Below are 64,017 nucleotides of genomic sequence, written 5' to 3' on the forward strand. Positions count from 1 at the left end.
CATTACCCTTGTTTCCAGATACAGAAAGAAAACTAAAACTTTAAAAATACAATATTCTAATTATCGCTCAGAGTCACAGCCTAAAAGTCTCAACCATAGTACTGAATGGGGTCAATTAAAGAGAGAATGTAGGCTGGGAAGAGCAGGTTCACACGGTAGGCCACGGCAAGACCTGCCAGAGAGCCCACTGATGCAAAGAAAATGGAACACAGAGCGTGTAACTATGCACTGCCAGCTGCCACAGGAATTTCCACTCATGCGAGCAGGGAGACTTTGAAGTCCAAGTTTATAAGCATATGGTGACGTGGTTCCTCCAACTGGTGGTTTTCTCTCTTTGCACAGGGAGTTTTATAGCATAATTCAGCTCCCTGAGAAACAGGAGAGGCTCTGAAGATCAGCATCCATCACGGCATCCTCATCTCCTGCAGCCTTGGCAGGAATTATTTGCTGATTTGGAAGTAATCCAAACTGAAAGCCACATAAGCTGAGTCCAGGAGTAATTTTTAACAATCTTTAAACATAGACCAGACTTTTTGACCTGGCATAACTAATTTTGCACGATTAGCAGGGTTGACAAAAAGGGCTTTGTAGTTTAAACAGGAAATGGTGAAGAAGCAAGGGAGGAGGAAATAAGTGGAGACCACTGACTGCTGGGAAGGTGTGATTTCTCTCAGCATTCATCGGAAAGTGAGCTGTGCAATATGGCGTCTGAAGACTGCGCTGTTGAAACAGAAGGTCTGTTCCTCTAGTGGGCAGGCACCAGCTCAGCCAGTGCTCATGGCTACGGATGTACAGGGGAATATGGGGAAAATGTAGGAAAGGAGTAAGTGTAGGACACTTGGCCTTTTACCAAGAGGGAAATGAAAGCCTGAAATTCTGTGTTGGCCACAGAAATAACACACAACAGCCAGACTTTCCATGTTTCCTTCCCACACACCCACCCCAAAGCTCTGGAGGCAGGGCCCACCAGCCTGGTTATTACCCACCCTGATGCTCAAGTACAATAGAGTGAAGTATAAATCTCAGTCCAATCTTTAGTGCGATACAGTAAAGTGTAAATCTCAGGAAGCCACATAAGTCAAGAGATGGTAATTCTCTTGCACCAACATGGCAGAACCGCTGCATGGGCAGAGTTTGGTGCTGCTGAGATTGAAGAAATGGGCAAGAGAGAGAAGGTGAGGAAGACAGATTTGCCAGGGGGACCACCTTTATGCATTAAGGATATCATGCATGTTTGTTACAGTAAGTATAAAGTTTATAATTGATTGAATAAAACATTAGAAAGTGGTTGGGTTTAATCCACTTAAAATCTCCCATGCCAACAGATTGTGCAGAGAGAAGAGCCTTACAGGAGCATCTAAGAATGTAGTGGAGAACCTGCTTTCAGGCACCTACCTCTCTGAGAGAGGTAGGAAACCACTCCACAGCAGGACAGGCTCCTGGGGAGCAACTGGCCTCTCCTCTCCCTGCTACCCAAGACCCAAGTAGAACAACCCTGGGAAAAGGGAGAACCAGTTAATTGAGACTGAGGCCATACAACCGGCATCTGCCATTTGAAGCCACAGGCGACACAGTCTGGCCTGAGTTAGAGGAAGGGAAAGAGGAAAGCTTCAGATCAAGTAAAAGATACAAGTTTGAAAATGCACAGGACTGGGTCCTAACCATCAAACCAAGATAATTTTAAAACCCAGGAGTGACAACAGTAATGGAATTGGCTGAGACATCATTAAGAAAAATTGCTACCCAGTAAGATAGGGGAACTCAACAGAGCACAGCTCATTATAACTACTGGAAAACATTGTTTTTTCATGTTTGTATTCCAATGACTTGAAACTGCCCAATCAACGGGTCTCACAGCAATGACACTCGACAGTATCACTGCGCAAATTTATGGTGACAAACCTACTGATATATAGACCCACTCACTGTGCACCTAACTCCCTACTTGTCTTTCCACTCCTGAAAACAACAGCGAGTTAGCCATTGATGATTAAGTAGCTAGGAACTAATGTTTTTTTCCTTTTTGCAATTACTAATTATAGCTTTTAGCTATTTAACCCACCCATTGTTAACTGTGCTGCTTAGGCGATATGCTATCTGACTTCCACTATGCTCCTATAGATATCTTCCTGGAGCCTGGCTCACCATGGTAATGGGTGTCTGAGCTGTTTTTCAGGAATTAGAACTCTTTGTCTACTTCAGGCCAGTTGAGACCACCAACTCATCAACTGGGCCCGTGGAGATGTCCTATAGGCGACCTTTTGACGTCAAAAGGCTAAAAACTCCACCCTCAGATCACGCTAACATTGCCATTTTGTGAACATGGGTCCTATGAAGAGGCATGATGTTTGACGATGCTTGCGCAGATCATCAATACCTCACCTCCCATCACCTCCAATCACCTCTCTCCACATTTCAGACTACCTTGTCCCCTATCCCTAAATATCCCTGAGCCCCTATTTTTGGGGAAGCAAATTTGAGGCTCATGCTCTCGTTTCCTCGCATCACTGCCTTGTGAGTAAACTCTCTCTCTGCTGCAATCTCATTGTCTCAGTGTTTGGCCTTCTGGGCGGTGGGCAAAAACCAACCTGGTTTGGTAACAAATGGCAAGCCAGCCAGGAGCTAAGTCCCGGTGGATCTTTTTGCCTGAGATTCGTTAGCCCTTTGCCAGTGTGGAGAACCTGTGGACGAGTCCAGCAGCTGCCGGGAGCATTTCTCCTGGGACTGTTCTCAGGATTCTTTCCTGACTTGGTGCTGGCGACTCCTTGGCACATATCTTCGCTTTGCAGCAGAGAGAGAGTTTCTTGGTTCAGAAGATGTCTTTTTGGTGAGCAACTTCGGTACAAGTAACTGCATTCTTATTTCTTCTTCCTTTAAGTCTGACTTCCGAAAAGAAGCCTTGGTTTGGCAGGGGATGCCCTCCGCAACTTCAGAAAAAGGAAGCGTTGATCTGGCCTTCATTGTGAGGGTCTTGGTTTCAGAGACACTGAATAATAAGGAAGAATTAAGGGATCCACTCACAGAAGTGCTCTTGGCTTGGCTTGGTTTGGTTTGGTTTTGAGATCTGGTTCTAGCTGCAGCATAAATATCTTTTGACCGGCCATGTCTAAATTCTGAAACAATGGGTAATGCTAATTCCATTCCCACCTGCAGCCCCCTAGGCTGTTGTAGGGGAGGAAGACATTTCCTCTACCCACTCTGAGTCCTTCTGGCCAGACAATGAATTAAATTCACATGAGGCAATAACAGGAGAAAATTAAACAAAGCTTTCTAACATGTATACATGGGAGAGACCCAGAAAAACTGAGTAACTCACCAAAATGGCAGAAGCTCTCACCTTAAATACCATCCTCACCTAAAGACAAAGGAGGATTTGGGGAGTGAGGGAAGCCAGTTATGGGAGATTACCAGAAAAACACAGTAAACAAGAGTAAGGCTATTATGCAGCTTTAAGTCCTTGCCTTCTGCATTGATGAGAGTTTCTAGAGATAGGGTCATCCCCCCCTTCCTGGTACAGAGAGAAAAACACATTTAAACATGGAGATTTCTTTTACAAATGTAAATGTCTCTTAAGAAAGGATAACTTCTAATTTTCAGAGTTTCTTTCATGTCTGCAGCTTTTTTTAAAGATTTTATTTTTTTCCTTTTTCTCCCCAAACCCCCCCAGTACATAGTTGCATATTCTTCATTACGGGTCCTTCTAGTTGTGGCATGTGGGACACTGCCTCAGCGTGGTTTGACAACACTGCCATGTCTGCACCCAGGATTCGAACCAACGAAACACTGGGCCGCCTGCAGCGGAGCGAGTGAACTTAACCACTCGGCCACGGGGCCAGCCCCCATGTCTGCAGTTTTTAAAAGTAACCAGCCCAAGAGGCTGGCCCAGTGGCGCAGCAGTTAAGTTCATACATTCTTCTTCTCGGCAGCCCGGGGTGCGCCAATTTGGATCCCGGGTGCAGACATGGCACTGCTTTGCAAAAGCCATGCTGTGGTAGGCGTCCCATGTATAAAGTAGAGGAAGATGAGCATGGATGTTAGCTCAGGGCCAGTCTTCCTCAGCAAAAAGAGGAGGATTGGCAGTAGTTAGCTCAGGGCTGATCTTCCTCAAAAAAATAAATAAATACATAAAATAAAAATAAAATTCTTTAAAAATAATCAGCCCAAAATAATCCTCATGCCCAAGGGACATATCCAGTCCCCCACAGTCCCACCTTTTAAACTTTTAAGTTTCACAGTCCTTTGAAACTCTTAGTTTCATAGTCCAGAAGCTAAGTGGTAAATTGTTTCATCTCACTGAACACATTTCTTAGTGCTGGTAATAGATCAGTCCAGTCAAATTTATTTTAGAAGGTGGTGATGCAGGTGGGTTCCCAAAGTTAGGCATATATTGTAGAAGCAAGCAATCAAGTATTTAATGAGAAGTATTTTTATGGGAACAAAAAGAAAAAAACCAGGTTAATGGTTGGAGCAAATTATAAACCAGTTTCTGAGCCCACGGGGCAGCCAGTCAAGATTTCTAGATGTCAGAGTCAAAGAATCTTTTGCAGTTTGACATGTCTCTGATGATGTCATCAGGTCTTCAAGTATCTTTCTGAGTGGCTTACAGCTTACACAGCAACAGACATGAATCTCTCTTAAGTATCAAGTTGTTCAGCTTCAGTGTGCAAGCCTTCAGGAAAAAGGGCAGGTTCAGTTCTCAATGACTCCAAATGAAAATGAGGGAAAAAACTGAAATTTTAGTTTGGAGATTTGTAGCTAGATATTTCAGGAGACTAGAGGAATTCAGGATCCTGTCCAGTTCACAAGTAGAAAAACCCTCAATCGACAGAACTAGGATCTAATATCCACAAATGAGTATTATAGTTTTCACTGAAACATAATTTTTCTCTCTAAAATCACCCTCATTTTTACCAAAGATAGCCAAATTAAGACTAATAGGTTTACAAAATGTTTAGTTTTGATAAATTTGGCCCAATTATTTACATAAGTGCGGCAAGTGTAGCCATTGATCATATAGGCTCTTTTAAATCAGCTTTGCTGGAATTCTTTTATGAGTAATCTCAGATTGAACTTGAAAGCCTCTTGATGCCAGAAAAGCCAAGCCAAGGATTTGCCATCAGACTTCGCCTGCAATACTTACAGATTTGTGTGTGAGGAGGATCAAGCCTGCCCCAGGGAGAAAAGCCCAAGGCGTCCTGGCCTACATACCAATCTGTATCATCCTCGGGAAGCATAGGACGTCCTGACCTGATCTGATCTGATCTGATTCTTATCTAAAGTTATAGCACCACTCAATAACCAGACCCCACCTACACTGATACCATTCTAACAACTTTTTTACATAATCTTTCCTTTGTCTTGTCACATACCTATCTACGCCTTATAAATTTAGCCCTACCCTCAAATCATGCTGCAGCTCTTCACTGCCCATGGGTCCTGTCCCCATGCTATTCTCTGAATAAAGGAGCACTACTACCAGACCTTGAGAGTCTAAGAAATCTTTCTTTCGACTCCTTGGCTTGCCGAGCCCACATCAGGTGGATTCATCTCTTCTGGAGGTCCCCCAAAATATGTCAATTTTCCAGGCATCAGCCAGATAAGTAAGCTTCCTTACTTACCAGATAAGGTTGCTGGAATCTTTGAAAGCAAGGTACCAGGCCCATATTTCCAAGTGGCTTTATTCCATAAAGTCCAATCCTTGTTTCTTAAAAGCTGTCTGGTCATATCTGAGTCTATGCCTATTTTTCTCAAATATGACATTCCAATTAAAGCTTTGGTAAGATAACCGATGTTTCCAATTGTGTCCTGTTATATGGAGAACAGATTCTTATTAAATTTATGCAAATAACTATATTGCCATGAAAATAATAATAATCACTAAGTTTCCAAATTCTGAAGGGATCAGGTAGGGAGAAAAAGATAAATGTTTCAGTTCTGCTCACAAAGGTGTAATTTCACCAAATTGCTATGTCATAGTTAGCATAAAAGAAAAGAGAAAAAGATTTCCTTAAATCTGAGAAAACAAAACAGGACATCAAAAAAATCAGCAATACCTCAAATGAAAGGTCATACAAACTAAATCATCCTCACCAGTTCATTCAGTATTGTGTTATCGATTTTTTTAATCTTTATCTTCTGTTAGCAGATTTATGAGGTCATCAGTTTCTCCATTAGAATTCTGTAATTTCTTACCCAGTTTAGTTTTATAATCAGAAAGTTCATCAGAAACCTGCATTCTAGAGTAAGTGTCAGAGTCCTTTCCACAAATCTTTTTGAAGATGAGACATATTTGCAAAAGCAAAAAGCATCAGAGTAAAACAATAACTGTCTATAAACAATAAGACTCAAAAATGGAAATTGACAAAGAAATTTGGTTAATTTTGTGACTTACAACACTTTAAAATAACCAGAATTATGGCTGACAACCACAAAACATCAGAATTTTAGGAATGTTATATAATTTCAAAACATTTATATCAATAACTTTTACCCACGTAATACCATAGGTCCCTATGAAACAATGTTTAGTTATCATTTTAACAATAGTGACAATTAAAGATTTTTAGGCAAATCCAGAATATTAAATAGCTGTAAGACCTTCGCACTTGTGATTAGAGACTTGATAAACAATACAGGAAATTTATTTTGATAATACGTAAAATCCCTACCTTTCTGCTAGACTGCTTAAAAATTTTCCATAATCTCTTTACCAAGAACAGACTAGAAGTTCAGGAAAATTATCTTTTGAGAGAAAAACCAAGTTTTAATTTCTGTACCAGCTTATTTTTAACATTAAAACTCATTTACTTTGACGTTAGTCAACTTGACCAGGCACAAAACTCCTTTCAGAATTTCTCCTTCGCAAACTTCTACAACTTTCTTTTTACCTTCAGAATTTGTCCCATGCTTTCTTTCTTCCTTTCTAGTACTTTAGGACAACTTTATCTTTCTTAATCCAAGAAACAAAAATACTTCCATTCTTTATACCCTCTTTACTGAAAACATACATTTTACTTTCCTTGTATACAAAGCTGTTTTCCTTATTAATTTCTAGTAGCTTTAATTACACATATGAATTAGAATTTTTAACCCTTCCCAACCTAGAAAAAACTAAAAACTAAGGAATTATGAAGTGTCTTTCATATCAGCATTCTAAACGCTTTTCATAATTTCTAGGAGCACACCATTTCACAGTAATAGACCCAAACACTTTTAACCTTTCTGCAATAAGAAGCCAAAGTAGATAAACTTACACTTAATAATTAATATCTAAATCTTATTTGGAAATGATCTGGATACTCAATGAATTTTATCATTTAAATTAACCTAGCAAAAGTTCAAAGTTTCAAGTTACCAAAAAGATTTTGGAAGTTATTTTAAATACACATGCCATAAACTATAATTATTGCTGAAAGTTTATCTATAAACTCTTATTTATATCTAAATCATTTGTTCCCAATAATGATGTTTAGATTACCCACAAAAACTTTGTGAGACATTAGACAAAATTAGCTATCATTTAAAGCTATTATTTTGCTGACAAATTTCTAACAGACAACATGAGCTTATTTGACTAGTAAACCCAGGCTGCGTGTCTGCATCATATGCAAATACCAACAACTCTGAGGACATGCCTTTACAATCAAACCAACAAACTTTAAACTTTCATTAACCAAAGATTAATCTGTATCATGTTAACTTAAAAGGCATTGGGTTAATTTCTATTACATTTAGAATTTATGTAAGTGCTTATTTAAGCCAATTAAGCAGAGCAGAGCTCTTAATTTTGGCCATATCATCCACAGGTAAAATATTACACATATATAACATACATATAGACATATACAGAGTCTCCACAGCTATTGTTTTAAAAATTACTGTCATGAATCAGGTGCAGCAACACAAAGCTCCCTAGTTATGAATCCCAATTTGGTTTCGAGCCTTTTTACTAATATTTGTGGAGAAGACAATCAAGATGCTAGATTTTTTGGCAAGAGCAGGCTTATGGCCATTTTTTTTGGCCTTTTCCCTTTTTTTTTTCCTTCAATCTTAGGAATTAGTGATGAGCTAGAAAGTCCCCAGAGGATTTGCAAGCTCTTTGAGATAAGGGAAACGAGTGGAACCCAAACTGCCTCTAGAGCTGCTTTTCCAGCCTTACAAGGATTTTCCAAGGACAGTTGCTCTTGATTTCCCAGAGACTGGGTTGTAACTCAAATGACAGTATAGGTGGATCTACCTGTCCAAGTACATCATAAAGGCACAGAGAAACCCCTCAAGTTTCCTCCAAGATGGAGTTTTTGGGGCATAACCCATCCAATTGAAAGTGTTTCCAATTAAAATGCAACAAAGAGTAAGTCTCTGGGGATGCATGGGGCATTTCCCATGGCAGTAAAGCTAGAATCCGACAACAGTGAGCTGGAGAAAAGAGTGCAGAGCTTGACTGCAGGCATCAATATAGTTATAAGATCTAGTCAAGTCCCGCTCAGCCTGGGCACTTAGTCCCAGGTGAGCCAGGGAAACAGGAGGCAAAGCACTGGGGCTCCCAGTGCCAGGGTTGAGAGTTAAGTCCCTGGCAAAAGCGTTTCAAGCTTTCAATTTTACAAAAGGTCCAGGTTCTGCTCAAGTCTAGCCTGAACTTTACCTCAACTTGGTGACAACAGAGGTGATGACAAATGAAACAAAGGAAGGAAAAGAGGTGAGGCCTCGCCCTCACAGTCTCTTCCCGAAGGTTATCAAGATAAGGATCACTTAACAGTTCCTGTGAAAGGGCACACAACACCAGCAGGACAGTACACAGAATAAATCACAGGTCTCTTATTCTCATAACTGACTCAGTAGGTGCCTAAAATACTCAATGAGTCAACCGCCAAGAGAGGGCACCCCACTTGGGGTCACTGGGTTGATCAGGCCTGGAAATCAGAGTAGGGGGGATCCTAGGGGTGGAGCCTTTGACTCTTTGAAGATTCCTTTGTTTCTCATTTGCAAAGCTCAAAAGGAGCCCAAAATGGCCACTGTAACTTGAGGAGAGATGAAAGAAAAAGGTCCATTACCTTGAAGATCCCCCTGAACCCAGAGCAACGTCCTACCCCTTGTTCCGCCTGTGGGGTTCCTATAGCAAGGGGTGATGGGGGCGTCCTCCTGCATTGCATCCCTTGTATACCTTCTCTACTATGCCTGGCAGTAACAGGTGCCTGGTGAATGGTCCCAGAGATAAAAGAATATAGAAAAACAGTGAAGAAATTTCTGCCGGTCTGGGGGACATTCCACCCAATTGCATCCTGGAGCTGTTCTCCCAAGAAGGGGTTCCCATTCTCAACCAAAGGTTAGAGTTTGGTACTTTCCTTAAACTGGAGTCTCAGTTGGGACTTTCCCGTGGCTCCAAGTGTGGTCAGGAGCCACAGGGAGGGATCCCAATCCAGCCTTAGGAAAAGAAACCTGCCACGGGCATCTTGGAGATTGGTGACCATCCTAATGACTTGAGTGGTCAACCCGTGCCCATGTAAAATTTAAATATTAGAGATAGGATTAGGAAGGAACGGATTAATTCGTTCTTCATCACCCTCAGGCTTAAGGTACTGGTTCTCTTTGGGGTGAATGCCGTGGTTTGCCCCATAGAGTAGCCATGGGCAGCAAACATGGATTCATTCAGCTGTCTGAGAAGGTTCCTGATGGAGATGTAAATTTAGATCCATCCTTGAAAAAGAGAAAGGAGAAAAGGAGTTGGCAGTATGACAGCAGAGCCATCAATTACTTCATAATTAGAAGCTTTCAAGAGCAACTATCAATATCTGTGCTTTTCTCCAAATGTGCATCCACGTACAATTTCTCAAATATATTTGGACCCTTGGTCAAACTTCCTTCCTAGAAGTAAAACAGGGCTCCCCAGTGTTAGAAAAGAAACAACAGGCCCAAAATAGGGTCACTTGTGCTGAGCTCAATGTCAGCAAAGCAAGACTTACTACCTAACCTAACTGCAATTTCAGCCTCTCCCAGGAATGTGACCTTTAGCCTCCAAATTGGGAATATTCTGGTCAGCACTAATGAAGTAATCTACCTGGCAGACCCTCAAATAGACCCACAACTTTCTCCAAAGAAAGGTGACCTTGCCTGAAACAATCCACTCTTTGCTAGCAACTTCCTTTCTCCATCCCCTTCTGCCTATAGACCCTTTCATTTTGTACAGCTCCTCAAAGCTCTTTTTTATCTGCTAAGATGGGATGCTGCTAGATTCACAAATCGTTAAATAAAGCCAATTAGATCTTCAAGTTCACCCACTTAAATTTTGTTTTTTAACGGATTTGGTGGCCATGATGAGATCTGAAGGACACTGCTGACGTCTTTGGGGACAACGAGAAACACAGGCGTTGGCAACCAGGAACCCTCTGAGTCTCAGGCTTTCTCACTGTTTCTGAGGGCCATGGGTAACTTCTCTTGGTTTTCAGCTCTACTTTCTTTGCATTGAGTTCTCGATCTACTTGGCTTTCCAGTCTGGGGCACATCAGCTTGAGTTTGCAGACCGTCCCTTCTAGAACCTAAGCCCCTAGGCTTGGTTCAGACTGCAATTCCCCATTTGAGTGGAAAACACTTTTCTTTGTTTCTTTCCCCAGATTCCACACTGGGAACTGCTGGTGGCAGCTACAGTTGCCCATTAGGTTGAAATCTTTCCAGAGTCCCCATTTTTGGGGCTCTGCTTCTTCAGTCCTTTCCCCAGTCCAAAGCTCCACGAGAATTGTTGGTGGAGCACAAAGGGCCTTCCCTTGCCCGGGCTGCGGTAACATCTCTTGGTTACTTACTGTGTTAAGGTGCACACGTGTGTTTGTCTTGTTTTGTGTAGATAAAGACTATTGTTAATCAGATCTCAGAAGCCAAAAAGCTGTGAAAATCGGTGGGCACCAGCTCAAGCATTTAAAAGCTGTTAGAGAGCTCACCACCTAACCCAACAACTCCTGGGTTAGGATAAGCTGGCCACTGAACAAATTAGATTGACACTCGGTCACTGTCAGCCTCAAGAAAATTTCTATACAATGAAGTACACTGTAAAATATCACACAATGCCCAACCCAGCAGCACATCCCTTTTAGGTACTAGTTTGCCTCTGAGAGAACCAAAGTCTTAGCTTAGAATGAATGAATGAATAAATAAATAAAACAGGAGCCTTAAATTCCAAAGTGTTGAGCACATCAGCTTTCAGCACAACTGCTTATTTTATGTCTAAGAACCACGGTCCTAGGAGCTGCTGATATCTACAGAAATGGCAAAATCTTACTAAAAACAGGCTAGAGCTACAGTGGCCCTTATGAAAAACATTCCAATTAGACAAGACTGCTCACTTAAGAAATGCACTTGAAAGCAAGGGTTCCCAAATCAAACGAACCAGATGGGATACCTATTTTATACAGAAGCTTCCAAAAGCCTTCAAAATTCCAAAATAGCTTCATTAAAAAATTTGTTACAAAAGGCAAGTGAAATTTAAAGACACAGATTGTAAACAAAAGGCTGCCAAACCGTTAGCCTTACAGCTACAAGAGCTCCAAGGTCAGAGACATAACATAACCCCTGGGCCAACTGCCTTGAGCCCTCCTAAGGGTCCATCATCAAAACACCGACCCAGGAGTTGATGTCTCAATTGTAATCAACTAAGACACTGGAAAAGAGATTGTCCTCAAAGGGCCTATGTAAATTTTTCAACATCAACTCAAATGTCCTCATATCTACCCACAAAGGAGGGCCCCCATATGGGCCCCTCCCAGAGCTGATGGAACTCCAAGGGATTCTCCAGTAAACTGCTACCAGTAATTCCCTTAAAACAGCGAAAGGAAAACCAAAATTAAAATTAATGAAAAAACTGGCCAAATTCTGGTAGATAACTGGAGCTACACTCTCTATTTTAAATGTCACTCCAAGCCCGCAGATGGGATCCTGGGAAAAACTGGCAGAAGCTGGCTAAAGGTGAGAATTCTTACCAGAGTCAGCACTCCCAGATATCTGTGTGTAGTACCCAGCAGAGAGAGAAAAATAAAATTTCCTGTTGTCCCTTCCTTTCCAAATCCAGGCCATGGGTTATTGATCTTAAGAGTGGCTGTAGACCTTGTGAAGATAATCTCTCTTGCACTCTCCTTGAAGAAGCCTCTCAGGTCATGGTGTTGTTTAATACTGCCAGAAATATTTACTGTTTGTCCTGTCCAAAACCTGACAGGATATTTGAAAGAATTTAATAACTTTATGATAAAAATTTGGCAAAAATGGAAGCTGATATTCAGATCCTGAGAGGAAATTTTTTTAGACCTTCTACCCTAAGCTAAACTTACTCGGGGGAAAGAAAACCATTCCATCATAGGTGGATGGATATGTCAGTCCTTTGGTATCATCCAGGCTACAACTCAATCCTTTAAGGAATTAGAAGCAACTATCCTTATCCTACAAATCTTTGCAAGACCGAAAATGCAGCTCTAGAAACAGTTCGAAGTTGAATTTTTAAACGCTCCCATGATAGACCTAATTTTTTAATCATGTAGCCAAGTTTCCATGTACAGGAAACATTTTATATTTAATTTCGTGTCTTGTGTGCCTTCTTTATCTACTCTTACAGTACATCCAGGAAGCATGAAAGAAGAAAACTCTGACTTGGAAAAGAACTGTAACAAGGGACTGTTCTCAACACAGCTATGAACTTTAGAATTGAGTGTCAATCAAATTAGAAAACTTAACATACAGAGTTAATACCTCCTCTGCTTCCTTGTTTTGTTTTTCTATTTTAATCTTAGATAATGTGTGGATCAAATTTGCTAATACAGTAGTCCCCCCTTATCCTCATTTTCACTTTCTGCAGTTTCAATTACCTATGGTCAACCGTGGTCCAAAAATATTAAATGGAAAATTCCAGAAATAAACAATTCATAAAAGTGACAAATAGAAATGGCAAGCAATAGGATATATTGGAGTATATGAGGAAGCCATGTGGTGTAAACCTAATTCGGCCTGACATTGTTTTTCCAAAGGGCCTGACCATGGCCGTTGAGCATGCATTGTATGTCTGCTTCAGACATTCCCCATGGCAAGAACAAAGGCCCTTGAGATAAAGGTGCAACTTCCCTCCCCCTCCCAACCTTGGCATTTCATTAAGGATTAAGCATCTTTCCTTAGGCTAGGAATTGATTCCTGGCTTACCTATGACCACCCAGCTCGAGACAACAGACTTGCTTCCTGCTGCACCCGCCAAGATAGCAGACCCACTACCTGCTGGGTCCATCAAGCGCTGTGCCAACGGGGCAATCTTGTGACTATTGTGGGAGGGACATTTCAATCATATGTGAAACATCCTGTGTGGGGGTATATAACCACTCTGTATACCTCACTTCTGTGGTGCCCTTTCTTCCTTTGGGAAGAAAGGCCCCGGGCCATGGTCCTCAGATTTCAGCTCAGAATAGACTCTCCCAAATTTTCATTTATAGATTGGTTATGGATTATTTTCGTCGACAAAAGCTAAATTGCATGCCATTCTGAGTAGCAGGAGGAAATCTCACACTGTCCCTGCTTTATCCCACCTGGATGTGAATCATCCCTTCGTCCAGCATATCCAAGCTGTACACACCACCTGCCCTTTAGTCACTTAGTGGCCATCTTGGTTATCAGATCCACTGTTGCATTATCACAGTGCTAGTGTTCAACTAACCCTCATTTTACTTAATAATGGCCCCAAAGTACAAGAGTACTGATGCTGGCAATTCGAATAAGTCACAGAGAGCCGTAAAGTGCTGCCTTTAAGTGAAAAGGTGAAAGTTCTCAACTTGATAAGGAAAGAAAAAAATCATATGCTGTGGTTGCTAACATCTATGGTAACTTTCATTACAATATATTGTTATAATTGTTGTATTTTATTATTGGTTTATGTTGTTAATCTCTTACTGTGCCTAATTTATAAGTTAAACTTTATCATAGGTATGTATGTATGGGGAAAAAAATAGAATATATAAGATTCAGTACTATCCATGGTTTCAGGAATCCAATGAGGGTCTTGGAAAGTATCTCTTGCAGATAAGAGAAGACTACTGTATAACATGACCTAGTTGTCTAGTTAGTTTGTTTTCTTGCTCTGTTTCACTACTAGATAGGATTGGATCTATGTAGAAACTCGTGTATCAATATACATACCTGTTAGTGAATCAACTGTCCTGAATAACAAGTAGTGACAATGGTCACTCAGAAAAAACAAAGGAAGACCCTAAGTACTAGGATTGACTGGTTCATTCAGTTTCCTCATCTGAGAATGAAAGTAGCTTCTAGCCCTAATTTTCCGTATGCTATGAGCAATTCCATTGATTGGCAACAACAACAACAATAAAATCCATGTCACTAAATTAAAAATATAGAGAGAGCATTATTTTTACTTTACAAACTAACAAAGATATCTTTCAATGTTAAAACTGATAAAGTGCAATGAGATGTGCACTCTCATATGTTATTTCATGGACTATAAATGGGCACTGTCTTTCTAGAAAGCAATAAGCAATGTCAAGTCCAAAAAACTCTTTACCCCTTGACATATCAGTTTCTGTCCAGATACCTATCATGAGGAAATAACTAAAACTGCCAACAAAGAGGCTCATAGCAGCATTATTTGAAAGATACCCAAATTGGAGATAATCTCAATGTCTAACAATAATAGGAAAAGTATGGTGTGTTCATGTAATGAAATTCTACTCAACCACTTAAAGTGGAATTTATGAAACATTTTATTGATGTATGAAAATGCTTTAAAATATATATACCTACTTACTAGTTACGGAACATTGGTAAAGTTTCTTATCTCTCTCCTACAGCTTCTTTATCTGTAACGTGGGAATAAGAGTCCTACATCATCATAGGATTGATGTGAAGATTAATTGAATGAATATAAGCAGAGTGATTAGAGCAGTGTCTGGCACAGAGGAATCACTAAGTCAATGTTAATTATCTCATCACCTCCATCATGTTCATCCTCTTTCCAAAACAGTGTTTTCATAGAATGCTTATAATGTGTCTAATTTTTAAATGTTTACAAAATTGAATACACGTATGATCCTAATAGTTTAAGAAAAAATGTACATATGTATATATATGAAATTAATATTTCTTTCTGAGGGATGTAATATACATGGTAACTATAGTTAATAATGCTATATTGCTAGTTTGAAAGTTGCTAAGAGAGTACATCTTCAAAGTTCTCATCACAAGAAAGAAAACTTGTAACTAAGTATGGTAAAGGAGGTTAACTATTGTGATGATCATTTCACAATATATACAAATATTGAATCATTATGTTGTAAACCTGAAACTAATATAATGTTATATTCAATTATACCTCAATAAAAAATAAAATAAAAAATAAACAGCCCTCCTTAAAAAAATTCCTTCTTTAAACATTATAATATTTTCAAAATTTTTATTATAAACATGTATTATTTATAATCAGAAGAGATGTTTACATATAAAAAGAAAACAATCTACATAGTACAAAAGCCAAAACATGTTGAGAAACAGAAAAGAGAAGGGTGATGCCAGAAATTCAAAATGGCAACAAAGAATGGGCACTGGGAAGGTAGAAAAGAACCAGAAATGAGGGAAATGGAGAATATACGGCTCTACAACATAAGCACAAGACGTCAGCAGTGCCTTCAGGGGCCACCGTCCCATGCTAAAGGCACATAGGACACCACACACCTCTACAGACATGAGCAAGTTTCCAAGAACATTGTATTGGTCTCCAGAGGACACCCCAAAAGTTGATGTACAGAATGGTGATCCAGAGTTTGAGGCTAAACTAATTCTAACATTAAATAGAAGACGTCACAGAGGGACAAGCCCATGAAACACTCAGAGGAGATGCCAAGTAAATGAGCTTTTGTCACTCCCTTTCCTCAGCTGATTCATTCGGGGTGGGCACCTGACTCAGAACAAGCTTATCAGAGCTTTTCTCCAGGACTTTTTGAATCACAACCAGGGAAGATGATCAATGTCTCTCCGACAGCAAAGCTGTGTGTTATGAGGCTCAGGACGAGTCTCTGTCGAATTTTCCTGCTTAAACAGGGAAGCTGATATGAGATGATGAGGCCAATAGGCCAAGAGATGGGCAAAACCCTGGTTACATTCACATCCCTAGCTTCCCCAGTTCCCACCGAACCTGAGTTCTAGGGGCTACCTCACTTTGCAGCACTATGGGAGACATGCCCAATGTGCTTCCAATATATAAACATATATATATATATATATATAACTAACTTATTGGAGTCACTTTTCTGTCACGTGCAACCAGAGTGCTGCTTAAAATACTCGCACAATACAATTAATATTTCTGAAAATGACTTCTTTATCTTGCATCCTTTTTTTGAGCTGAAGAAACCAATCATTGTAACCTTTATACACAGAACCTATTTCCTAAATTTTTGTTTCTGTCTACTGGTCTGAATCTAGCACCATCCAGCACCTGGAACATAATCTTTGCTGCCTTGGATCCATTTATTCATTGAGCACAGTTTGTACTATATTGCAGGCACCGTGCTGGAGGCTGGGATACATGGTTGCTGCTCTTCCAGTAACTTATGGTTTAGTCAGAGACAGACAAAGTAATTCAATGTGATGTGATAAGACATCACATACTCACAGGAGCACAAAGGAGAAAGCATCATGGAGGAGGTGGCACCTCATATGAGTCTTGAAGCACAAATAGAAAGGGAAGAAGGAAATTCCAGTCAGAAAGAGCCGAATACGCAAAGGCATAGAAATGAGAGATGAATGTTCCATTTGGAAAAATGTAAACGTTTCTGTATGCCCAAAGCAGGAAGAGGAAAGGGCAGGAGGCTGAGGAGCAGGGAGGTGATGAGGAAGCACTAAGCTACAAACCAAGGAAGGCCTTGAATAAAATGCCAGAGACCCTGGACTTTATCCTGTAGGCAATGGGGGAATGGCAGTAAAAAGCTGCAGCGGGGCAAGATCAGCTGTTAGTAGAAAGATCATGCTGCGGGTTCTAGTGGGAGCAATCAGGACAGAGACAAGGAGCTCTGTTAGGACGGAGATTGCGATCTTTGAGCTAGCGAGTTACTGCTCAAGGTTTTAACGAGGCAAAATAAAACCTTTCAGGGTCAACTGATTTCGTCTTTTTCATTATCTGTTACAAATATCCCATCTTTCTTACATCTTCTTTTACACATAGATAATATTGGAATTGTTATCACATTATCATTTTAAATGTGTCTCTAAGGACAGCATGTTATTGCATCTTTTCAAAATCTAAGCTAAGCGTCCCCACCTTGCTAAAAGTGAGTCTAACACATTCACGTAGTGTTATTTGCTAGAAACTATTTTGACCATCTTCTTTCATATTTTCTGTTTCACATATCTCCTTCTGTTTATTCTGTTCCTCTCCTTTCCTAACTTCCACAGATAGACTGAATTTTACTCTGCTGTTTTGAAAATCTCACATTACGATTTTAGCCTTCTGGTAATTATCTCAACTTATTAAGACTCATTCTTACATTTATTATTCATGTATTTATTTCCTACAGTAATAGAAGTCAAAAGCTTGTCAATATCTATGGTCCCTTATCCCCTTCACTTCCAACAGAAATGTCTTATCAGGCTCTTGTCTCTCTCTGGACGGCAACACTAACCTCCCTCATGTTGGTATTTCCTACAGTTTAAATCATGAATTGACAGATTCTTGTCACTGTCTGTTTAGATAAGAAACTTTACAAAATTATTTACTAATATTAGTTCCCATATCTAATTAATTCTTCTTTGTTTTCCTTCTTGCTGGAGAATTTCTTCCAAGAGTTTTTTTAGTGTATGTGTCAGGTGATCTAAGTCCGACTATTTCTAACATTATTTTTACTGACTGTAATATGTAAGGGACAATTTAACATATTAGGCTTAATTTCTTTCTTCAATCCTTTGAAATTAATATTCCATTGCTTCTTGCACCAGGGGTTGCTGTTGAAGTCTGGGCTAGATATGTCATCATAGGCACACAGAGGACAAGGGAAGCCAATAGTGGGGCTGATATGAACAACTGCAACAAGGACAGAGAGAAAAGAAGGGAGCCAAGAATGAATTCGTGAGAAAATACAACATTTAAAGGGGGATAAAGAAAGAGGCATTGTGAACTAGATTGAGAAGGAACAGCCAGAGATTTGCAACGTCATCAGGAATGTGTCACGCAAACCGTCATTAAGGTATTGAAGGAACCTGGAAGATAAAGAGCACTAGTGCGTGGAGATTAGCCTTTAAAAGGTCATTATCAGTGTTCTCTGAGGCTGGAGGGAAGGACAGTCCAGACAAAGAAATATTTGCAGATGCAAAGGCTGGCCTTGGAGGGATTTCACTTCCAGTAGCTTCTATTTTCTTGGTGAAGTAGGAATCAAGGACTTTGGCTCACAGACAAGGTGTTAGGTGAGTTAACAGAAGACCAGTATTATTGGAAACCCCTTTAGATTAGGCCAAAGAACAAAACCATCTTCCTACAGCAAACAAGAGGTTCTTACACGTGCAGTGGAAGCATTCTATTTCTTTTCCGGAACTCTCGAGGGGAATTGAAGCACCATTTCTTCCCTTTAGTCTATTCCGGACTGTGTTTCTGGTGAGAGAAGCTTTAAAGTGTAAAACTTAGTTTTTTTTCTTGGCTCTGTTCCTTGTGATATGGACAAGGTCAGCCTTCAGAGGAGAGAATGGAAGGGACTCTGAGAAGTAGAAACAAAGGAAGGAGAGAGAATGCTTAATTCCCTGGTTTTGGCTGCTTCTGAAAACTAGCTACATCTTGACTTTCCCACATTCCTAGTTCAGTCCTTTTTTGGATTCCCTGAGTCAATAACTTCCACTTAATTCCCTAAGCCAATTTGAGGTAAATTTCTATTTATTGGAACCGAAAGTTGACACAAGTGAGTGATTAATGCAAATAAATGGGACAGGTAGAAGCATTGTAGGAGTTCAGAGCACAGAGATATTTTGGACCAGAGGTCAAGGAAGATGTTATGGCCTTACTTGAGGTGGGACAAAGACCAGATCAAGTTTGGAGAGCTAGGTAAGCAACCATCATGACAAGTTAAAGAGGCATCTAAATTCTAAAAGTGAATCGATTCAAAATGAATTTGAGCTCTGCAAATGAAAGTGAAAGTGGAAGACAGAATAATGGCCTCCCAAAGATGCCCATGTTCTAATCCCCACAACTGTGAATGTGTTACCCTACATGGCAAAAGGGACTTTGCAGTGGGGATTATACTGAGGATCTTAAGATGGGGAGGTTATCCTGGATTTGCAGGTAGGCCCAATGTAATCACAGGGGTCATTATAAGGGAAATAGGGAGGCAGGAAGGCAGAGAAGGAGGTGTGATGATGGAAACAGAAGTCAGAAACAGAGACAGAGAGAGACTTGAAGATGCTATACCTTCAGCTTTGAAGACGGAGGAGAGGCCAGGAGCCAAGGAGTGCAGGTGGCCTCTAGAAGCTGGAAACTGTAAGGAAAGAGATCCTCCCCTACAGGCTCCAGAAGAAACCAGCCCCACCGACCCCTTAGTCCAGTGAGATGCATTTTGGACTTCTGACCTCCAGAAGCATAAGACAACATGGTTTTAAGTCAGTAAGCTTGTGGTAATTTGTTATAACAGAAATGAAGCTAATACAGTGGGACAGGAGTGATCTGATTTTAAGATATGTCTCCCTCCTCATCATATTTAATCCTGATTTATGGATGTTCAGACTTTGAGACCTGGGCCAAGATGCCACATGTATGCAGTGGCAAGGATTTCACCTACCCAGCTTTGAACACAGAGCCAGGTTTATCAAAGGACGTTAATAAATGTTTGCTAGTAAGTAAATGTGTGCTGTATTCTAGTCTGATTAATCCCAGGACTCTGTCTCTAGGAATCCCCCCCAAGTACCTAGATATACTCTCACACACACACACATATTTATTATTTATCTCTGTGTGTGCTCTTTACAGATCTTTTCTATCTAGACGTGACTTTGACACCTCACACTCAATTTGTCCAAAACTGCATTACTGAATTGGTTTCTGCATCCCACTCCCTAACCCTCTCCCTTTCTTATTTTCTTCCTTGAGTGAGTGGGAGTAGGGAGTCCCAACTCTCCACCCAGATAGCCAAGCAAGAAAAGTGGGAGTCATGATTTTCTCTCTCTTCACCCTCAGTCACCAAGTTCTAGAGAACGTATTCTGTAATTACCTCTCAAATTCACATCCCCCCTCTCTGTCCCCACTGACACCACCTTAGTCTGGCCATTATACTCTCTTATCTGGATTAGAGCAAAACCTCATCACTAGTTGCCCTCCAGGCAGCACCAGCAACAGGACCCCCAGCCCCTGCCGGGTCCATTCTCCTTCTGCTGCCAGAGTTCTATCCCTCTGCACACTCTAACCAGGTCACAGCTTTTCCTAAAAGCTTTTCAAGATTCTTCCTCAACTCCATGGTTGACTCTATAAATTCTAATCCTGGTTGTACAACATTTCAGGTCTCTCCTATAAACTCCTGAGGATTACAGCGGTGTCATGGTCACTACTAATCCTGACACCTGGCATAGTGTCAGGCATATAGTAATTACTAGAGAACTTTTTCAAAATAAACTTCTCTATCTTTCCAGCCTCCTCTCAGGCCATTCCTCACCTTATCCTTTACAATCTGACAACACCAGTCTTATCACTCTTCCCCAGATGGTTGATGTTATTTCACTCACATGACTGCAATGTTGTTCCCTTTGCCAGGAACCCCTGACTCATTGTTAGAAGGAAAATATAGTCATCTGTCAAAATCCTGTTGAAGCATTGCTTCCTCTTGAAGTTCTCTAACCACCTATCTCATCGGCCTCAAACTCTCTTCTCTGTACTTGTTCTGAGCCTCACTTTCCTTTTAAGTTTCTGATTTTTCATTCATGCTTTCTGATTTTTTTATTGTGGAAAAATATACAGAACACAGAATTTACTATTTTAACCACTTATAGGTATACATTTCAGTCCCATTATTAAGCACATTCACTGTTGTGCAACCATACCACCATCCATATCCAGCACTTTTTCATCTTCCCAAACTGAAACTCCATACCTATTAAATAATTCCCCATTCCCCCCTCCTCCCAGCCCCTGGGCACCAGCATTCTACTTCCTGTATCTATAAATTTGACTACTCTAGGTACCTCATGTAAGTGGACTCATATTGTATTTGTCCTTTTGTGATTGGCTTATTTCACCAAGCACAATTTTTTCAAGGTTCATCCATGTTGTAGGACGCATCAGAATTTCTTTCCTTTTTAAAGCCTAATAATATTATTCTGTTGTATGTATTTTATTTGTACTACTGAATTTTCTTTCTCCATTCTTCTGTTAGTGGACACTTGGGTTGCTTCCATTTTTGGCTGTTGTGAATCATGCTGTTATGAACATGGGTGTACATATACTGTTCAAGTCCCTGCTTTCAGTTCCTTGGGGTATACACCCAGGAGTGGAATTGCTGGATCACGTGATAATTCTATGGCTTAATTTTTTTGGAAGCTACTGTACTGTTTTCAACAGCAGCTACACCCTTTTACATTCCCACCAGCAATGCACAGGGTTCCAATTTCTCCACATCCTCACCAATAGTGATTTTCTGTGTTTTTGATAACAGCCATCCCAAATGCATGTGAAGTCGTAGCTCATTGTGAAGTTCCTGTTTTTTTTGTCCAGTCTGTATCTTTCTGGTCACTCTAGATCCTCTCTAAATCTCATACTACTCCTGAGTCCTAAACTGAAAGAAAACATTCTTGAAATCACACGAATGAGGGGCACTTCCCACAGAATAATTTTCTCTTCTTTTATGCATGGTGATATGGAGGTGCTGAAATGCTGGAAATTTGTGGTTACTGCAAAATATTCACAGTTTTTCCTACTGTGTTTACCTAAATTACTCTCTGTCTTCTCTTTAATTGTATAGTTCATTTTGACCCTATTCTGTTTATAGCTTCATTCTGTTTATCTACCTCTCTGGACAACCCTATCCATGCATCATCAGCATGTTAATGAAGAAAAGTATTTCTTATCACCTGCATTTTTTAAATCCAGAGGCAAATTTTAAAACATTTTTTATTATGCTGTTGTCATTATAACTTTATGAAGTTTTCTCCTTTACAGATATATTCCCCTTAATCACAGTCCTCCAAATTTACTTTTACAAAGAAACAGATTTTTATTGACTCATGTGTTAAAGGCACTTTGCCTAACAGAAAACTAAAATTGATCTGTTTTTGACAACCTTCCAAATAAAACATCTCAAAGTATACAGGAAAAGGTTATATTTTTGCAGTCTCTCTAGAGGTATAAACCCAATGTACAAAACAACATATTTCACTAAATAAGAACCTCAATAATAACTTTGAACTTGATTAATTTGTAGCACAATGACATAGAAAGAAAAAAAAAAAAAACAAGCAGCCCAACCAATAATTAGTGGGGCAAGTAGTTCACTGAAAGAAAAACCTACGCTCCCAATTATCCCTACCCCAGGTGGCAATGATCAGGCCTGAGAAGCATCTGAGTAAGTTTACAAGACCACTTAGAGAGCCACGAGAAGATATTAATGTCACTGTCTGTCTAAGCTGACTCTCTACCAAGAACAAAGGAAATGCAAAGGTATAAGTGTCTAGCAAAGAAACTAGGTTAAGCATGAAGTGTATGGTGGTGTCAGAGTTGCCACCATAAGCCTATTTTACCTTTTCAGAGAGGTGATTAATAATGATGCATTTGCATCCAAGTAAGACTCACAAAGTCAAAATGTGCCAATTATGGTCAAGATGATGAATACCATTGTTTCTCAAAATTTAGTGTGCATACTTGTCAGCTGGGAATCCTGTTAAAATGCAGATTCTGATTCAGTAGGTCTGAGACAGTGACCAGGATTCTGCATTTTTAACATCCCCCAGCTGGTGCCAATGCAGGTGGTCCATAGTCCACACTTTTAATAGCATGACGTAAACAATCAGAAGATCTGGCAAATTAGATGGAAATTGAAATCTCTGGGGCTCTTGGCAAAACTTTTGCTCTCCTGATAAAAAAGCAAAGATTGATGGGGCCACCACATTCCTTTGTTTACAGCATAGATATGGGGCCTGTAGCTGCAGCAGCCGCTTATGATCATGAGTAAAAAGCCACCAATCTAAGGTTGGTAGAGAAGAAATAAAAAGCCCACGTCCTTGATACCATCATTAAGCTGCTGCTTAATGCCTGGACTGCCTTGTAAGGAAATAAATCCATATTTGGTTAGGCCACAAATAATTAGGTTTTACAACTGAAAACACTTGTAATGAATACATATAGGCTAGAGGTACCAACATGTGAACTATGGACAAAAAAGCTAGCAGGAAAGGGAGTGGGAGGAGGAGCTAAGGACCTGGGTATCCACTAAGATAAGCTTCTTTCAATAAGCAATGATCTACTGTAGACTAGTGATCCCTGGCTTTTCCAGAAATAATCCAGTAAAGATTATTATTATTATTTTTAATGTCAAAATAATGTGAGTGATCTTCCTGTCCAATTCACATATATGACAATAACTTTTATTGAGCACTTACCATATGTCAGTGTTCTAGTGTCCCATATGTATATATATTTAATTCATTTAAGACTTATAACTATTCTTTGAGGCACGTTTAGTATTGTCCTCACTCTACTAATGATAAAATTGAAGCACAGAGAGTTTCAGTAGCTTAACCATGTTCACCCACTTAATGACAAAGCTGGGGTTGAATTCAGGCAGCACAACTCCAAACTGATATTCTCAACCACTTTGTCTCATTGCTGCCCCACAAAATAAGAGCTCTAATATCTATGACTTGGAAAGGAATGCATGTATGCATGTGGATTTGAATGTCCATCTCAATAAATTTGAGTGCCCCTGAGAGTCTTAATCCACAGTTTGGAAATCATTCTCCTTTATCCAGTGCTGCCATTAACACCTCCAAGTTCTTATCTCCATATTAGAAACATTTGAAAAATTGAAACCTCAATTTTAGAGTCACATGTTTAAAATAACTACGAATAGCTATGAACATAAGCAATCACTACCTGGAAGCAAACATTCTAATTGTAAAACAATTCTGGGTCATTTTTAAGACAACAGTGACTCAGCCCACTCTACCAATCAATCAGAGAAAAGAGCAGTGCTATTCTGCCCACCAGAGCAAGCACGTTGGGATCTAGGTCTACGTGTTAGAATTTTAATTAGTCGAAGTAGAGGTATAGGCCATTTTCTCTTTCTGTGTGTTTGGCCTCTATTTCAAACATAATTCTACTATGTGTTCTTCCTTTGTAAAATAAGAAAAGAAAAGAAAGTAGAAGTAAATTAAAGTAATAAAATAAGATAAAACATTATAATCCTATCCATTCTTTAAGACTCAGCTGAAATGGCAATCCCTAACTCCATCTCTAGCCCTGACTCAGAATTCCTTGCTCGTTCCTCATTGCTGTCATACATTTTTATTACAGCATTTATCAGATTGTATTATAGGTCTTCATAGGTCAGTCTCCTTCACTAAACTGTGGATTCCTTTTTTATCTTTTGAACTTATCACAAAGCATATACTCCATAAATATTCAAAGGATCAGTCTAAAGACTATGTGACATGTTATACACTATACTTTGTCAAAACAAGATTTGTTATTCTCCCCAATTACAGAAATCTAAATCTTCTGGATCAGGTAAAGAAAATTGTACAATATGTGAGGATTTGATTTGTGGAATTTTCATCTGTTGTTTGTAGAACTCTTCCACAGATGGAGGGCTTAACCTACTATGAGTTGGCTTCCTTCTCAGGGGAAATGATGTGTCCTTGAGGAGTACGGCATAGGGGTTATGAATATGGCTTGGGAGTCAGACCAGGGTTTCAGCTTGCTTCTGACACTACTGGCTGTGTGACTTTGAGGAAGTTATCAAGGCTCAGTTTTCTCAGTTGTAAAATCAGAAATGGTGTCTACTCATAGGGTTGTTGTGTGGATTAAATGAGTTAATAGATTTAAAGAATGTCACATAGAGTTTGGCATATATTAAGTGCTTAATAAATATGATTATTTGAGAAGTTAAAATATGACACCCTATCTTAGGCTGGATTCCAGAAGCAGACCCTAAGACAAGGATTTGTGTACGAGTAATTTACCAAGGAAGTTCTCAAGGAGAAAAGGTATGGGAGGAGGGGAAGCAGGACAGGGAAAATGGAGTCAAGTGTGGTGTTGATTACAGGCAAACTCCCACAGAGGGGGCATCAGGCTGATCCCACAGGGATCTCGAGTGTATAACTTACACCTCGGGACTTATCTCAACACAAAGCAAAGGCACAGAGATTTCATATCCCTGCACCTGTTAGTCATTGGCTAAGGACAACTTGGGAGGACGGAAGCACCCTCTAGCTCTCTGCACAAATGGGCAAAGCAGTTCCAGTAGCCTGTGAGCCATCGTCCAGAGAAGAGTTGCTGGTGTGGGCCATTGGAAGCAAAAGTACCCTGACCCAGGGAGAAGGAGCATACAGGAAGAGTAGAAGGGATAGGAGGGGATTGGGGCAGAGCACCAAGAATGTCCACTACCAAGGTGTAACCAACCAGGCAAAACACGGCCGCCCATAGCAGGATGTAGAGACAGACACAGGTTCAAATCCTACACTCTCCCTTCTCCAGACAATGTGAACTTGAACAATTTACCTAACATCTCTGGTCTCTTTTTCACCATTTGTAGAAGGAGGATGAGAATACCTATCTCAAAGAGTGATTACGAAAACTAAATGAGTTAAAGCAAAGTAACAATCAGAATATCTGACATGAGCCTCAGTAAAATAAGTTCTCCCTAATCCTTATAGGACTATCTATATTCATGAAGAATGGATTATAGAGATCACTGTGAATAGATGAATTTGTAAGTACTTGCCCCTGGCCCAAAATTTTTTTGGACAAACTTTCTCTTTAAAGCAAAAAGGACACTAGAAAAAGGGCCAAAAAGAATCCCTTAATGGTGGGATGTCCTGAGAACATACAGGGACATGTGAATTTCACATTGTTCCCTATTTAATGGATTGGGCTTTAAAATGACAAAAAGGAAAACAGCAAAAAAAAAAAAAGCATTTTCTTTTCAGAGTATGGAATCCATTTGGCAATAGCCATAGGAGTCAGACAGATCATCAATTTTGGCTATATCATTGGTGAAATGGGACTAATAAATATGACTGGACCTGAAGACATAACTGGGATTTCTAATGCTTCTCTCCAAGTCTAGAAGTCAGAAACATACTCCCTTCACCATCCCCGAAAGGTAGTCTGCAAAGCAGATATTCTTCTGCCTCAGTACAGAGAGAAGTAGAACCTCACACAAATTGGACACTAGCAGCAGGGAAAGAGAGACTGCTTTCCAGACCTCCCTCTGGAAGGCAGGACAGGACCCTGACCTATGTATGCTTAGTGCGAGGAATCTAGAACAGGACACACACACTGTGGACAGGGAGATCCAAACAAGAAGGAGAAGAAACTAAGTCTCACATGATGAATTCCAACCTACTTATACTCAAGATTCTGTGTTCACAGTGAATAACTCATAATAATAGAAATTCAGTTGCCTTCACAAAATTACATAAGGGTAACTCAGTCTTGCAATTCAAAATGATGTTCTTTTGATTTTTTTAAATGAAAAATTTACAGATACCATTCCTTCCAGAAAATCAACCCGGACAAGACTGCCGAAGATGTATTTGATAACACCCAGGGCCACCCATTCCAGGTAATCACGGTCCTGCTGGGGTTGCCAGTGTAACAGCTCCATCCTGTATCTTGAAAAACACATTAATTCTATGAATGTACAATTATCCCATTATGTACTTGAGGGCTGGAAGGAGGGTGTGGGATGCAGCCTAAAAAGACAGAGTGTGGGCATACATGATAAAGCCTCTATCTTGGGGATGCTGCTTGTTCAGAATGCAACATAGGTGTTCTCCTTCTGGACTCTTAATTTAAAAATATTTTCTGCTGTTGTATTTTCAACTCTCTTTTGGGTTTTTTGAGTCCTGGCTCCTTTTGCTTTAGGAGTAGAATTCTTGATTCATCATCACAACTCCTAACCTGACCCTCTTTTTCCTTTTTTTAGAAAGATTCTTATTATATTACCTATAAAACGATATTGCTTTATTGTAGAGTGATTAAATTCATGGGCTTGGGGTAAGAATGTTGGGTTCAGAGCCTGACTCTGACGTTTACTAACCATGTGATCTTGACAAGTTACTGAAACTGTGTGCCTCAGTTTCCCCCATGCATGAAATGAAGATAATATTCAATCTTATCGTAGAGAATTGCAGTGAGGGTTAAATGAGAGAATCTCTGCCCTGGTAAGCACTTAGTAAATGTTAACTATTAATATTACTCACTGTGCCTCACTATCCAGCACATACTAGACTTTTTTAATTTTTAAAACATTTTATGCTGACCATTTTCAAACATAAATAAAAATAGAATAATAGAACAAACTCCCACATACCTATTACCTAGATTGAATAATTGTTAATATTTTGCTAAATTTCCTTTTTTTAAATAAGGCAACATTGGTTTATAACATTATATTGATTTCAGGTATATAACATTATAATTTCACATTGGTATATACTACAATATGCTCACCACCAAAAGTCTAGTTTCCACCCACCACTATACAATCAATCCCCTTTACCAATTTTGCCCTCTCTGCACCCCACTTCCCCTCTGGTAACCACCAATCTGTTGTCTGCTTATATGAGTTTATTTTGATTTTGTTTTCTTTGTGTGTTCCTTTTGTTTTGTTTTTTATATTTCACATAGGAGTGATATCATATAGTATTTGTCCTTCTCTGTCTGACTTATTTCACTCAGCATAATACCTTCAACATCCATGTTGTCACAAAGGCAAGATTTCACCTTTTTTATGGAGAGTAGTATTCCATTGTATCAGAAGATTTGAACATATATTTTTCCAAAGAAGACATATAGATGACCAACAGGCATATGAAAAGATGTTAAACATCACTAATTATTAGGGAAATCCAAATCAAAACCACAATGAGATAGCACCTCATGCCACTTAAATGGTTATTAGGAAAAAAGCAAGAAACAACCAGTGTTGGAGAGGATATGAAGAAAAGGGAACCCTCATACACTGTTAGTGGAAATATAAATTAGTGCAGCCACTTTAGAAAACAGTATGGACATTCCTCAAAAGATTAAAAATAGAACTACCATTTGATCCAGCTACTCCACTTCTGGGTATTTATCTGAAGAATACAAAAACACTAATCTGAGAAGATATACCCCTTGTGTTCACTGCAGCATTATTTACAACAGCTAAGATAAAGAAACAACCTAAGTTCCCTACAGTGGATAAAAGGATAAAGAAAATGTGGTGTGTGTGTGTGTGTGTGTATATACATATATAGTCAATGGAATACTATGCCAGGCTTTTTTTAATATATTTGGTTAAACACAAATTCTATTCATTCTTTACTGAACAGGATCTTTTAAAAATTTACTCCAGTAACTTTATCTGAGCTTACTTAATTTAACGAAGTCTTGAAAATTTCTAATTTAGATCTCAAAGCCATCTTACTTAATTTGGTGTTATTTATATTTAATAATCTTACATCCTTTTCCATTGTTTATGCCCTTGGTAAATAAACTAAATAATAATTAAATCACTGTGAAACTGAGTAACAATATAAGCATTATTGTTTCTACTCATTTCATTACAAAATCTTTTTAATTTTTACATTGCACTCTGCAGAAAATACAAAGTATATATCTGCATTTAGGAAATTAACCATAATTAGAAAGTATAGAAAATATGTCACAAGAGGAATATCTGCAATGTATTTTAAATAAAAATGTCTAACCTCTCCTATGTTTCTGATCACTTTTACAGTAACATACAATAAAATTATATGTAAACTGAGATCAAATATTTTCCCACATATGTAACACGGACCTTTATACAATCAACGTCAAATAATCAGCTGATAATGTTTAGGAGCATACAAATATATGCAGAGAGAGAAAGTGAAAGAAAAGTCTCTTGAAAAAACCAGCCAGCCTTGGAGCCAGGACAATTCAGAGCAACTATGGGGTTATTCAGAAGTGTGGTTTTTCTCTTAGTCCTCCAGCTTCCACAGGGGTCTGATACGTCCCTCGTTCAGCTGAACAACAATGGCTACGAAGGTGTCATCGTTGCTATAGACCCTGCTGTGCCAGAAGATGGAAAAATAATAGAACAGATAAAGGTAAGGAAGAGATAAGATTTCTCTATATAAATCGTGGAGTAGAAAAAAGTTAGCAGTTAATAATTATTATGGAAAGTTGTGAATGGTCCAGAAAGTTTAAAAGCAGCGTGGTGCAGTGAAGACAATGCTAGAATGTCAGTGGGAATTGCAGGTTCTAGATGAGGTTCTACCCTCTCTCACCATAAGACCCAAGACAGGGAACAGGGCCTCCCTGATCCTCAGTGTCTTTATCAGTAAATAAGCAGTTGGACTTGTCCATTTTTAAGCAGTGATTTATTGAATGTTTATAGCATGTCAGGGGGAGACAAGAGTGAATAAAAAGCCCCTGCCCTCGTGCAGTGTACACTCTTTTCAGCCGCTGTAGATAATAGAAACATGTAACTGTGTAGCAGGTCAGACGGTAGTAAGTTGTTATGGAGTAAAATAAATCAGCCCAGGGGGATAGGGAGTGTTGGTGGGGCTGGGGTAGGGGAGATGTGGGTTACTGTTTCATGTCGGGTACTCAGGGAAGGCCTCACTGTTGCTGTGACATCTGAGCAGAGACCTGAGATGAGTGAGGGAAGAGCCCACTGAAAATTCCGGGGAGGGAACGGCAGGCGCAGAGGCATGGAGGTGAGAGCATGCTTGATGAGACCAAGGACACAACTGTGAATGAGCAGGAGGAAGGGCAGAGTTGGCTGAAGTGGAGAGGTGGCAGGGCCCAGAGCACTGGAAAGACTTTTGGGGTTTTTACTCGGAGTGCCATGGGAATGTAACCAAAAGTTCTGTCTCTGAACCCGATGCCAATCCAAATAACGAGAACAGAGTCTTGAGTGGAAGAGGAAAGTTTTTTACTATGCCAGGCCCAGGGAGCAAAGCAAGGGCTCATGCCTCAAAAATTGCTAGCTCCCCGATGAGGAATGGGTAGGGATTTTTATTTGGGGTTTGGGGTAGGGGAGGGGGCGCGTGGAGCTTGTGCAAGTCGGTGTTTTCCCACCAGCCTGCGTTGGGCCTTGAGAGGCTGCTTGCAGCGAGGCGGGGGGATGGTGAGATAGGAGGATGGCAGGTGAGTGTCCTTCGCCTTTGTCTCGTCTTCCTGTTTGAGGCGGGTTCGAGCGCCAGGACTGAGGAGTTGAGGTCTGGGAAGCCTCCGCTCCTTGATATTCTTGAGACAGCAGCTTTCCTGGCAAACTTCAAGGACACATGATTAGCTAAACTTTAGTGTGCCTCCAACTCCAGGCCACCTGGGCTTTTAACAATTTGTAACTCCCATTTAGTTGTAAAGCTCAAAGAGTCAAAGTTTAAAGAAACAGGTATTTACATGTGAGTGGAGCTAGAGAAGCAGGAAAGGGGGTGGTGGGTTTTAGTTTTAACCCCACGTATGCTGGGTTCAATGTGGGGAACTGATATCAGGGCTGATGTTAAGAGTCTGTAACAGGAATCCATGAAAGGATTCTGAGCAGAGAAGGGGTGTGCTGTCTCCTGCATATTCGGGGATCACTCTGAAGGTAGTGTTGAGGAAACTCTGGAGAGAGTTTCCACTTCTGCTCATCCTATATAAGCTCTGTTGCAGCAGAGAGGTGCAGAAGGACACTGGGTAGGAAGCTGTCGCAAGTCAGAAGTGATGGTGGCTAGCAACAGAGCTATTGTGGTAGAAATCATTAAAGAGGGTGATTCTGAGCATATTCGGAGGGTAGCATAGACGAATTTGCTGATGGTTTAGATGTGCGGGGGGTAGAGGTGGAAGGAGGGAAAGATAGAAGTCACAGAAGACTTCAAGGGTTTTGGCCTGAACACTTGTAAGGATGGAATTATCAGCAATTGAGAAGAGGAGAAAATTTGGCAGTTGAGAGATCAGCAGTTACTTTTGGACATTTTGAATTTGAGATGCTTATTAGACACCCACGTGGATAGAGACAGGAATCAGAATTCAGGGGGAAAATCTGGGGGGAGATGAAAATTTGGGAGTCATCCATGTGTGGACGAGATTGGAAACCATGAGAATAAAGGAGTTCACTAGGAAGTGCAGATGGAGAAGAGAGAGTCTCCAGGACTGAACCAAGGACTCCGATTTCTACAGTTTCTTCCACCTCTCACATTCTATGTAAGAAAGAGATTGGTGTTACAGCCATGTGAATTAGGTCCCCTGTCCCTGACATTTACTAATTCCTTAAATTCAATTCCTCCACTACTGTGTCCTTATGCTCACTGTTTTAGCCCTCTCATGGGTGTTATTATCCACCAGAAGTTGATGGGCATGACCTCAGTGGTGAACAGGTGATTCTGTGGCTACCATTTAGCACTCATTCTGTATAAACTCTGGCAGCATAGCAGGGTTCATTTATTGATACCTTTTGAATTCCAGGGGAAGATAAAGATTCCTTATACTGAAAGACACAGGCTTGAATAGCAGTTAATATAACTGATTCTGATTGACGGTTTCTTAGTGTTCAGGGACAGCCAATCAGATTCAAACTTTTCTGAGCCTCTGAAATTAGTATTTGGAAGAATTATTTGTAGGGGGAAAAAAATTTGAAAAGATCCTCTCTTGAACACTACAAGTAAAAGATTGATTTTTAGTGGAAATGCCTAGATTACACAAAGTTTCCTGATAGTCTCTTAGCCCTCTACAATGTCCTTGCATTTATATTATCAGGCAACCTTGAGAAATACTCTCATCCACATAATACACAGGAGAAAACTGATATTTGGAGATTAAATAATTTTCCCAACATTACATTAAATAGCACAATCAGAGCTGAGATCTAGCACAGGGACTCTGAAGGCTGACAGACCTGGGTTTGAGTTCTGGTTTGTATAAGATGATGAAAACCACTGTATTTTGCAACTGATGGACCAACTTCAGGACATAGCCTTACTGTTGGGATACTCTCTGACCATAATAAGATTTTTTGCTGAACTCACTGGTAATGCATGATCTAAGATGTCACTTGTCATCTTTCCTTATTCCTTTTATTCATGTGTCTTTTTGGTTTGAGAGTCCTTATTTATGAAAACATTGATGTCTTAATCTTCTTTGATCCAATTAGGATATTAGAATAATACTGGGAAGGAATTTAGAAGGAATATTACAGGAATTCTGCTAAGAAAGACTGTGAGAACCCTTATTAGGCCCCTTAGTATATCCCAGGGTATCAGTCATGTGATATAGGGTCTGTGAAATCCCTCCATGAACAGAGAACATTCCATTAACCAAGGGAGTTGCACAGAGCCATGGAGACTACAAAGAAAATGGAATCCCTTGGAGTTGTACAATGTACAACACAACTGTATGCAGCAACACTATTTTCCAATCAGTAGCACAATTCAAACCACCACATATGCTTTCATATCGTAACCACAGAGAGAGCCATCACTTCAAGCAGAAGGTAACTGGTTGAGACCTAAATATCCCACAACAATAAAGGAGAGAGGCCTCCTTAGGGAACAGGTAGAGAATTCTTTCATCTGCTCTAGGCCAGTGATGAAGTAACCTCCTATCTAGATTAGGAGCTCTCTGAAGGCCTTTCCCTGACTCCTAGCCAGTCCTCTGGGCCTTCAGTTCTCTGTACTCTGGCTTCTGATTGATCCCATGGCTCTGAACCCAATCAGTTTGCTGATCTCCTCAGTACACTACAGTCAGCACACTGAACTCTCTTCAAGAACACAGGGTAGAGAGCTCTGGAACTCCTGAAATAGAACAGCTCTATGATGGGCTTATGTTAGGTCAGGAAGCACCCTGGAGGACTGGAGCCTGCCTTAAAGAAAACAACACTCTTGACTGGGACGTTGCCAGTGAGATGAAGAGGATGACACCGTCATCTAGCATCCAGGATCCCCCAAATATTCAGTGGGTTTGATCATCTACCATAGGACTTTTTCACCCATTTATTTCTCCCACTACATAGTAAGCTCTAGGGAAGGACTATTTCTCTTAATAATCGTTGCATCTTTGGATTCAGGATATGGAACAGTATAAGGTGATATTATTTTCAGCTTGTTGGCAGAGCAATAAGCTCTGCCTAGGATCAAAAAGCTCTGCCTCTCCTATGAATTTTGCATCACCCCACCTTCTAGGATCCCAACCCAGCTGCCTCTCCTGCACAGTGGGAGTATAATGAAAATCCTCTCCTATGACCAGTCCCTACAGAATGTTCTCCTTAGCTTGCATCAGCTAAGGCTGTTCTCTACTACGACTTATAAACAGTAATGACATCAACCGGTTTATGACTGCCTATGTGTGGAGTACTATACAACTCATTTCATATTTATGCCAACCTTAAAGATAGATTGCAATACTCCATTTAAGAGATGAGGGAACTGGGCTTCAGAGCGTTACGTAAACTGGTGAAGCCCTATCAACCAGAAAGTGCTGATGCCAGTATTGGAACCAAGCAGATGACGCTAAAGTCTATGCCTTTATCATTTTATACAATTTCTCTTAACACCAAACACGAGCATTTGCCTTTTGATGAAGGATTATGGGAGATTCAACCTTTAATGTGCAGAATGAAACTATAATTTTGGACTGAGGTGGCCAAGTGAATTGTGAGGCAGAGCCCTTGCTCATTAGTAAGTTGCTTTTTCTATCCACTCTTAAGTTGGGAAATGCCTATGACGAACACTTGTTCATTTAGTCCACTGTCACTTCGCCATCCTCACATGTGTTTCCTTTAACAATAGGACATGGTGACTGCAGCGTCTACTTACCTGTTTGAAGCCACAGAAAAAAGATTCTTTTTCAAAAATGTTTCAATATTAATTCCTGAGAATTGGAAGGAAAACTCTGAATATAAGAGGCCAAAACGTGAAAGCTATGAACACGTGAGTCAAAAAGTTTCTCTTAAAAATTATAATTTTTGCTGCTCCTCAGTTTTACAGCAAACTGGTCGTTTCAGAGTTGTTCTGAGTAAATGCTATCATTTCTATTTCTGATCTCTTAAAAATATTTTTAAACATTCTCAGGCTGATGTTTTAGTTGCACCACCTACCCTCCCAGGTGGAGATGAACCATACACCAAACAGTTTACTGCCTGTGGAGAGAAAGGAGAATACATTCATCTCACCCCCGACTTTGTACTTGGAAAAAATGAAAGTGAATATGGACCATCAGGTAGGAATTTTGGTTAAAACATATATTTTGCAATGCTTCCAACAAGCAGCTTTTTACCAAGCTTAAGTGTCCAAGCCTTGGAGTCAGAGTCCTGTGGTTCAAATCCTGACTTCCCTAATTATCAACTGTGTGTGACCTTGGACAAGTGACCTAGCCTCTCTGTGTCTACTTCCTGTAAAATGGTGAATAGAGGAGTTCCTACCCTACAAAATTATTGTGAACGTTAAATTACATAATCCATGTAACTACAGTCAGTACAGTGTCTACAGGAATTTGAACAAAGGGCAGCAATATTCAATGTTTTCCTTTGGCATACTTTTTATTTTTTTATTTTATTGTGAGGAAGATTGTCCCTGAGCTAACATCTGTTTCCAATCTTCCTCCTTTTTTTTTCTCCCCAAAGCCCCAGTACATAGTTGTATACCCTAGTTGTAAGTACTTCTAGTTCTTCCATGTGGGATGCTGCCACAGCATGGCTTGATGAGCCGTGTGTAGGTCCGCACCCAGGATCCGCACCAGCAAACCCCAAGCTGCCGAAGCAGAGTGCATGAACTTAACCACTACTCCACTGGGCTGGCCCCTGGCATACTTTTTAGATTTTAATTTTCCAGTTCTCCACAGTTGGATATTAATCAATCACGTGCTGCCTCCATGGAAGGCAGATGCCTGGCAAGCTGGAAAGAGCCAAGATACCAGTTCCTGGCCAAGAGAAAACACTCACAGGCTGTTAGTTCCTCATATTATATTCAACCTATTTGGCTGAACCACATGAACTTGTCTATAAGTGATCACTTTTATCTATAAAAATGACGTTTCCATCTAGCTCCATCTAAAAGTTAAGATCATTGGTTAAAATGAACTAAAGTATATTATTTTTCATATAAAATACAAATCATTGTTAAAGGAAGGCCCAATGAATATGTCACTACTCAGTGAAAACTTCCTGAATCTACATACTCCAGAATCTCCCTCTTCCATTGCCCTTTCAACGAGCATACATTAAGTTTCTTTGTCTCTGTCAAACACTCAGCCAGCCCTGGTCCTCATCATTACCTGGACCTGTTCCCAACCCTAGTCTTGAAAGCTATATCATACCATCCCATCCCAATCTTACTTCTCCCCAACATATTCCTTTCCCCACTTGAGCTTTGTTCTATTTGGCACCTCTAATCCCTTGAGCCCTTGTAACTATACTTTCTTTCCTCCTTGGTATGTCCAGAAATTCAGTTCAATTACAAGTATAAACAGCTCAACTCCCTCACCACTCCTATCCTTATGTTCCATTCAGCTTGCCAAATCCTCTGTATTGAGTTTCTTGACACTTTCCTTTGGGTCCTGTTAACATGTTTCCAAGAAAACATACGTGAAAGAAAATACAAAACTAAGTGGTATCATCACAAAAACACATTTTCCAAGCTCAGGGAAGCACTCAAAGCTACTCAACAATATTTTTACTTCCCTCTTCTCAGCTCCCATATATTCCCTATAGCAGTTGTTCTAAGACTTCTACCACTTTTCTCAAGATCTCTAGTCACTCTTTTCAATCCCATCAATCAACAGGTGACTTGACCAAAAAAATAAAGGCCCCTATCTTCTTTCTCTCTACTTCCAAACTCAAGTCCACCTTCATGTCTCCCCACCTCCAGCTGTCTTAGGAGGATTTTCTCCAGTTTTTAAAGCCAAGGTTCCCACCTGAGCTCTTGTTATTTTTCCATACCCCCCACCTCAACCCAAGGCCATAACTGACAGTTTCACCCTTCCCTCTTAAACAGGTGTTTCTGCCCTAATGGGATCCATGAGTTTGTGAAAAAAACTCACATTCTGCAAAACAATGCCCTAAAAACAATAAAGCTTTTGGGAAAATAAGATTAAAAAGACAGTCCCCAAATCCATACAATTTGTAATAGAAATGATAACAACAATAACAATAGGCACATGGGAAGATCATTTGGACCACCCAGGGGCAGCCCAGTGTGGTTGGATGCTGCCATCATTGTAGATATTAAAGGTACACAGACACACACACACACACACACAGAGGAAATGCTTTGAGAAGTGAGAAGAGGGCTAGTGGGAACCGAGACAATGATGTAGATGGGGATGCAATTCTAAATCACAGTGGCTGCTTTTTTAAAAATAAAAATTGTAGAGATACAAGGTCTACATCATGATGATTTGATGTACATTTACATAGTGAGATCATTGCTAAAGTCAAGCTAACTAACATTTCATCTCCTCACATAGTTACCTTTGTGTGTATGTGTGGTGGGAGCTCTTGAAATCTACTCTCTTAGCAAATGGAGGTGTGCACTGGAGGTAAGATAACCTGCCACGAGCTGAGACGGAAGCACGTCTCTCTAAAAAGTGAGCCACTTGTGCAGGCAGTTTTAAATTTTCTTAAAAGTCATCAAACTCCTATTGTAGTAGCTGATATAAGGGTTTTTTCTTCCCATACTGAAGGTTATAATTCCGCACTCAATAATTTGGATCCATTTGCCTAGGAAACCTTAAACCAGTGTTCTTAAAGGTTAACATGTAGGGAATAACTTAGGGATCTTGTAAATATGCAGATTCTGATTCAGTAATCTAGAGCAGGCCCAAGATTCTGCAGATCTTGTTAGTGCCCAGGTGATGCTGATGCTGCTGGTCCCAGGAACATATTTTGAGGCACAGAGATTTCAAGAAGAAACATGACTTTTTGGGGCAGGCTCTGTGGCTGAGTGGTTAAGGTCGCACACTCCACTTTGGAGGTCCAGGGTTTCGCAGGTTCAGATCCTGGGCGCGGACATGGCACCGCTCATCAGGCCATGCTGAGGCAGTGTCTCATATAGCACAAACAGAAGGACCTGCAACTAAAATATACAACTATGTACTGGGGGGCGTTGGGGAGAAGAAGAAGGAAAAAAAAGAAGATTGGCAACAGATGTTTGCTCAGGTGCCAATCTTTGGACAAAAAAAAAGAAACATGACTTTTGCATAATACTGACATTTAACCCTATTTTCAGATCTCATGAGTTAATTTGAGTTAGAGAAACACACATTGTAGCAGAACAGACTATATTTCCAACTATTTCTTCTCCATTTCTATTTCTTCCAATGTTTTTCCTAATATTGCTGGAACAAAAATTCTACTTGTTTCTTCTTCCTGTATTTCCAGCTTGGATTTACCTTTACTCTTCCATTTACTCTGAAATTCTTAGGAAAAAATTTTTTTAAATTCTGATTCCCTCTCTCTAAGCTTTCATAGTCAAGGACTATATCTTACTCATCTTTATATTTCCTGGTACCTACTATAGCACTGAATATATATAATTAATAATAATTGTTTTCATATAATTAATGCTTACATATGCTAGGGACTATAAATTAATCACTTCATTTAGACACCCATAAGATTATATATGGTCTTTAGCAGTGTTTTCCAATCTTTTTTTATTATCAACCTCCTAAGGAGCATTTATATACACTTTTTAACTAATCGCACCCTCATGAAATTTCAATACCACAGATATGTCATATTTGTCTTTATGTTGTTGGTAGGAATGAATGTTGTAGAGCCAAAACCACAGTAATATCTAAGATTTTTTGCCCCCCAAGAACCAAGACCCAAAGTCCAGTCTCTTACACCATGCTGTGTATATAATAAATGTTTTGTTGATTTAACATGTTGTAGAATAAAAAGTCAATATACTACACAATGTAACATAATAGAGTGCAATGTAATGTAATATACTTTTGTATAAACAAAAATATAAATGTTGCCAGCTATTTAAGCCTGAATATAATTTTTTTTTTTTTTGAGAAAGATTAGCCCTGAGCTAACTGCTGCCAATCCTCCTCTTTTTGCTGAGGATGGCTGGCCCTGAGCTAACATCCATGCCCCCATTCCTCTACTTTATATGTGGGACGCCTACCACAGCATGGCGTGCCAAGCAGTGCAATGTCTGCACGCGGGATCTGAACTGGCGAACCCTGGGCCCCCAAAGTGGAACGTGCACATTTAACCACTGCTCCACCGGGCCAGCCCCAATATAAATATTTTTTGATTGGAAAAAAGTTTCTTAAACTATCTGTGGGGCAGATTTTATCACTTGAATTACGATGACATATTTGGAATATTTTCCCACAGGGAGATTGTTTGTCCACGAGTGGGCCCATCTCCGCTGGGGAGTGTTTGACGAGTACAACGAAGATGAGCCTTACTACAGCGCCACGTCAAAAAAAATTGAAGCAACAAGGCATGACCATTTAAATTTTCTTAAATTACTTCAGGTGTAACTTCTTATTTTTCTTAGTTTGATTTTTTTCAAAAGCTAGTCATTCATTTTTGTCCCAATGCAGATAGTAGATGCTATATCACAAAACAGTGCTTTTCTGGTTTTATTTTACAAAGTATACCTTAAAGAACCTGGCTGTCCATTTAAGATAAACATCACTTCAAGGGCATTTGGTAGCAAATTTGGCATATTTTTATACCTCTCTACCACAGCTGCCAAAATTCATTCACACTGAAATTGTTCTCTGCAGAAATGGTTTTACTATATGAGAGGAAATCAAAATTATTTACACGATACCAGAATGAAAAAAAACGTTGGTTACAATTAGTGGCAAATATGCGCTGAGTAAGAAGTCAATCAGCTTCGAGGAGCCAAACAGAAATTTCCTGAGTTTATAAAGTTCACTTTAAAATTCCAATCTAACATCACACTTTATATAATAGACAATCCTCTTGGTTCTGAGATCAAGAGAAAAGAATGCTTTTTGGGGAATTGGTTTAAAACTAGGTACCATCAGCTTAATCAATATTAGATGACCTGATGGGGCTGGGAACTTATAAAAAATGTGCAAACTGAAAGATACAAGATTTCAGTGAAAGCCCTTCCTCGGCCCTATAGCCCAAGTTTAAAGACATGTATTTAAAGAATATTACATTGATTACATTTGTTTATATCATATTCCCCCTAAATGCCTAGTCTTTGCTATAGAACATTCATCATGGCTGTTAACATAACATCACAGTCACTAAGTTTTGGGGCAATAGAAACATAGGCATATTTAGGAGACTTCCTAAATGACAGAATGAAATCTAGTCATTGCTTCTTGAATTGGTACTGGAAACACATTGAAAAGATGGGATATATTCACATTCCAGCATATTTGTTCTAATTACTGCCACTGTGGCCAATTCCACGCAATAAAACATATGTTTAAAACGCCTCCACGATTCTTTACTCTGCTCTCCTGGGCAGTACCTCAGTCTTTCCTTCAAGTCACATTTCACTTTGGATAAAAACGCTCCTTGACCACAACTAGAAGGACCTGCAACTAGGATATACAACTATGTACTGGGGGGTTTGAGGAGATAAAGCAGGAAAAAAAAAACGCTCCTTGAATAATCAAAACACTTGCAGCCAAGCCTCATCCCATTCTTTGGGGATATCTTCTTGAACAGAAATCTACAAAGAACTTCAAGCTAAGGTGGTACCAAGAGTAACTGTTTCACAAGTCACCTTGTCCAGACGCCTGCAGTGCATTTACCATCACAAGGCCACCAGGACAGGTGTTTGCAAAAGCCATTAGTGTGAGCAGGACAGCAGGAGCTTGAATCCCAGCAGAGAACTCAGCCATTGCCTACACTGGAGATCCCACTTAACATTTCCCTCTGCAACTTCTGGAAAAGCAGATAACTGCTCTGGTAGAAACCCTTAACCTTTCCTGGCAAAATAAGATGCATGTGGTATACGAATAACAATAAAAGTCTTGATATAATGGTCATTATTGAAAACCTCGATATAAAGACCCTTAAGATTTTCAAAAAATTTTAATTGTTAGGTTGTCTCAAAGACTAACTGTCACATACTTTCAGGTGTCCCACAGGTATTACTGGTATAAATAGAGTTTATACGTGTCAAGGAGACAGCTGTGTAACCAGAGCATGCAGAATTGATTCTAAGACAAAACTGTATGAAAAAGATTGTCAATTCTTCCCTGAGAAAGATCAAACCGAAAAGGCATCCATAATGTTTATGCAAGGGATTGATTCTGTAAGTACATCAATAGTTACTTCAGACTATATATTTGTAAGTAAAGGACATGTCATGATATTTATAAAATATCTGTGCAGGTGACCTGAGAGATTAGATGTATTAATATATAGTTCTTTGAACACTGACTGGCATATAGTAAGCACACAACTAGTGTTCCTGTTATTACTATTATTTAAAATCAACTTTACTATTATATGATTCCTCAGTGAGTCAATTTCATTCAATAGACAACATATTTGCAGAGCAGATTTTTTATTTTTTCAGATTTGTAGTTCAATTTTTAAAGGCATTGTACATAAACAATTTTTTTCATTTTATTAACCTTTTAGGTTGTTGAATTCTGTAAGGAAAACAACCATAACCGAGAGGCTCCAAGCCTACAAAACAAAATGTGCAATTCCAGAAGCACATGGGAGGTGATCAGCAATTCTGAGGATTTTAAAAACACAGCATCTATGGTGGAACCACCCCCTCCACCTGTCTTCTCATTGCTGAAGATCAGCCAAAGAATTGTGTGCTTAGTTCTTGATAAGTCTGGAAGCATGGGGGTAAGTTTGTGAGCCCATTTTTCCTGGATGTAGGAAGAGGGAGGTGATTGAGGGCTTAAGAACACTCAACACTACCTGCACCTGGGTTGTTCTGAATTTCATGGTGGCATAAGTACCATCACTTCCTGTGATCATGACCTCTAGTGGGGCAGTGAACATTGTAATGAAAGAATGATGGCAAGAGAGTTAAAAAGACCTAACCCAAGAGTCTCTGTTTTTTCCAGAAAATAGGTTTATTGAGGATGACTTTTAGGCCCTTTATTAAAGATTTAGTTAGAAGATCAGAACTAGAGATTGAAATAGGAAAATGTTTTCTAAGCTCGCCCTCGTTGTCTACTGGAAATACTTGACAGACATGAGGAAAAAGTAGATTCAGGGCTTCTGAACTCCATTTCAAGTCAAGGGACAAGATCAACCAGGAAAATTCTTAACATGGTTTTATCTTATTTTAAACTCCTGTATCAATGACCTCTTTATACTCAAAGACACCAACAAAGAGCATCACCATCACGAAGATAGGACCAGATTCAGGCATTCATTCCTTCTACTATCATTCACTGAATGGTAGGCATTGTGCTAGGCTCTAGGAACAGAAGCCCATATCCTTGATGAGTCCAAAGTTCAATAGAGAAAACTCTCTCTGCCCCATCACCTGGTTAACTCATACACAGTCTTCAAAACTTGGTAGAGGTACCCACTTCCCCAGGAAAAAATGGGCTAGGATTCTAGGCTAAGGGTCCTTCTACTGGTCTCCCACAATGACCTGTGCAAACTTATATTACTATAAATTATGTTGAAATTACACACTTCTCTCCCACTATCCTGGGAGCTCCTCTAGGACTTGGAACCATGCTCTCCAGGAACCATGCCTCTAGGACTTGAAACAGTGTCTTATTCATCTTTGTATCCCACTTGCCCAGAACAGGGTTTATCACATATAGGCACTCAATAAAAAATTGTTGAAATGAATAGACTACAAATGAGCAGATGTAATGTGATAAGGTACTCAGACGAATGGCACATTTGAAGCAGAACAGACCATGCTGAAGATCAGGAATAGTGTCTTTAACAAGTGGGGAATTGGGTGGTTACTGAAAAGGGCAAGGGATGAATGAAAAAATCCACAATAGCACAGAGTTTCAGAAAGAGCATCAGAGTGCTAGACACCAGCATATATAAGTGTCTAGGAAGTGTCACTGGGGAGAGATGACATTCTTGATTGGGAGAAGATGAGCACCCTCCCCTAGGCAGGGTACAGATAGAGCCAAGTGTAAAGGTAAAGCAAGGTAGTAAAGAGAGCCCTCAAAGATGGGGATATAGGAGGTTCTCACTGTGATTTGGTTCTAGGGAGTTCAGAGGGAAATTTGGGCATGTGTTGGGGGAAGGTACCACAGATCAGCTGGTATTGAGGGACTGGAAAAGACAAATGTATGAAGACACTCATATGGTGGGCATTCATGTAGGAAAGAGAGATGGAAGTCTGAGTTACCAAAAAAAAAGTCCAATTAATCCATTGGTGGGGAAGTGCTGGGAAGAGGTGGGAGCAGAAGAGGAAATGGGGGAGGTAGGGACTAGGCCTCTAAGAATATAGCTGCAGCTTGAGTAAGTTCATCTTTTTGGTAGTCTAGTCCCCAGTGGATGGAGAAATTTCAGGCTGTAGTTGGAGTCCATGATAATCTTGTTAGAAACTGTAGAATCTGGGGAGTGGTTTCCTCTGAATGCAACAGAGGATCCCAAGAGTAATTAGTCAGACTCTAAGATGTGAGTCATCGCCCTCCAATTCCAACCCAGCCCCCACCCCACCCTCCACCTCTAATTTGGGTGCTTAGCAGTCAACAATCAGCTTTACTCAAAAGCTTATTTTCCTTACTAACCTATATGTTTTACATAATACACATAACTATATTTTTCAATTTTATCAATTGAGAAAAAACAATTGCTTTGTTTAATAACACCAATTACTATTGATAGAAGATTCTTAACAAAGTCTGTTCATTCATTTTATGTGATCTCCTATTATTTTCCAGTTGGAAGCCATTTGCTTGTTTTTCTTTTCCTTTTTTATTCAGGGTTCTAATCGCCTAAATCGAATGAACCAAGCAGCAAAACATTTCCTGATGCAGACCATTGAAAACGGATCCTGGGTGGGGATGGTGCATTTTGATAGTACTGCCTACATAAAAAGTAAATTAATCCAAATAACAAGCAGCAATGAAAGAAACAAGCTCTTGGAGAGTTTACCTACAGCAGCTTCTGGAGGAACTTCCATCTGCAGGGGAATTAAATCAGCATTTCAGGTGAAAATTATAATACAAATATAATTTGCTCTCTTTATTACTAGGACATTTTTATGTTAAATGCTGTTGCACATACTTTCTCCCTAATTTTGACATAACTAATCCTAAGAAGCACAGGACTAAGCCCATAAAAAAATTCACATGATGATTTTTAATGGATCAGTAAGTCAATGAATAAACTGATGAGTGAATAAATGAGTATTAAAACGCCACTAGAGCACAAGTCCAGTGACATCAGAGACTTTGTCTGTCGTGTTACTACGTAATAGTCCGTGCTCAAAAAATGTTAGTTAAATAAGTGTGTTTGGGCTGCAAAAGTCATCAACTTTTATGCAATGAAGCAAGCTAAATGGTATGATTCCACTTTGGGCCAATACTCGTTTCAGTGTCTGTCACATTCAGTTAGAGGAAACTGATGTTTATCTATTGAAGCAGATGTGGCAGGGACTGTTAGTCAAAGTTGGGTAAGGAAGACTGGTCACAACATGAGTTTTGACCTCAGAGAACTGGCTCTACCACGTACCAGCTATGTGATCTTAGATAATGTTTCAGTCTCTTTAGATTCTCAGGGACTTATTTATAAAATATAGGAAAACAAGAATGCCTACTTCAGAGGACTATTATGAGGATTAAATGAAATTATATATTTACATACTTAGAACAATATTATTTATTGTTCTATCTGTTATATCTATTGTTACCTTCTTTCCATCTTTGCATGTTAAACTTCTACCAATTCTTCAACCTCCTTGCTCCTTTGTGCAGCTTTTCCTGCTACTCTCACCCCTGTTGAATCACCCTCTTTTATGAATTGCATGGCATTTCAGTGTAGCTTTTTAACATGAAGTCCTGGGTTCAAACTCCAATTATCACTTACTAGCTTTGTGACCCTAAGCGTGATTCTTCACCTCTCTAGTTCTCTATTACCTCATCAGTAAAATGGGGCAATGAAAGCTAGTATAGGACTGGTCATGTTTTAATTTATTCAACATATATTTATTGTTGGGAGTAGTGGGCAAACATATAATATAATTTAATTTGTTCAATGTATATTTATGTACCCAGCAAAGCTTCTCTGCCCTTGTAGTTCATGCTATTTCAGTGGGGAACAGATCATTCATCCACCAATCAATCAGTAATTAACTTAAAACAACAATGATTGAAGACTGTGGAGACAGTGTTGCACAGGAACCAGAGTGAAGTCATAGAGTAACTGGAAAAAGAGGGGCACTGGCTACCTTAGGTAGAGAGGCCACTGGGGCTCTCTCTGAAGGGTGACATTTAAGCTAAGATTTGAAGGATGAGAAAGAGTCAGTGGTTCAAGCAGAAAGGAAAGTGCAAAGTCCCTTGGGAAAGAAGTGAAAAAGAACTGGATTATTCCAAGAAATGACAGAAGCTAGTGACACTGGAGTCTGACAAATTAGGGGGTATTAAATGTGATTGGCAGGTAGACAGTAGCTACATTTTTCAAAGCTTCAAAAAATATGGTAAGAAGTTTGTATTTTATTTTAAGCACCACAGAAAGCTACCGAAGGGCTTTAAGCATCAGAGACTGAGAATCAATTTACGATTTATGAAGTTGACTCTGGTTGCCCCACAGGAAATAAACTGTAGGGAGCAGAGTGGTAGAAGAGTTGTTATCTAGGGACACGTTGGGAGTTTGGACTTGGATTAAATTACACAGTGTATAAAACACATTTAACACCCAGCAAGCATTCAGTAAATGGTAGCACTGTAATATTGTGTTGTTTCTCTTGAACTATAGAATATATCTGCTGTGTCTTTGTCACTCTCTATATCTCCCCAGTCTCTCACCCAAATATCAATAAATATTTTTAAATTTAATTCAATTCTTTCCATGAATGCAGGAACCATGTAGTCCTGCTGAATCCCCAGTAGCCAGGTTAGTGACTAACACATTGTAAGCACTCAGTGGATAAACTAATACAAGAAAGGGAGAGGTGAAGTAGAGAGAACTCTACTTCATCTTTAAATCTTCATTTTGCACTCAAATGTGAAGAGGGAGTGTGATGGGGATGCTGTATAAATGATGTAAATGTGTAAAAGCATTTCCTATTTTTCAATGTGGTTTTAATGCATGTCAGAGCATATTTCACATATATTACAATATATATATTAGTCATTCTTTGCCCCAAAACATGCAAAAATTGAAATGAGCCTAGTCATTTTGTTCCCTGACACCAGGTTTAATAAGGATTCCTACAGGGGCTGGCCCTATAGCCTAGCAGTTAAGTTCACACGCTCCGCTTTGGTGGTCCGGGGGGTTCGCCAGTTTGGATCCTAGGTGTCGACCTAGCAGCACTCATCAAACCATGCTGAGGCAGTGTCCCACAAAGAAGAACTAGAAGGACCTACAACTAGGATATACAACTAGGTATTGGGGGGGGGGTGGGGGATAAAAAAATAACAGGGACAAAAGGAGAAAGACTGGCAACAGATGTTAGCTCAGGGCCAATCTTCCTCACACACAAAAAAGGCATACCTTTAAAAAAAAAAAAGCTTCCTACATTCCAAACCCTCTTTTGCAAATCTACACACACCTCCACTCCATACCCAGGAGAGCGACTGATAATCTGGTACTTTTTTTTTTTTTAATTTTTTTTTTATTGAGTTATTGATAGGTTACAATCTTGTGAAAGTTCAATTGTACATTAATGTTTGTCAGTCATGTTGTAGGTGTACCACTTCACCCTTTGTGCCTACCCCCCACCCCACCTTTCCCCTGGTATCCACTAAACTGTTCTTAGTCCATAATTTTAAATTCTTCATATGAGTGGAGTCATACACAGAGATAATCTGGTACATTTTTCCCATTAGCCTGCACTCAGTTTCTCAAAATAGTACTCTAAGAAGCCACTACCAATTAAAGCTGTCAGAGAAGATGAAATATAGTTACCATCCTGGGATAAATTCTCTTTATCTTCTCCTACAGGCACCTGGATGCAGAACCCTAAGTTTCAAATTGTCTGGTTTTACAGGAAATGGGTTCAAGCCACAAATAGAACTCAATCTCAGTAAATACAATTCATGTATTCTCTGAGCACTAGCAATATTCTTAAGTTTGCTCTTGTTATTATTAGAGGTAAAATAAGTTATATGACAAGACTCTTAACGTTGACCCACTTAGAACTTTCTATATCTTTTCTTTATAAACATAGTAAGGGTTTCCTAATTGGGAATCATTATGTTTTTTTTTTTTATATTGAGGTGGATTCTTAATGCATGTAGCTGTATATGCAGCAGACTATACACAGAAGGCTTGTCAGAAAGCAGTCTGGTCAAAGAGCAGAGAAATACTTAATGCCACATTCTGCAATTATATTTTTCGCGTCTGGTTGACCTGAGTTTCCCAGACTCAGATGTCATTGTCATTTAACCCAGGAGGGATGTTCCAAAGCCCTGCTCCCATATAACTTCATTTGAACAGAAATTCCCTGCAGCAGGTGGACAAAAAATAGAGTCATGTTTACGTTCCCCCAGGGGCTGCTGATTGCAGATTCTATGACTTTAAAACAGAAGCTATTTCTTCCTTTCTGCACATTTTTATTTCCTCCGTACATTTTTCCTGATCTCCCATAAGTCTTTGATCTAGCAACACTTGTAATTATGCTCTGATTATATTTGCAGGTACTTACAGGCATATACCCCCAAATAGATGGATCTGAAATAGTGCTGCTGACCGATGGGGAGGATAACTCTGCAGGCAGTTGCGTGGATGAAGTGAAACAAAGTGGGGCCATCATTCATTTCATTGCTTTGGGACCATCTGCTGATCAAGCAGTCATAGAGATGAGCACCATAACAGGTAAAAGGTGACCCATATACTCTAGTCCTTTGATAGCAATGCACAAGTGTAGAGGCTGACGATCAGCAACTTCTCTCAAGCTCTTGCTCTGCAGGCACTGTGCCAGGAGCCTGGGACTAGAGTTAAACCAGACCTGATCTCTGTTCTCAAAGGGCTCACAGTCCAGCTGGCTGGAAAGACAAATAAAACTAGTAATCAGATAGCATAAGCAGATAACCGTCCTCCACAACAAAAGGAATATACAGGAATAAAGCACGATGTGAGCAGAGGAAGCCATTAATTCTCCTAGGGTTGTACAGAGTCAGGAAGGAGGCATGAGAGACGAGTTGAGTTCTGAGCTGGGCCTTGAGCTAGGTTGAATTTCTCTGGAAGGGTGAGAGATGATGACCAGGTCATGAGCAAAAAAGACCATGTTGGGATGACAATGCCAGGCATATGGAGGAATAGTGGGAAATCCATGAGACCAGAGCAGAGGTTATGGGTTGGGGTGATAAGATTAACAGAAGTTCAGACTAAATAAATTTAAGTAACAACAAAGTTTCTAGATTAACTACAGGGTAGCTGTTACCTTAGATACACAGATATGTGATGAAAAAGGACTATATGCTTTCAGTGGCTTCTTAAACATAGTAGAAAATACATAATTTATAACATTATGAATATCAATTGTTGTATTGAGTTGACTTCTAAAGTTACCAAATACATACTTGCTTTTTAATGCTTAGATGTACAAACTCCCATTGTTTCAAAGTACTTTCATGGCCAGTGTAAAATTTATTTCTATCCCAAGTACCCCCCAAAAGTACTGCTCTTTTGAACTTGTCTCTCTTACTTACCATTTTTCTGTCTCCTCATTGCCAGCTATTATCAGGATAACTCAATATAGCTGCATTTAACCTTTCTGATTCTGATCTACTCTGGCTGGAAAATCTGGAAGCCAATGTGGTTAGAACTACTTCTTACATACAAGTGATTAATTCCCCTAAAGGGCTGTGTGAAGTGTGTGAGCTTTAGTACAATGACTTATAACATCATTTTTAATATTCTATGGTTATTTGATGCGTTTCAGCCAGCTAACGTTTCTATAAGTGAGGTGGAAAGGTTGCTTACACTTTCTAGTTAGGAAATGTTGAAGTTAACATTTCAGAGTTAATCTTTAAACCTATCTGGTTTTAGTCTATTTTAATAATCTATACTGCAACTTTGATTTTGTTATCCTGTTATCCTATTAATCACTAAAATGTGATAAGTACTTATTATCTAGAAAGCAACCTAGTTAATGCATTTACATTTTAGGAGGAAAGCACAAATATGCTTCAGATGAAGCTGCGAACAATGGCCTCATTGATGCTTTCGCGGCCCTTGTGTCAGGAAACGCCGATCTCTCCCAGCAGTCTCTTCAGGTCAGAGCTCCCACTCCTCAGGTTTTCGTGTTTACATTTAGCCATAACTAAGAAAAACAATTTCATTGTCATAAGTTTTGAGTTCTATATTTTTCTCAAAGTAAATTTTTAATTAAAGTGAAAACTTCAGCCTGAAATAGAAATTATTCTTTAGACGTGACCAAATTAAGTAATGAGATAGCAGACATATTTTTTCTTTTTCTTTTCACATAAATGACAACACAGCCTGTTTCCTTTAAAATATTTTTAGAAAATTCTGTTTCTATCCATATCCATTCCCACAAAGTCTACATCACATCACTTTATGCCAAAACTTCTGTTTTCCATCTTCCATTTCATCAAGTCACTGCCTACATTAAAACTTGCCTTGATCACCTAAACAAACCTATTTTCCTCTAGTCTCCAAGATGAAGAGCACTGAAAGCATAGGATGCAGGGTTAGGATAATATATGCATATTGGTTTGAAGGTCTGGTCTGTAGCTTTACCTTATGAACAGATTAAAAATTGGTCTGAGATCTAGCTTGGCAGTGTATAGAGAATAAACTGAAGGAGAATAAAGACAGTTTCTGAGGGTTTCAACTGGATTGACTGAGAGAAAGGTGATGCTACTGTCTAAAATTGACAAGTAGGAAGGAGAACTGATTTTGAGGATATTATTTTGTGTTCTCTTTTAACTTTGGTAATTTTTAGTGGATAGTGAGAAATGAAAATGGAATATTCCAAAATAATTTAAAATATAAAAGCAGAACACGGGAAATCAGCTAGAAAGGAGACATCTGACTGCAGGAGCTGCTTAAAGTTTTGAGAATGGACTTTTTAGATGGTGCAGAAGGGGCAGGAAGAAAGTTTTTTCTTTCCCTCATTTGAAATGCCTTATAGGTTCTGGAATAGAGAAATAACAAAAAGAAAGCAAATTTTTGAAGGATTAATGTGGATTCATGTACATGATGGGAAGTCTTGGGAGAGAATAGTGACATGTTAGAGGTATGTTCCAATAATCTTAGTAAATGGGGACTCGGATTTGGATGGTGGCAGCTGGAATACAGAGGAAAGGCTGCATCTCACTCTTTACTCAGTTGTTTTCCCCTAGTACTACCATGTAGCCAAAGCCTTCTAACTTTAACTTTCCTGATAAGAAGTCTAAAAATGTCACTCACATTCTGATTTAACTTGATCATAATACTTTGTTCACTCACAGACATGTCCACTTAACCTAGGACTGAGATTTTTGTCATGGCAATGATGTTTCCATGGTAGAATCACTCCCTTCTATCGGCACTGGTGTGAGGTAGTTTTGTTTTAGGACTGGGTTGGAGTAGAAATGGGATTTCCCATCATTTCTGAAATAACACCTCTGTAGGACACATCTTCTTGGTCAGTGGATAAAGTTGTCTCTCCTTGATTAACAGCTAGCCACAAGGACTTGAAAAACTTTCTTTGAAGCTCCTCTCAGAGAAGGGTCCTCTATTTCCTTTTTCTCTTCTCAGGATTCCAACCTTCACGGACATCAGTTTGCCTTCTTTCCACTCTTGTTGGACGTGTTTACTGTCTGGTGCTACTCTCTAGCATGTGTGAGAAATCATTTCAAGATTTCACATAGGAAAACATTCAGGAGTGTTTGTCTCATTATTTCCTAGTCTTGATTTTCTCTCTTGAGCCCCACCCCACTTACTGTGTTTCTACTCAAATACTCTAGCCACTACAAATAACTAATTATTTTTAGGTCATCATGAGAATGGGTAAATTGAGGGTAACACACACACGCGCACGCGCACACACACACACACACACACACACTGTACAGCTAATTCTTCTCTGAGGTTGTAGCACCCTTTAATTATAAAGCCTAGGGTGGGTGTTTGCCAAGATAACTGGAAAAAATAATGTGGCCATGTCGCCAACTGTAAAACCCATTCTCCTGCTCTACTGTTTTACTATACCCTGTGTTTTCTTCAGACCGTATATTTCCACACTGACAACTGTCACATCTCAATCATCTTTCAGAGAGATCCCAAGCCTAAGGTGATATGCCTTCTATAAGCTTCTTCTGAGATCAGAAATTAAGAACAATATTTAAAAAGAAAAAAAAATAAAATTATTCTTTTCTCCAGTAACTACTTTTTAAAATATATTTAAACAGCTTGAAAGTAAGGGACTAACACTCAACAATAACCTCTGGATGAATGGCACTGTAATAATTGATAGCACCGTGGGAAAGGACACATTCTTTCTTGTCACCTGGAACGGACAGTCTCCCACTATTTCTCTCTGGGATCCCAATGGAACACAGATGGAAAATTTCACAGTGGACACAGATTCCAAAATAGCTTATCTCAGTATTCCAGGAACTGCAAAGGTGAGCAGTTGGCTTTTAGATCTCCTCACAAATTTATTTTATAGCTGAAAATACATTGTTTAATGTTGTAAATACGAGTGCCAATATTTGTATCATCTTCAAAATTAAGATAAAATAGAATGTACTTTCTATGCTTTTATGGTCCTGAGAATTATGATGGCAGGAAAAATGAGGATAGAACTTATGCATTGGGAGGAAAGAAGAGAAGGGAAAAAAATAGGTAGGTTAAGAATAACTTTGAAGAGGTAATGTAGGTAGAGTCTGTGCAACTTGGTGTGTAGATAGCTACAGAGTCATTCCTAACTAGCACTACCAGATCCTAGAATCTGTGGACTTTGAGGTCAAAGAAAAGGCCCAGACGAAGGCAAACATTCCAAAAGTATCTTCCAGTGAGATTTTACAAAGTTTGGATACCACGAATGGCAATAGTCAGGATGCCCTGTGAAAACTCATCCTTTTACTATCAAAAACCTCAAAACTTGTTTATTCTGTAAGATACTTATGAGATTTATCTTAGCATTGGATAATAGAAACACAAAAAAAATAGCTGGATCTTGGATCCTTACTAAATTTCATTGAATTTGCAGGTGGGTGTTTGGACTTACAGTCTTCAAGCCAAACAAAACTCAGAAATATTAACGATAACAGTAAACTCTCGGGCAGCAAATTCTTCCGTGCCTCCAATCACAGTGAATGCTAAGATGAATAAAGACACAAACAGCTTCCCCAGCCCAATGATTGTTTATGCAGAAATTCTACAAGGCTTTGTACCCATTCTTGGAGCCAATGTGACTGCTTTCATTGAATCAAATAGTGGAAAAACAGAAGTTTTACAACTTTTGGATAACGGTGCAGGTAATTCACAAGTTTTTATGAATAAGCCTATATTTTCATAACTCAGGATATGTTATGGGTCTCTGGGGCAGTGTGGGGCAGTAGAACAGGCACCAGAAGAAGTGATGCAGATTATGCATGAACACCAGGACCAGCAGAAAATTCTATGCAGGTAAAACCTACAAGGTGCTTAGCAAATGTCTTGCACGTGGTAAGCAGTCAATACCTGGTATTTACTACCATTATTGTTTGTCATCCAGACAAGCAATGTCTGTCACCAGATAGGAAGGTCTCATTCAGGAGGTTGAGGACAGCATCAAGAATTCTGAACAAGTCTGTCCTGGGGGGCCATCATCAAGAAAGTCTGGCCAGAAAGGGTGAGAAACAAGCAACCATATGGGGTTAAGAGGTAGAATTCAGGTCCCTGGCAGGAAGGAGGGGACAGGCAAGAGTACTTTCCAACAGCTGGAACAAAGTACACATGTAGTCCTGGGAACTGATGCCCAAAGGCAGGCAGAACTGCCACGAGAGAGGAGGGGACACCACTGGAGCATTAGGTACCAGATCTGACTCACAGGAAACAACATATGGTGTTGGCCACACTCTGTCTCCTGGTCTCTATGGGTGAGTGGTGCTTTAAGACCTTTCTCCAGACCCTGGATTGTTCCAGAACTAAACCTTCTTTTGATAGGTTAATGAGCAAGAATATTACCACATTGATAACCATCTGATTTGTCAGAATTTTCCGTCAGTATCTTTTGGAATGTAATTGATTTAGTCAATTTATAATCCTATCCTCACTAGAGTTGGCTCTGTGAAAAATTTAGAAGGTAAAATTTTTCTTTGGTGCACCTCAGTGCCTTCATCTGATATGTCAATAGTTTCCTCAACTATCCCCTGCCTCTTCCCTTTCCCCAACCTCTTCCATGCAATATTAAAACTTACCTACATCGTGCTTCGTATCTCAAGGTTTTACCAGATGACTACTTAGCTAATTTGGAATGCCTTTACCTAAGAAGGTATTGGTGACTAACAATGACTTGGAGCAGGGGTTCTCAAACTTTAGCATGCAAAGGAATCACCTGGAGGGTTTGTTATAACACAGAATGCTGGGCTCTCCCCTGGGAGGTCTGAGAAATTTACATTCCTAATAGGATCCAGAGAGATGCAGATGCCTCTGGTCCAAGAACCTCACTTTAAAAGCCTCTGTCTTAGAGTGTTGAACTCCTTGAGAAATGTGTTTGCAATTTAATGAATAACGCCACTGCTACTGATATCAAGAAATATACCTATAATACTACAGTATTCCTGAGTTCTGCAAATGTATACTCTAATAGTAGATGGGGTTTCCCACTATCAGACCAGGAATAAGGTGAAGGTATTCATTAGACAGATATCAGTGTGTGTATATGTGTGTAATATTATACATATATTAGAAAACATATAATATTATGCATATATGTAATATGTTATATAAATGTATATAAAATAACTCAAAGGTATCAACTCAACAAGATACTAACTACCAGACTATAATGGAAATATAACCCAAGGGGTCAGCCCCAAAATAGGGAGCCTAATCAAGGGAGTATGCTTATAAAGGCCATATGCTTGGCTTTGAAAATGAATAAATTTCTCTTTTCCTTTACAATAATCATTTACTTCTTCATATCTATAACAAGGTGCTGATTCTTTCAAAAATGATGGGGTCTACTCCAGATATTTTACAGCTTATTCAGAAAATGGCAGATACAGCTTAAAAGTACGGGTTCATGGAGGAACAAATGCTGCCACACGAAGCATAAGGCATCCAGCCAATAGAGCTGCATATATACCAGGCTGGGTAGTGGACGGTGAGTAACTCATGGTATCTGAAATCCAGTGCTGGCTTGAATAACAGTGAGTCGATATAATTAAGGCTTCAGACATTTTGCAACTCAAAGGATAGCTCTTCCCATTTCTGGAATGAAGTTCTGTCATCCTGGGGTTTGCCTCCAAATTGACCTAAGCTTTAGTACAGTGTTTGGCATCCAGTAAGCACTCAATAAATGTCAGCCATTACTACGTTAGTTTGGAGCACCTTACCTATATCTACACTGATATGCCAAATTTTCAGCTCAGGATGAAGGAAAGAGTCTAATATATTATGTACCTAAATACAAGCCAGTGACAGAATTTATCCTTCAGATTACATACGCTGTAAAAGATACACAAATGAGTAAACATTTATTTGAAATATTTTAAGTCAAAAGAAAAACAATGTGTAGAGTAAGGTGATCATAAGGATTAAGAATGGATTCTTTGTTAACTTTCCTTTGCCTTGTCCCTTATCTTGAGACTTCTAGGGTCCTTCTGTTGGCAACTAGAATGTAACCTGACATATTACTCCTTAGCACTCGAAGCAGGGAGGGAGGGAGTGACCTGGCACAGGTGGTTGGAAGGGAACCAGTAACAATTTCCCCAAATTCCTTCCCAGCCTATAGACAATTTGAGAGACAAAACAATTCCTTTTTGTCAAAAAAGCATACATTGAATAATATTACATTATTCCCATTCAGTGCAGTCTTAATTCCAAAGCAGTTCGTTATCTGATTCCATCCAACAAAATGCTGGTCAGGATGCTAAAAAAGAATCCTCCCACCAATTGGATACTTATGACTTTGTCATCAAGCTTAATAAAATGTGACTGCACATATGAAAAAAGAAAAGGGAAAGATGAGATGTGGAATTCAAATCACTGAGCTCTGAAAATACTAGTAGAGATTTCCCCACTAAATGCCAGGAAATTTCTAATGCAGGGAAAATTGAAGGTAATCCACCAAGACCTAAAATTGATGAGGATACTCAGACAACCTTGGAGAGTTTCAGCAGAACAGCGTCTGGAGGTGCATTTGTGGTTTCAAATGTTTCAAATCTTCCCTTGCCTGACCTGTACCCACCAAGTCAAATCACAGACCTTGAGGCCACCCGTGATGGGGACAATATCAGTCTAACATGGACAGCACCAGGAGATGACTTTGACGTTGGAAAAGGTAAGGACGAGGTGCCAGGTGCTGTTGATTAAGTTACAGGTGCTGGTTGCAAAAGCAAGAGTGTAAGGGGAGGTTGGAAAGGAACAATTTTTAACTGACAGCTGCTCAGCAAAGCATTAATTTTATAATCTGATAGTTTTGAAACAATCAAACAGGACACTTTTTAACTGGCCCCACCTTTCATACAAAGAAGTAGTATTTGGCAGAGTTTAAAAATCAGAATTCAGCTTTTATTGAAAAATTAAAAGCTATGAGTATAAGCTTTGCATAACTAAACAACATTTTGAGAAGAATGACTAAAAAGGAATTTAATATGGTATGCACTGGTTTCTAAACTAAATGTAACTTTTTTCCTTAGCTCAACAGTACATCATAAGAATAAATGGAAGTCTCCTGGATCTAAGAGACAATTTTGATGACGCTCTGCAAGTAAACACTACTGATCTGTTACCAAAGGAGGCCAACTCTGAGGAAACCTTTGCGTTTAAACCAGGAAACATCTCAGAAGAAAATGCAACCCACATATTCATTGCCATTCAAAGTGTGGATAAAAGCAATTTGACATCAAAAGTATCCAACATTGCACAAGTAGCTTTGTTTATTCCTGAAGCAGATTCCAGTCCTGATGAAACTCAGCCAAATCCCAGTCCCGGTGAAAATCTTCCTAATTCTGGAGTTAGCATTTCTTCTTTGGTGTTGTCAGTGGTTGGGTCTGTGGCGCTTGTTAGTATTATTTTAAGTACCGCTGTTTGCATCTTAAACAAGAAAAAAAATTCAAGAAGGCCTAGAACAGAGTTTTAAAAAACAACAACAAAAGTGAAAGATATTTCTAATTTTTTAAATTCATCCTGTGTGATCATGTACTCATAAAATTAATTTTAAGAATTCTAGAAAGGATACTTTGATTAAATATAAACATCCAGGACTATTTGAAAAACTGTAAGTCAATATTAAAGTTTAATAATTTTATTTACTCATTACTTTACTTATCATAAAAAGCAATGAATAAAGATCCTTTTTCATACTGCTACCTGGTTGTGTATTATTTGATGTAAAAGTCTTCTAGAATGATAATTAAAATTTTGTCAAGAAGTTAAAGTTGTCTATTTCATTAGTCAAAATAGAAGTATAATAAAGCAAATAACAATATTTGAAAAAAATGAATTTGGTCTTGGTACTTTGACGTATAAATTGATGTTATTATGGGGGCTGGCCCCGTGGCCGAGTGGTTAAGTTCACATTCTCCGTTGCAGGCGGCCCAGTATTTTGTTGGTTCGAATCCTGGGCGTGGACATGGCACTGCTCATCAAACCATGCTGAGGCAGCGTCCCACATGCCACAACTAGAAGGACCCACAACGAAGAATATACAACTATATACCGGGGGGCTTTGGGGAGAAAAAGGAAAAAAATAATAAAATCTTTAAAAAAAATTGATGTTATTATGTTCACTCAAATATGGCAACCATATACTACTGTATACAACATGAATAAGGTCATGTTAACTGCAATTCATCGATAGGGAAGATACTAGCAAAAAAATCAGTTACCACCTGTCAAACCAGAGATTTTCCTTATTTCAGTTCAATATAATTATATAGTATATATATTTATATATATACGTATTTCAGTTCAATATATATATATATATATATATATATATATCCCTTTTCACTTAAAAAACAAACCCACTTGTGTATATTTTCTTTCATTAATGGAAAGAATTATTGAAACTACTATCTATTGCCCTGTTTTCAGATACAGAAAGAAAACTAAAATTTTGAAAATGTAATATTTTAATTATCACCCAGAGTCACAGCCTAAAAGTCACAACCATAGTAAGGAATGAGGTTAATTAAAGGGAGAATGTAAGTTGGGAAGAGCAAGTTCACATGGTAGGCTATGACGAGGCCTAACAGAGATCCCAATGATGCAAACAGAATAGAACAAAGAGCATGTAACTATGGCCTACCAGGTGCCACAAGAACTTCCACTCATGAGAGTAGGCAGACTTTGAAGCCCAAGTTTATAAGCATATGGTTACGTTGTTTCTCCAACAGGTGGTTTTCTCTCTTTGCACAGGGAGTTTTATAGCATAATTTAGCTCCCTGAGAAACAGGAGAGACTCTGAAGATCAGCATCCATCATGGCATCCTCATCTCCTGCAGCCTTGGCAGGAATTATTTGTTGGTTTGGAAGTAAACCAAAATGAGAGCCATGTCAGCTGAGTTCAGGAGTAACTTTTAACAATCTTTAAACATAGACCAGAATTTTTGACCTGACATAATTAAATTCATATGATTAGCAGGGTTGATAGAAAGGACCTTGTGGTTTAAATGGGAAAGGCAAAGAAGAAAGGAAGAGGAAATAATCAGGAGACCCACGACTACTGGGAAGGTTTGATTTACTCTCAGCATTCATTGGTAAATTGAGCTGTGCAGTAGGGCATCTGGAGACTGTGTTATTGAGGCAAAGGTCTATTAGCACTATTAGTTCCTCCAGTGGGCAGGCAGCTACTTGGCCAGTGCATAGCCATTAGGCTACAGATGTACAGGTGAATACAGAGAAAATGTAGGAAAGATGTAAATGTAGGAGACCTGGCCTTTTACCAAGAGGGTAATAAAAGCCTGAAATTCTGTGTTGGCAACAGAAATAATATACAACAGGCAAATTTTCTCTGGGTCCTTCCAAACCATCCACCCCACAGCTCTGCAAGCAAAGCCCACCAGCCTGGTTATTACCCTTCCTGATGCTTCAGTACAATAGCTAAGCTCAGGTAGGCCTCAGTAGTGGGCTCTCTCTTCCCAAGTTAGGCCCTAGTTTAGTTCTATTTCTATATCTGCATCAGTAGCTAATTGTTAATTAGTAAGAATCAGAAAAATAACTGAATGATTACCATTGTTGTAGTCAGGACAGGCTATATAATTTACAGGGTCCAGGGTAAAATGAAAATGAGGGGCCCCTGTTCAGGGGCTGGCCTAGTGGTGCAGCGGTTAAGTTCGCACTTTCCACTTTGGTGGCCAGGGGTTCACCGGTTCAGATCCCGGGTGCAGACATGGCACCACTTGGCACACCTTGCTGTGGTAGGTGTCGCACATAGAAAGTAAAGGAAGATGGGCACGGATGTTAGCTCAGAGCCAGTCTTCCTCAGCAAAAAGAGGAGGATTGGCAGCAGTTAGCTCAAGGCTAATCTTCCTCAAAAAAAAAAAAAAAGAAAGAAAATGAGGGGCCCCTGTTCAAAAATTAAGAATTTCTTACTCATCTCTAGAGCTTAGTAATGCAAATCTTTGCTTCTGACATTTGCTGGATAAATTTTCACAAACAAACACACCCATGTAATCAGGACCAATATCAAGAATAAAACATTACCAGCATCCCAGATGCTCCCTTTCTGCTCTCTTCCAGTTATTATCTCCCCAAAAGGTAAACATTATCTTGACTTCTAACAACATAGATTGTTTTACCTGTTTATGTACTTTATATAAGCCGAATCATGTAGTACACTCTTTTTGCGTGACTGACTTCCTTTACTCAAATACGTGTGTGAGATTCATCCAAATTCTTACATGTAATTGTATTTTGTTGAATCTATTGCAGTGTAATACAAGCTTTTAAAATTCAACACTCTCTTATTAACATATTGAAATATGAATGAATATATATTCATTTTTAGTGATCATATATGCATGCAACAAAATTTATACAGAGAAATCTAGAATCTTTCCAATTGTTCACTCTTTCAAAACAATGTACTCTATGATGAACATTCTTATAGCAAAATCTTAATTTATCTCTTCAATTAGTTAGAATTTCTAAAAGTGAATTTTCAGAGACAAGAAGAACTTTTTTCACAAGGATTCACATTAGCAATTTATTCACAAGAAAGTATTAGTAATTCTTTTTATTATCCACTGTATATGACAGTGTTTGCCTCCCCAAAATCTCACCAAAAGTAGACATTACTGTTGTTTCAGGTTGACAAAAATTATGCCTTTAACTCATTTTTTTCAAAAGGAGTATCTTTTTCTTATTGATTAGTTGAGCAAAAGTTAATCCTTGGTCTATTCAGGTTTCCTGTGACTGACTCTATTTTGATCATTTGTATTTGCCTAGAAAATTGTCCATTTCAATGAGATTTATCAATGGGTGTGTAGTGGGATCTCATGGTTTTAATTTGCATTCTCCTAATGATTAATTCACTTAGATTTAAAAAGGATTAGTAATATTTCAAAATTCTGCTCTGAATCTGACAATTCTTGAGGTTGGTTTAGATCTTGCATATATAATTAGAAAGGTTTTCAGAGTTTGTATATAAATGAAATATCTTTTGTAATCGAATTTTATCTTTCAAATTTTCATGCAGATAATTAGAAAATTAAATATAGATTAGAGAGCAATATGGTTACAAAATGTGTCATTTTGATTGCCCTTTTTGGTTCAGGTCATCCAAAGGACCATACAAGCATTTTGTGCCCACAGTTTCCAAAACCGTGAGCTCCATTGAAAAGGAAGACCTTTTAATAGAGGATTATTGGAGGAAAAGAAATGAGCTGTCAGTAAATGTCAGTAAAGGAGGCTAAATGGCAGGATAAATGAAAAATGAGAAAGCCTTTAGAGCCTGGGTCCAGGACATGGAAGGGTGTGTAATTTCAGAGAGTTAAATTATCAGTACATTTTCCTAAGGTCAAGAGATGAAAAATGTTACAAATAGTATTGTTGCTATTAAAATTAGTCTTTATAAGTTCTGTTTTGTTTATAGAATAACATTGAACATAGAGGCAAGATTCTATTCTGTAAAATAAGGGATAATATTTTAAAAATCTATTATCATAGCATTTTCCATTAAGAAAAGGAGAGAAAATGGACTTCATTGAGGATATATTTACTAAAAATGAGGCTTCTTAAATACTGCAATGTATTACTTAAAGATCTTATGAAGAATTTTCTTGAATTGTGATTGAAAAATTATGTCAGAGATTATTTAAATGTGATACATGTTATAAGTAGAGGCTGGAGTAAGTTTTAGAAGAAACTTTCAAGCATAAATTTTGATTTCTCAGTAAAAAACAATCTTGAGGTTATTTTTGTTTAGGTTAAGTGCTACTGGAAGTTACTTTTCATAAGAGTTTTATAGGCAAATAAATATCTATGAATCAATAAATTAATTAATAAGAACCATTGATCCACTAATTCATTCAGTAAATATTTAATTATTTGCACTCAATTTGTAATCAGAAGATATGGATTTAAATCTTAGCATCAATTCTTATTAACTACATGCCAGCGTTTTCTGTAAATGTACAAAGTATGGAGAAAAACACTCCACGGACTTTTGAAGATCTACATATAAATAATGTATGTAAATTTCCTAGTATAGGACCCAGCAAATAGTAGTTACTCAACAATAAAACTTGTCCTTCCCAGGCAAGTGGTAACCACACAGGATTTGGGCCCGCCAAGAATGAGGTAATGATTCAGGGGTTTGACTCTGTCAAACAGTGCTGACAAAGACACACTTTTTCCCTGACAGTACAGAATCACACCTAGGAAAGAAGAAATTACACTGAGCTTAATCCTCCAAAACCAGTTCAACAAGAAGTCACTTAAACATTTAGGAGAGGAGTTATCTCCAAGCAAAGAAAATATTGCAGGCAACTGGAACTCTCATACATTTCTGGTAGGAATGTAAAATAGCAAAACTAGTTTGGAAAACAGTTTGGCAGTTTCTTGTAAAGTTATACATACACTTACTATTCTACCCTATAATTCCACTCCTATAATTACCTGAGAAAAATAAAAACACATATCCACTCAAAGAGTTCTACATAAATGTTCATTGTAGCTTTATTCATAAATAAATCAAAAAGCCAAATAAACAGGAGAATAACAAAAAACAACTAGAAAAGGAGGAGAGAAAAACAACTGTTCATCAACTGATAAATGGATAAGCAAACTGTAGTAGATTCAATAAATAGTAATGAACTACTAATACATGCAACAATATGGATGATTCTCAAAAACATTACACTGAATGAAAGGAGCCAGACACCAAAAAACACATAATATACAATTCCATTTATACGAAATTCCAGTAATTATAAACTGATCTATAATGACAGAAATTAGAGTAGTGGTTGCCTGGGGCTGGGGTCGGGAGAGGAGGACTGGCTAAAAAGGGATACAAGAAGTATTTAGCATAATGGAAATGTTCTATATCTTGGCTGTGGTTATAGTTACATGGGTGCGTAAATTTTCAAAATTTACAGAAATGCATGCTTAAATGTATGTAAATTAAACTTCAATAAAGTTGAAAAAACAATCATTGGCTACCATGTGGAAATTAGATTTTGGCCAGACAAGGGTGGAAGCAGGTACACTAATTAAGAGGTTATCACAGAATAATAGTAGTTTGGATTAGGGTGGTAATCACAATGATAATAATTAATGTGTATATATCATTTATTATGTGCCAGGCACTGTTCTATGTAATTTATGTGTATTGATTTATTTAATCCTCCCAACAATGCTATAAAGTAGGTACTGTTTCTACTCTAAAGTACAAAAAGCTTAAGTGATTTGTGTAGTAAGCTGAAAAGCTGGTAGTCTAGCTTCACTCCACACACTTAACCATTATGCTTTGCTCGATAAATTCAGAACAAATTTTGAAGATACAATTGCCAGAGGTTACTGATATGTAAGATGTGCTGTGCAAGCTAAAGAGAAGAATCAAAGATGATGATGCCATAACGGAATGAGGAAAATTGAAAAAGGATCATGTTTGGAAAATATTAATTGAAGAGGCCTCCATTAAGTAATTGAAAGCAAAATCTGACTTTTCTGTGTGTTAAGCAAAGGAGAACTTTGTTTCCAGGTGAAGCCTCTGAAGAAAACAAACCACTGATATTATTTCCAGTTTCTAGGAGCACAGAGTTCAGGAAATGGTGGAATATCATAAGTGGGAGTGTTTAAGAATTGATTGACCTACAGCCACTCATTGGAGTGAGGTTGTTGCTGCTCAGCTTGCTTTTAGAGGTATATGTCCTAGTAGGAAGCTGTCATTGATCCATTGGAATGAGTATAAAATCTGTTATGTTGCTACTTTTTTACTGTGACCAAAGGTTATTCTGTCTCTTCCTAAGAGAATAAGAATTTGTTATTGTCAAGAAAGAAAATTTAAAACGCTGTTTAGGACATGTCAGGTTTGAGATACTTATTAGACATCCCAATAGAGATGTCAAGAAGATATAAAATTATATCAATCCGGAATTTCCAGTACATACACATCAAGTCTGAGATTCACCAGCCCATAACGTTATCTCTACCTATAAGACTGGATGAGATCACATATGGAGAGACTGTAGCTAAACAGATCCCTCGGTAGGGAGGGGTCTCCAAACTTTGGAGATTAGGCAGAGTGGGAGACAACAAAGGTGTTTGAGAAGGACTGAACAGCAGATCTGAAAAAAATCCTAAATATCCTACAAGGTACTTACAAGGTATATTCAATTAATTAAAAGGGTAGAATTGGAACAATTTTACTTGAAAAATTCTGAGTATACCATTGCAAATAAGTCATAAAGAAAGAAAACATGTTTATTAAAATGGAATTTAATGACATCATTGAGTGCCTGCTCCATCTCTGGCATTATGTAGGCACTGGGAGAGTGACATAAATAAGAAGGTTTCTTTCAAAATGAAGTTTTCAATTTATCCTTCCATTGATTTTATCAAGAACTATTTAGCAAATGCCTTTCAAGTACCTGACACATGCTTAATTAACCGAGATATAACTGTGAACAAGACAGACATGCTCATGAAGTCTAATGGAAAAGATAGCACTGAGTACACCATTTTAGTGTATAGAGTGCTTTGGGTACTTATATCAGGGAGAACTAACCTAATCTAAGGGGCATAGAAAGTCTCTCTGAGAAAGTAAAATTTTAGCTAAAACTTAACAGGTGAATAGAGATTCTCCAAGAGAGTAGAAAATAGCGTCCAAGGCAAGGGAACAACATGTGCAAAAAGTATAAGAAGAGAGCCTCGGGCACTTTAGAAACAGAAAGACTAGTCTTATCAAAGTGAGAGATGAGGCTGAAGAATTAGTACACGGGTTTTAAAGGGGTGGGGGCCTTGCAAGTCTCACTAATAATTTTGGACTTTATCATAAGATAACTGGAAATAACACAATCAGAACTTGTTTTCAAAAGCTCACTACTGTAGGTGATATAATACATACAATTAAAAGTGTCTGTGGGATCACAGAAGAGGGAAAGGTCAACTGATTTGAGAAGAAACATTTGAGTTGAGCTTTGAAGAATGGGAGTGATTCTACCAAGCAGCAAAAGAGAAAGGGTATTCTAGAAAGAGGGAACAACCAGGGGAAAGGCACCGGCGTATAAACAGAGCTGGGCATGCCGGAGAACAGGGAGCAGCCGTGAAGGAGTACAGCAGAAAGTGGAGAGAACACAATGGAAAATAAAGCTAAGAGGCACATCCCTAATGTTAACGTACAAATGTTACCATATGGAACAGATACTATATGTTTAAATATTTAAAAGTCATAAATCATGCTAACAAACTATTATACGAAATTCGTTCTCCTCTCTACATATCTTCATATTCAAAACATAACGAATGATAGGCTATGCAGTGTAGGTATATATGGTAAATTTACTTTCATCCAGGCCTTTATTTATACTTAAAAGTCCAAGGATTACTATATCTTTATGGCAAGTTTGCCAACACATCCAGTTCTAAATCAAAGTTCATTAACCTCATGACTAAGAAAGTCACGTAAATCTTGATAAAGTTACATAAATCAGATAACAATAATTAACAGTTAACTGCTGAGTCCTAGGGTTAGTTGAGTTTTTTTCCTAATGATTCCAGTAATCACTGCCTATCTGGCATGAGTAATCAGGTATGGATATATGACTGAAAAGTTTGCCAAACTCTTTGTAGGTTTTATTTTTTTTCTTTTGCTGAGGAAGACCCACCCTGAGCTAACATTTGTTGCTAATTTTCCTCTTTTTGTACATGGGCCACCAGCACAGCATAGCCACTGACAAATAAGTGGTATAGGTCCATGCCTGGGAAGTAAACCCAGGCGGCCAAAGCAGAGCACACCTAACTTAACCACTAGGCCACTGGGGCTGGCCCTCAAATTCTTTGTTAAGTGTAAAAATTAAAAACTGCTCTTGAGGTTAGCCTCACTGGAATCTCATAGAGTCTTAAACAGTATCCAAACAAATTCTTTACTGTGTAAACCCAATTATTTAATGTTTTTTATACCAAAGCC

General features: G+C 38.9%; 1 protein-coding gene across 1 annotated transcript; it reads left to right on the forward strand.

The window, feature by feature from the left end:
* Positions 1 to 29,068: 29,068 nt before the first annotated feature.
* On the forward strand, positions 29,069 to 55,750 carry LOC106822389 (calcium-activated chloride channel regulator 4). The gene is made up of 14 exons (XM_014827569.3): positions 29,069 to 29,283; positions 33,946 to 34,086; positions 34,228 to 34,375; positions 38,505 to 38,613; positions 40,242 to 40,419; positions 40,752 to 40,970; positions 43,040 to 43,267; positions 46,916 to 47,093; positions 48,390 to 48,496; positions 50,639 to 50,854; positions 51,442 to 51,709; positions 53,371 to 53,541; positions 54,487 to 54,720; positions 55,079 to 55,750. The coding sequence occupies exons 1-14, from the start codon at positions 29,125 to 29,127 to the stop codon at positions 55,519 to 55,521; spliced, it is 2,799 nt and encodes a 932-aa protein (XP_014683055.1). The 5' UTR covers positions 29,069 to 29,124; the 3' UTR covers positions 55,522 to 55,750.
* Positions 55,751 to 64,017: the final 8,267 nt, after the last annotated feature.

Source organism: Equus asinus, chromosome 16 (genome assembly GCF_041296235.1).
Source record: "Equus asinus isolate D_3611 breed Donkey chromosome 16, EquAss-T2T_v2, whole genome shotgun sequence".
Lineage (NCBI taxonomy): Eukaryota > Metazoa > Chordata > Mammalia > Perissodactyla > Equidae > Equus > Equus asinus.

Bases quoted from the DNA above. Each gene is read 5' to 3' on its own strand.
- LOC106822389 (XM_014827569.3), top strand. From the start codon at position 29,125: ATGGGGTTATTCAGAAGTGTGGTTTTTCTCTTAGTCCTCCAGCTTCCA. The intron at 38,614-40,241 runs GCATGACCATTT...ACATACTTTCAG, and splicing joins AAAAAAATTGAAGCAACAAG to GTGTCCCACAGGTATTACTG. The intron at 54,721-55,078 runs GTAAGGACGAGG...TTTTTTCCTTAG, and splicing joins TGACTTTGACGTTGGAAAAG to CTCAACAGTACATCATAAGA.